General features: G+C 45.7%; 1 long non-coding RNA gene and 1 pseudogene across 1 annotated transcript; both read left to right on the plus strand.

Moving 5' to 3' along the window:
• Positions 1 to 3,524: 3,524 nt before the first annotated feature.
• Positions 3,525 to 9,236, plus strand: LOC132023864 (ribosomal biogenesis factor-like; annotated as a pseudogene).
• Positions 9,237 to 28,413: 19,177 nt separating this feature from the next.
• On the plus strand, positions 28,414 to 45,729 carry LOC132023383 (uncharacterized). The gene is made up of 3 exons (XR_009405950.1): positions 28,414 to 28,886; positions 35,542 to 35,712; positions 38,391 to 45,729. It is a non-coding gene; the product is annotated as an uncharacterized LOC132023383 (long non-coding RNA).
• Positions 45,730 to 71,904: the final 26,175 nt, after the last annotated feature.

Genomic DNA, 71,904 nt, shown 5'->3' on the forward strand with positions numbered 1-71,904 from the left:
TAAATCTCTAAGGAATTTTGGAAGCTAGGTTTCCAGGACCTTGATGGGCTAGCTACTGTTGGGAAAAAGGTTATTCATTACCAGTAATAAAACATTTTCATGAGACCCTTTAGATATCTATCAGTGAGCCATATGCTTGGGAATGATGGTCAACACTATCTTGGAGATAAAGTTTCCAAAGGAATTGTTTTTGTTTTTAAAGATTTTATTTATTTATTTGACATACAGATCACAAGTAGACTGAGAGGCAGGCAGAGAGAGAGGGGAAAGCAGGTTCCCTGCTGAGCAGAGCCTGATGTGGGTCTCAATCCCATGCAGTTCTGATCCCAGGTCGCTGGGATCATGACCTGAGGCCAAGGCAGAGGCTTTAACCCACTGAACCACCCAGGCACCCCTCCAAAGGAATTGTTAAAGTAGACTTACAGGATCCTGCTTGGGGGTAGGGGTCGGTCAGATTAGGATTGCCCTTTGATTTAAGCAAAGCCTTAAGGTGGGGGTAGTTGAGTCCCTAGAGGAATGTTACTCTGCCTGTTTTAAGGGTTTGTCAGTGGGTAAGGAAATTTAATAATTTTTCTTCTGTCTCTGTTTTCCACAATAGCAGTGAGATATCCCAGAGAACGGGATTAGGAGTCCCATCTGGGCAGAGGGATCACAGTCCCTGAGATGTACCTTCTCCTGGCTCCCAGCTTTTGGGGATTCACATGCCACAAACGCAATGAGTCTCTGTATATGAAATACACAGCAGAACAGCACATGGTCCAAATAGAAAATAAACTGTGCAGGCCCAGGGATGGGACCCAAGTCAGCACAGCCAGCAACCACAATGTTCCACAACTGTTAGAGAGGAGACAGCAGACCCAAACTGGAATCACTTGGCTAAACCTCATGTTAGCAAACCAAGACTTAATATCTAACCTATCTGCTAACTTTGATGCTCTCCCCTACCAGGAATGTAACTATTAACCAATCAACAGTAAACTTCACTGTCAGCCCTAATAAGATCTACCCAATGAACCCATTCTATTCTCTTTAGAAAGTGACTTTGCAGGAAGCAATGAGTTTCTGGCATAATTTCCTTTTCCCACCTCCTTTCCGCCTTTTTTTTTTTTTTCCACCTTTAAAAATCTTTCCTTTTCTAGGGGTGCCTGGGTGACACAGTCAGTTAAGTGTCAGCCTTCAGCTCAGGTCATGATCCCGGGGTCCTGGGATCAAGCCCCTTGCTGGGCTCCCTGCTCAGCAGGGAATCTGCTTCTCCCTCTCCTACTTCCCTACCCACCACCCGCCCCTCCCCTGGCTTGTGTTCTGTCTCTCTCCCTCCCTCTCAGAAAAATAAATAAAGAAAAAAGATAAAATGCAGTGTAGGGGACAAGATAGATAACCTTTATTAACAAAGACAGCATCTCTGACACACATTGCTAAAATGTGTCACTGGGGGTGCCTGGGTGGCTCAGTGGGTTAAGCTGCTGCCTTTGGCTCAGGTCATGATCTCAGGGTCTTGAGATCGAGTCCCATATCAGGCTCTCTGCTCAGCAGGGAGCCTGCTTCCTCCTCTCTCTCTGCCTGTCTCTCTGCCTGCTTGTGATCTCTGTCTGTCAAATAAATAAATAAAATCTTTAAAAATAAAATAAAATAAAATAAAATGTGTCACTGACCCAAACCAGTGCCAGGTCATCGGTCTTAAAATTTACCCAATGTCTAAAGAACCTGCAACCCTGACCCTCTTACTCTTGATTCCCACCCCCCTTAAGAACCCACACTTACAAGCCATCAGGGAGTTTGGGACTTTTAGTGTGGGTTCCCAATGGTAGGTGATGCCATACCAATGAACAGCCCATCTTTCTTCAATGCAAATGCTCAATGTCAGTTTTTGGCCTCTTGCATTTTGGGCCGATGAACAAATTCACAGTGGTTTGGTTGCATAAGCTGGGCACACGTTCTGCTTGGGCTGCATCAGGCCACAGCTGGCAGTATCAGATTTCAGCCTGGAGTCAACCCTGGGCAGTTAAGATTGGATCTGTAAATCAGGATTCCAAAAAAGCTGGTGGCTTTCCTTCAAGATGTTGTTTGGCCAGACCGCAGGGTAGATTCTGAATCCAAATGGCAACTAAGGTTTCCCTGAGCCCTTTTTACTTTGTCCAACATTGAGTCTGAATTAACTGCCCACCTTGCCAAAATATATGTGCACCAAGATGGAAAGGTGGCCAGCCTCAAGGGATCCTATACACCTGATTTTACAAGAGCTTTGAGCAAACCAAACACCTTTTTAATGACTGAGCCACCCAGGCGCCCCAAACCAAACACCTTTTTAAAGCTCCAAACATGGGGTGCCTGGGTGGCACAGTCGGTTAAGCGTTTGCCTTTGGCTTAGGTCATGATCCCAGGGTCCTGGGATTGAGCCCTGCATTGGGCTCCCAGCTCAGTGGGGAGCCTGCTTCTCCCTCTCTCACTCCCCCTGCTTGTGTGCTCTCTCTCTACCTCTGTCATATAACTAAAATCTTTAAAAATAAGTAAGTAAAGAAAGAAAGCAAGCTCCAAACATGTATCTCCAGGTGGAGACTGACATTGTCGTCTACATTATTCTTTTTCCAGTGGCTCCAAGAGGCAAAAATCATCAGCTATGGAGACTTACTATTTTTTTTTTTTCAGTGCTCAAAAGAATTTAAATTTAAATGTTAACCCATCCACCAGCAAAAAGCAAGAAAGTTGTGCCCTGTAATCCTTTTTCCTCCCAGTTTTCCCTGACTGGGGTGACCCTTCTGGCATTTATGAAAATAAAGTGTATAACATTTTGTATCAATTCTACCAGAGATCTAGATGGTTAGAAAGAAAACCACAGGCCTAAAATGGAGTCACTTATGTTAGGAGCCTCGTATCAGCAAACCTAGAGCTTAATCTGCAAGCGAAGCACAGTCCCAGTACCCAGGACCCTAACCTTTAACCAATCAACATGGAGTTTCCCGGTGGTCCCACTAAAAAATTGGTAATCCCTTCCATTCCCCTAAGGAGAGTGACCTTGCCTAAAACAATGGATTCTCTGGTAATAAATTTCTTTCTTTCTGTTCCCTCTCTACCTTGAAAAACTTTTCCTCTTGTGCAGCTCCATGGAGCTCCTTTCTGTTTGTTTGTTTGATGGGAAGCTGCCAGACCCATAAATCATTTAACACAGCCTGGCAGATCTTCTAGTCTTCAGATGCATTTTTGTTGTATAACAAAGTGCAAATAGCCGCAAAATACAAAGCCATATTTTAACCATCCTCCCCCCTACCCCATCCAGCTTGTTCTGTTTTGTTTCCTCATTGCAAATATGCTTAAACCCTTGGCAGCAAATCCAGCATTTACTGGTTTAACATTCTAGGCTCTAGGGAAGCTCTCCAGGCTGAAATCCAAGGACACGGCAGCTGGGGTGAAGAAGGCTGGAACTGGAACATTTTTTGCTTTTTTTCCCCCTCCTCTGGGTAATGGAAAATTTTGGGTCAGCCCCGTGAGTCAATGAACCTATTCCCCCCTTGTTATTTGAAGGAAAAGGCAGCATAAACTTTTAACTTCTTTGGCCCTTCCAAAGCTTACCTTTGAGAATATTGGGGAGGGGGGGTGCTTTCTATTCCTGATGCCAGCAGGTGGGTCTGAGGGCCCAGATCAGTCAAGAGAAGCCTTGGCTTCAAGCAGGATGGAAATCGAACAGAAGAAGCCAGCAGGAGGTGAGAGCAGAGTTGACTGAAGGTAGAGAGAGCAGGTAACAGAGTGGGTGTCAAGAAAACTCCGAGAGGAGGGAGTTTCTCCTATGTACAGAGTCTGGGGTTTGGGGGTTTTTTGTCGTATCTTTTTAAACATTTTATTTCTTTATTCAAGAGACAGCTCAAGCAGGAGGAGTGGCAGAGGGAGAGGGAGAGGCAGGTTCCCTGCTCAGCGGGAGCCCTATGAGGAACTCCATCCCAGGACCTCAGAATTGGGCTCCCGGGTGGCTCAGTTGGTTAAGCAACTGCCTTCAGACCAGGACCCCAGAATCATGACCTGAGCCGAAGGCATACACCCAGCCAACTGAGCCACTTACTTAGGTGCCTGAGCCTAGTTTTTATTGGGGATGGTGATCTAGTGTGTGTTTCCTCTCAGGCATCCAGGAACCACTTAGAACAAAGACAAGGGACCAGGTGTCATTCCTTGGAGCAGAAAGGTCCTGGCATTGGTGTCTAGCTCGGGTAGTCTGGGATACGCAAAGGATAGCCTCCTCCAGCCATTCTCATCGGGTCCCTCTTTAGGTATTGTTTATCCTAGAGAGAACTCTTAACTCCTTGTCCCATAACTCCATGTCCCATAACTCCATGTCTGCTATTTGCAAGGCATGTGTAAAGTGGGGTTCTGGGATACAGGCTCCAGCAAGAATAGAAGCAGGAAAAAGCAGGTTTGGGCGGAATCCTCCAGTTTCCCTGTCTCACTCCCACCTGGAGAAGGGAACAAACACTAGGGGCATCACCCAGGCTGGATTTTGTTTCCTCTTTAGTCTATCAGGAGTGGCTAACAACAGCCTGGGGGGGTGGGGGGCAGGGTTACCATACCAGGTTCCTTCCTTCTTCCTTTTCTCAAACAAATGCTTTCACCTTCTTTCAGTGAGTCAGGCTGCTCTTGAGAATCCCAAACCCACCTCCCTTTTTTGGAGAACTGGGCATGAAAACTTTTTCCTTCATGATGAGCCCAGAGACTTGGTTCCTGGACCTGTTTCGAAGGTATAAGCAGACCTATAATTGTGTTCATCGCCTTATTATTAACTTAGCTCCACATTCTGTTTTGTTCTCTACTTAACTCTGCACCTCTTTTTTTTTAAAAGATCTTATTTATTTATTTGACAGACAGAGATCACAAGTAGGCAAAGAGGCAGGAAGAGAGAAAGGAGGGGAAGCAGGCTCCTTGCTGAGCAGAGAGCCTGACTCGGGGCTCGATCCCAGCACCCTGAGATCATGACCTGAGCCGAAGGCAGAGGCTTTAATCCACTGAGCCACCCAGGCGCCCCACCTCTGCTCCTTTTAACTTCATGCATGATCAATCATTCCTGTTGCCTTCTGGCCCTGGCTCCTTATTTACCCAGTCACCATGGGAACCTAAATGGGGACAGCAAGGTGGTGTTTATCTGGAAATTATCTCCTGAGCCTGATCACCTGATCATACCAGGTCCCTAATGGGGACTCATCGTCTTAAAGAAAGGCTACCTCCTTCAAGATTTCAAGAAAATCCTCACCCCCCTCTTATGGACATAAGCAGTCCACAACAGGGCACAACAGAACACAACAGGGCAAGGTGGCTTTGGGAATAATGCCCAGACTTCTCCCTGGGCTGCCTTTCTGATAGTAAAGCTTTACTTTGCTTCAAAACCCATGTCTCAGACATTGGTGCCCAAGTTTGGTCCGGTAAACAATGATGGTCATTTCTGTGTCTGTGTGTGTCTGACTATACCTGATTAAAACAAATCCTGCATGCCCTGTAAAATGTGCATATGTATGTGCGACAATGTGTGAGAGTGTTCAAGTATATATATATTGGTGGCGGTATCTGTGTGGCTTGAGTGTGTAAGAGCTTGTATGTGTGCATGTGTTGTGCACGTGGGTGGATGGCTACGGCTCTTTTTCCTCTAACTTGTCTGACTGCACGTGCCTGAAATTCTCCCCATAGAGAGGATCACTCTTTAGGGCTGAGTTAAATTCCTCAAATATTTACTGACACATCCGGCAAGCTCAAAAGCCTTCTGGGCTGCAAGGAGTCACAAAGAAGGCACCGATGTCCTCAGTCACTGAGTTGGGTTAGTAATTTATGCATTGTCCTTTCCAGGAGCCTCTTCAAAAATGCTTATTTCTGGGGTGCCTGGATGGCTCAATCGTTAAGCATCTGCCTTCAGCTCAGGTCATGATCTCAGTCCTGGGATCAAGCCCCATATCTCTCATTCCCCCTGCTTGTATTCCCTCTCTCGCTGTCAAATAAATAAATAAAAATCTTTAAAAATAAATAAATAAATGGGGTGCCTAGCTGGCTCAGTGGGTTAAAGCCTCTGCCTTCAGTTCAGATCATGATCTCAGGGTCCTCGGATCGAGCCCCGCATCCGGCTCTCTACTCAGCAGGGAGCCTGCTTCCCCCTCTCTCTCTGCCTGCCTCTCGGCCTACTTGTGATCTCTCTCTGTCAAATAAATAAATAAAATCTTTTTGCATAAATAAATAAATAGAATAAAAAATTCTAATTTCTGCCCAGAAAAAAGGGGGTGCCTGGGTGGCTCAGGTTGGAGTGTAAAGCTATTGATCTTGGGGTTGTGAGTTCAAGACCCAGGATAGGTGTAGATTAATTTAAAATATTTTTTTAGGACTGCCTGGGTGGCTCAGTTGATTAAGTGTCTGCATTTGGCTCGGGTCATGGTCCCAGGGTCCTAGGACTGAGTTCCACGTTGGGCTCCCTGCTCCGTGGGAAGCCCACTTCTCTTTCTCCCATTGCCTGCTGCTCTGCCTACTTGTGCTCTCTCTCTGTCAAATAAATGAATAAAATTTTTTAAAAAATAAAGCTTTGGGGTTTTTTGTAATAAAGATTCTATTTATATGAGAGAGAGAAACAGAGCACAAGCAGAGGAGAGGGGCAGAAGGAGAGGGAGAAGCAGACTTCCTGCTGAGCAGGGAATCCCACATGGGGAGTGATCCAAGCCAAAGGCAGACGCTTAGCCAACTGAGAACATGACCCAAGCCAGGGGCAAATGCTTAACCAACTGAGCCATCCAGGCGTCCCCAGATTAATGCCTTTATTTTAATTCTGGTTGGTTAACACAGTGTTATATTAGTTTCAGGTGTACAGTAGAGTGATTCAACACTTCCGTATAACACCCAGTTCTCAGCACCACAAGGGTACCCCTTAATCCCCAACACCTATTTCACCCACTCACCTCCCCTCTGGTAACCATCAGTTTGTTCTTTCTAGTTAAGAGTTTGTTTCTTGGGGGGTGGGAGGTTAGGGTACCAGGTGGTGGCACGGATTGCATGGAGCACTGGGTGTGGTGAAAAAATAATGAATACTGTTTTTCTGAAAATAAATTAATTAATTTAAATTAAAAATAAATAAATAAAAAGCCCCCCCCCAAAAAAAGAGTTTGTTTCTTGGTTTGCCTCTCTTTCTTTTTCCTTTTGCTGTTTGTTTTGTTTCTTAAGTTCCACATATGAGGGGCGTCTGGGTGGCTCAGTAGGCTGGGCATCTGCCTTCGGCTCAGGGTGTGGTCCCAGGGTCCTGGAATGGAGCCCTGTATTGGGCTCCCTGCTCCGTGGGGAGTCCCCTTTCTCCTCTCCTGCTCTCCCTGCTTGTGTTCTCTCTGTCTCTCTCTCTCTGTCAAATAAAGAAAGAAAGAAAGAAATCTAAAAAACAAAAAACCAAAAAATAATGCTTTTAAGTTCTGCATATGAGTGAAACAGTGTGGTATTTGTCTTTCTCTGACTGGATTATTTCCTGCAGCGTTATACTCACTAGCTCCATCCATGACTTTGCAAATGGCAAGGTTCCGTTCTTTCTTATATCATTCCAGAATAATATTCCAGAAGAGACATCCTTTTAAACACCTAGCTGAGTTCATAAAAAGAGATAAAATAAAAATTTAAAAATGAGGCAACCCTCCAGGGATGAAAATTAAGAGAGGATTGAAAGGTCAGTGTGGTTGGGATGGGAAACTTAAGCAGTGAGGACTCTAAGGATCCTTGTCTTTCTTGTGACCTAGAACCTTCAGGCCTGCACTCTGTGGAGATGTGGGACAGAGAGCCCACAAAGAGCCCGGGCCTCAGGAGCCTGCCCACTGATGGAAGCAGGCAACAGGGAAACTGTGTGTCTGGGCCTGGACTTTTGATAGAAACAGACAAGTCTCTCCTGAGAACTTGTAGCCCAAGCCTTGCCCTCATGGGTTTGGGGTTTCCTTATATACTCCTTGAACAAGCCAGAAAACCCCAAACTGACAAGTGAACTTTTAATGGTCTCAGACAGACTTCACTTTAAAGGCAGTTTTCTGAAGCCAATATAAATCCTTTTAGAAGGCATTGCCCATTCCCCAGCCAGGCTTCACAGGACCCTCACCCATAAAATCTAGATGCTTCTTTACCTCATTTCCAAGTCAGGGTCCCCAGGAGAAATAAGCCAGTCTGAGTAAGAGTCATGGTGAGATAAAAGGACCCTTCAGAGATTGGAATTATAAAATATAGAGGACAATAAGCATGCTGAAATATTTTAACAAAATAGGAGATGGGGGGGCGCCTGGGTGGCTCAGTGGGTTAAGCTGCTGCCTTCGGCTCAGGTCATGATCTCAGGGTCCTGGGATCGAGTCCCGCATCGTGCTCTCTGCTCAGCGGGGAGCCTGCTTCCCTCTCTCTCTCTCTCTGCCTGCCTCTCCGACTACTTGTGATTTCTCTCTGTCAAATAAATAAATAAAATATTAAAAAAAAAATAGGAGATGGGGTTTGGAACAGGAGCAAGGAGGGGATTCTGGCTGACTCAGGGGGTTAAACCACCAGCTACTCTTGGTTTCAGATCAGGTTCATGGTCTCAGGGTCCTGAGATAGAACACAGCCTTGGGTTCAACACTCAATGGGGGAGTCTGCTTGAAGATTCTCTCTCCCTCTGCCCTCCCCCTGACCTCTCTCTTTCTCTCTCAAATAAATAAATAAATCTTTTTAAAAAGGTCTCAAGATCTGTGCATGTGGATGGCGTCATCTGGAGTGTGAGTTGCTGCACAAGAGTATTGAAGACAATGGCTAAGGATAAACTAAGAGGTCAGAAGAACATATTTCATACAGCCAGCCAAAACAACTTGATGTCTAAAAGCAAAGCAAAACCAGTCATCACTAATCTTCAGAAAATAAACATCATGAATGATGAAAAAAGTCAACAGAGTGAATAAAGCTTTTGTAGATATACAGGAGGAACTCACATACTTTCTCAAAAGTTCTTTCCCTGGACGCCTGGGTGGCTCAGTTGGTTGGGCATCTGCTTTCAGCTTGGGTCATGGTCCTAAGGTGCTGGCATCGAGCCCCAAGTCAGGTTCCCTGCTCAGCTGGGAGTCTGCTTCTCCCTCTCCACCTGCTCATGCTCTCTCTCTTTCTCAAATAAATGAAAAAAATCTTAAAAAAAAAAAAAAAAAAAAAAAAGGAAAGAAAAGAAACAGCTGATTCCTTAGCAGTGTCATGAAAATGAATGAGTTAATGTTGATGAAGTGATGAGATTAATGGCCCAGTTGTAATACACTAGAGATACATCAAAGACCCTGCAAAAGACCAACAAATTAACAGTCTTATACAGTTTTGTTTAAGAAATCTCATTAATGGGGGCACCTGGGTGGCTCAGTGGGTTAAGCCTCTGCCTTCAGCTCAGGTCATGATCTCAGAGTGCTGGGATCCAGCCCCACATCAGGCTCTCTGCTCAGCAGGAGCCTGCTTACCCCCTGTCTCTGCCTGCCTCTCTGCCTACTTGTGATCTCTGTCTGTCAAATAAATAAATTAAATTAAATTAAAAATAAATCTTGTTAATGTACAGGCATTGGCACATTTTAAAAACAAATGACATTAAAAAAAAAAACCATAAACAGATCTTGCTTATAATCTAGGAAAGTGGAATGTCAGAAGCCAACAAAATGTGATAAACTTAAAGGGCTAAAGCAGAAGGCATTTCACAAAATCTGCTCACTGAAATGGTCAATACAACTTACTTTATATCCTTCACTTTGTAAGTGGCAGTGGATGGGTGTTTGGATTAGAGGACACACAGAAAGACAGTTTCATGACAGTAAAAAAAAGACAAACAAGGGAGGAGCTATTGCCCAACTTTTTTTGTTTTCGATGGCCTTAGGTCTACTTTAACTTTCCTCTCATAAGGGGAGGGGGGGACCAGAAGGTTCAGAATTGGAAGAAATGCTGAAATCCCAGAATGTAATTACTTGGGGATGGAGGGGATTTGTGGGTATTAAATCACCTTTTCCCCTCGGGGGCGGGGGGTGGGGAAGATGAAGAAAAGACTTCTAAAAAAATAATTTAAAAATTTTTTGAAAGATAGAGTGGGGCAGGGTAGGGGAGGAAGAGGGAGAGAGAGAATCTTAAGCAGGCTCCATGCCCAGAGCAAACCCCCACACAGGGCTCCATCTCACAACCCTGAGATCATGAGCTAAGCTGAAATCAAGAGTTGGACATTTAACTTGAATGAGCCACCCAAAAAACCCCATGAATAAATAAACTTTAAAACAAGAGCAAGGAATGAAAGGCTATTGAAATGACATGGGAGACTTGAAAAAGAACAAAATAGGACTTCTAGGGGAGCCTAGCTGGCTCTATTGGTGGACTGTGCAACTCTTGATCTCAGGGTTATGGGTTTGAGCCCCATGTAGAGATTACTTAAAAATAACTTTCACAGTTACCTGGGTGGCTCAGTCGGTTAAGTGTCTGTCTTCTACTCAGGCCATGATCCCAGGGTCCTGGGATCCTTACCAATGTTGGGCTCCCTGCTCAATGGGGAGCCTGCTTCTCCCTCTCCTACTCCCCCTGCTTGTGCTCTCTTTCTCTCTCAAATAAATAAACAAAATCTTTAAAAAATAAAAATTAGGGGCGCCTGGGTGGCTCAATTGGTTAAGCGACTGCTTTCAGCTCAGATCATGATCCTGGAGTCCCAGGATCGAGTCCCACATCGGGCTCCCAGCTCCACGGGAAGTCTGCTTCTCTTTCTGACCTTCTCCTCGCTCATACTCTCTCTCACTGTCTTTCTCTCAAATAAATAAATAAAATATTTTTAAAATAAAAAATAAATCTTTGTTTTAAATGAGGACTTCCAGGGCGCCTGGGTGGCTCAGTTGGTTAAATGAGGACTTCCAGAAATTAAAAAAAAACAACAAAACAAAACATGGTAAGTGAACACAAAAATAGCTGACAAGAGAATTAAGGAAGTAAAAGATCTGAGAAGTCACTCAGGAAGTAGCACACAGAGAGAAAAATATTAAAATTACAAAAGAGAAGTTAAAAGAGAGGATCATAGAATGAGGTCTAACATATGCCCAACTGAAGTTCCAGAACGAGAGAGGAGGAGGAAAGAAAAGAGGTAATACTAAAGATATGGAGGCTGAGAATTTGGCAAATTAATGAAAGACATGAATTCTCAAATTTAGGAAACACAATGTATTAAGTTCCTGGGGCCAGTGTAATGAAGTACAACAGACTATATGGCTTAATCCACAGAAATTTACTTTTTTTCTTTTAAGATTTCTAATTTATTCATTTGAGAGAGAAAGTGTGAGCCAGAGAGAAGAGAGCAGAAGGGAGGGGGAGAGAGAGAAGCAGACTCCACACTGAGCAGGGGGCCTGACTCGAGGCTCCATCCCAGCGATGAGGGAACAGAAGGCTGGCCGAGGACAAAGCAAGAGCTGAAACCCTGCAACTCCTGGGTGGGACATATGTGACACTCTTTAGGAATCTCTCAACTATTCTTTTTTTTTTTTTTTTTAAGATTTTATTTATTTGACAGAGATCACAAGTAGGCAGAGAGGCAGGCAGAGAGAGAGGAAGGGAAGCAGGCTCCCTGCTGAGCAGAGAGCCCGATATGGGGCTCTATCCCAGGACCCTGAGATCATGACCTGAGCCAAAGACAGAGGCTTTAACCCACTGAGCCACCCAGGCGCCCCTCCAAGGTTTGCTTGGATGATGAATTAAATTCATTGGACATCTAGGTCTTTCAAATAGAATTAAATGCTTAGTCACTGATCACTGGACATAGGTTTACACTTTTGACTAACTGCAAAGAAACTAAGAATATTTAAATCTGTTGGTAAACATGTTTTGTGTTTAACTGATTCACAAATTTGCCATCTAAAGAATTCTGTTGTAACAGTTCCCAATTGATTAACATGTTATGCCTGGGGCACCTGGGTGGCTCAGTGGGTGAAGCCGCTGCCATCGGCTCGGGTCATGATCTCAGGGTCCTGGGATCGAGTCCCGCATCGGGCTTTCTGCTCAGCAGGGAGCCTGCTTCCTCCTCTCTCTCTGCCTGCCTCTCTGTCTACTTGTGATCTCTCTCTGTCAAATAAATAAATAAAATCTTAAAAAAAAAAAAACAAACCAACATGTTATGCCTGAGTTTTCACATCTGAGAGACCACCAAGGAGCCAACCCCAATGTTAAACACATGAAGGTTTATTCAGCAAGCTTAAGCTTGGGCCCAAGTATACCCGACACAGCAGAGTAGGGACTTGGACCCCGAACCAGACTACAGTCTGAGTTTTTAAAGGCAGAGTAGGGGTGGACTCAGCAGTGGGTGAGGACAAAGGAGGTGTTCAGAAAGGGGTATCAGGGGAAAGAAGACTGTCAGGATATTGGAGGCCTGGTTATTATCAAGCCAAGGCCATTTTTCCCTCTAATGAGGCACTAACATGAAGACAGTTGGGAGTTTCCTGGTGGAATGTCACATTCCTCCTATCAAGTGTCCTTGTTAGTGAGATTTAGCACTGGGACATTTGTAAACCAAGGGAGACTCCTGTCTTGCAGGATTGTGATTTCAGCAAGTTAACTATTTGTTTTTCTTTTAGGGCAGCCAGGGGTGCCTGAGGAATGTCACACATATTACTGAGGGGAGCGGGTGGAGAGGGGGTGCAAGGTGCCAGCTCTTGCTTTGTCAAGATGGCTGTACTTATGTGAGGGCTGGACTCAAGGTGGGTACAGCCTTATTTTTCTTGGTCTCCACAAATACTTAACTGACTAGAGACTAAGGTATTCTAAGAATACAAAATTCTAACTGTAACTAAGACTAATGGAAATAAGGGAAACAATTCTATGTGGAAAAGTAGATACGTAAGAAAGATAAGGAATGGGAACACATTTTGTTAAAGATAAAAAGTAATTTTGTCCTACTAAATGAGATGGTTGTTTGGAAAGAAATGGCTTGGGACACAATCTGAATGCAAAAGAAAGTTAGATGGTTTGTGAAGGGAAATCTTCAGAAAAAGGAATCTTTGGTGTGGTCAGGACAGACTAAGATTAAAACAAATGGGTTTTAAAGTGACTTGGGGGATGCCTGGGTGGCTCAGTTGGTTAAGCAGCTGCCTTCGGCTCAGGTCATGATCCCAGCGTCCTGGGATCGAGTCCCACATCGGGCTCCTTGCTCCGCAGGGAGCCTGCTTCTCCCTCTGACTCTGCCTTCCACTCTGTCTGCCTGTGCTCGCTCTCGCTCACTCGCTCTCTGACAAATAAATAAATAAAATCTTTAAAGTGACTTGATATGAGATTGAAATTCTCTCTGTTCAAAAAGACAGTATTCTTAAATTAATAATCTGTCAGCAATAAAATGAACAGTTTCCTCTTTGCCTGTCCAGAAAAACTATTTTCCACATTTTGCCCATATCAGGTCTTTAACATCCCTAATTATATTTAGGCATGTGCTTTAGAACTTTGTAAGATTTGGGGCTCCTGGGTGGCTCAGTGGGTTAAGCCCTCTGCCTTCAGCTCAGATCATGGTCTCAGGGTCCTGGGATGAAGCCCCACATCAGGCTCTCTGCTCAGCATGAAGCCTGCTTACCCTTCCCTCTGCCTACTTGTGATCTCTCTCTGTCAAATAAATAAATAAAATCTTTTTAAAAAACCTTTATAAGATTTTGGCAAATGTTGACAAGATTTAAATCATAAATGAAATCTCTTTAACTCATTATGCTTTTTCTTGGTATGCTAAGTTACTCAGGAAGTTCAGCTAAAAAAAAAAAAAAATAAACCTTGGGTTACATTTGGGTAAAGGCTATAACTATTCTAGGGATTCTGTGTATTTCCTAAAGTTTTAATGGTGTTTTTGTTTTTAATATTTTATTTATCTATTTGACAGACAGAGATCACAAGTAGGCAGAGAGGCAGGCAGAGAGAGGGGAAGGGAAGCAGGCTCCCTGCTGAGCAGAGAGCCTGATGCAGGGCTCGATCCCAGGACCCTGGGATCATGACCCGAGCTGAAGGGAGAGGCTTTAACACACTGAGCTACCCAGGCACCCCAAGTTTTAATGTTTTGATAGATCACCATTTGATATTGTAATTATTGAAGTGTTAATGTGTCAATGGGTCCCAGGATAACTTGAGTTTCCTTGTCTACAGTATCATAGTGAACTGGAATCAGATCATTAACAATGTTCATTTCTGAGTCTTTTTGTCATTTATAATTATTCTAATTCTCTTGTAAAATTAGTTTTATCTTAAAGGAGATTCATAAAAAGGGCTTTGAGGACAACACAGGTATTCAGTATCTTTAAGATCAGAACTGAAATGGGTAAGAATTTCCAGAACTAACAAAAGCTGTATCCAAACTAAACCAGAATTAGTAACATGGGACTAACAGAACTGTAAGATTATAGTGTTATGTCTCTTATTTTAGACGTTGCTCATTTTCTAATGTTTACTCTTCCAGACTAAGAAAAATTGTACTTAGGTTGTCAGTGACTTACAGAAATGTAAAAATACTCATTTGACTTGTAAACAAATCAAAGCATTCAACTTTTCTCTCTATCTGAACCCTCTGAAACTCGAAAGGTCTCAGTAAGTATTCTTCCATGGCAATCAGTCATTTGCAACAGTGTAATAAGAATCTGTTCTCCTCCTAACTTTTAGGACACCATTGGAAACACTGGTTATTTTACCAAGGCTTTGACTGGAATGTCATATTTGAGAAAGACATGTAGACTCAGATATGACAGACAGCTTTAAGGAACTAAGGTTGACTTCAGAAAACCTGGAGCCATAAAGCCCCTTGGAACCGTTGGCCTGCTACCTCCCTTACAGAGTTCCCAGCAGCCTCACCAGTTGAGTAAAGAATGTCACTTCCTGGCAGGTGCAGGAACCTCAGGATACTTTGGAGACCTCAGGAAGAAGAATTTGCCCAAATCCTCAGGTATTGCAGGCATGTCTGATGGCAAGTAACTTGGCTTGGCTTCTGGCCTGTAGAGGCTACTAAAAGTTCAACCTAGAGATTGCTTATAAGAAGCTCCAGCAAAGCAGATTATAAAAGATCTGTATGATCACTCACTGTTCTTGCAGAGCTTATGGAAACAATTAGGCCAAATCTGTTTAAGCTGGGCTTTTTTTTTCCAGATAAATTAGTCCTAACGTCCCAAGTTTTTCATCTGAGAGACCACCAAGGAGCCAAGCACCGATGCAATCACATGAGGGTTTATTTGACAAGCTTAAGCTTGGGTCCAAGTATACCCAACACAGCAGAGTAGGGACTTGGACCCCAAGGCAGATTACAGTCAGAGTTTTTAAAAGCAGAGTAGGGGTGCGCTCAGCAGTGGGTGAGGACAAAGAGGGTGTTCAGAAGGCCTATCAGGGTAAAGAACACTGTCAAGATACAGAAGGCCTGGTTACTATCACGCCAAGGCTGTGGTTTTTTTGTTTGTTTGTTTGTTTTTTTACCAGCATGAAGACAATTGGGAGTTTCCTGGTGGAATGTCACATTCTTGCTATCAAGCATCCTTGTATTCTGGGCTCTGTTATTAGGAACTAGCTGACCACATTTCACTGGTTTCCCAGACTTGCTTCTAAGTAAGTTTTTCGGGGTGGGGGGGCCAGGGTCAGTTTAAGTTTTACTGCACAAACAACAAAATGGCTTTTAACCAAGATGGAGTTGCTTTGGCTAAATAGGTCCTTACACTAATTTGGCTATCTTTGGAAATGAGGGTTATTTTAGAGAGAAACATGTTTTAATAACACAACTTTGTGGATATTCTAGATTTGATTGTCTTTAAATGTTTGTTGTTTACCTAAGCTAGACAACTAGAAGTAAACTTAAGAGAAATTACCACAGTAACTCATATATAGACAATCTTCTGCTGATTGTTCTGTGGGGATAATAACAGAACCCCATGGCACATGATTATTAAACAGCTGAAAAATGGGATTGATTCCTCAACAATTGTATAACTCTACTATCACGTTGACCAATTCTGTGGGGCTAGGATAACTGTCTAAAAGCCAGCATACCCCACTCCATAGGATTATCTATGGACTTTCTATATGATTGGATCGGATGATGCATGTGGGACTCCCCTTCCCTCTTGACAAGTTTTCTCCCACTTGCCAGTAATCCTCCATAATCAGGATATTGTTAAGTCTGGACCACTCAAAGGGCTTCTTAATGGTTTCATCCCTTAGTCATATTTATCCTAGAAGCCACCTCTTTTGAGTTATAGTTGCAAACAAATGAGTTAGCGAAGCATAGAACAGCCCTCCTCATAAAAGGAGCTTCAGAGCTCACTATGGGACAGTCCCTGACTATAATCACGTCACATCAGATCCAGATTTATCTCAGAAACCAAAGGCCACTAATGGATTGCAACTGCCCCTGAGAACAACGTATTACTTAAAATACAACCCCTGGAAGGTTTTACTAGTTACCAAGCACATTTAGATACAGCTTTAAGAAAAACACATACTGGCAACAGGCCTTTGGGGGAGAGGACGATATACGGCCTTGAGGCTGAGCAGCTGGGGATGCCTGGCTCGCTCAGGCAGAACGCCACCTGCTTCCCTTTTCTGCTATCTCCCCTTTCTCCTCCCAAAAGCACCTGTTGCTTGTTAGAGGAGTCCTCTGGATGTGCTTGTTTAACTATAAACTTTGCCCTCCTTCTTGTTTGTCTACAAGACATATGACTAATGTTTGACCTTCGTTGGCTCTTCTTTTGGTTATTGTTTCTACCCAATAAAAGTGAGACTGAGGACTTGCCCGGGGCAGCAGTCTTTTTGACTGTTGTCCCCTGCTCCCTTTCTCTTGCAGCTGACGTGTTTGTGCCTCGTTCTTCTCCCGTGCACCGACTGGAAGTGGCAATGGATGATGAAAGCCAACTTACTAAGTACTGGGCTGCACTTACGGATATGCCAGAAATAATACTTAAAACTTGTCAAACTTTAAACCTAGTTACCCATATGCCTGAACCTGACCATTGTACCTCTTTATAGAGCAAAAACTGTTCAGAGGTTATTGATGTTGCTTAATCTAGTTGGCCAGATTTAAGATGCCCCTGTTAAAAATCCAAATGACAGAGGCTCAGTGGGTTAAAGCCTCTGCCTTCAGCTCAGGTCGTGATCCCAGGGTCCTGGGATTGAGCCCTGCATCGGGCTGTCTGCTCAGTGGGGATCCTGCTTCCTCCTCTCTCTCTGCCTGCTTCTCTGCCTGCTTATAGTCTCTGTCTATCAAATAAATAAATAAAATCTTTTTTAAAAATTTTAAAAAAAAAGTCTCTGCCTTCGGCTCAGGTCATGATGGGATCGAGCCCCACATTCGGCTCCTTGCTCAGCAGGGAGCCTGCTTCTCCCTCCCCCTCTGCCTGCCTCTCTGCCTACTTGTGATCTCTATCTCTCTTTCAAATAAATAAAATCTTTAAAAAAATGACAGTTGGTTTACTGATGACCATAGTTCTCATGAAAAGAATAAGAAAAGCTGGGTATGCCATAGTGCTCACTAGCACTTTGCAATTGCTAAGCCTTAAAAATTAATACTAATACTGGCTCCAAATATGCTTTCCTAATCCTACATGTCCATGGAGCAATTTGGAAAAAAGCGGTTTATTATCAAGCCACAACTCCACAAATACAGCCCTAAATTTATTACTCTTAAGGCAGTACATCTACTTAAGGAGATAGCTGTAATTCACTTCAAAGGATGTCAAAGGATATGACCTTTGGAACCAATGAAAGTAATACAGGGTTTACACCAGGCCACTGATTTGGGCAAAAAGGCCATCGAAGTGACAAACTTCATAAAGGAAAATTGTCCCTAGATTTGGACTCCCTTGGTCCCTATGAAGTAGCAATGGACTGCCTTTTATTACACATTAAAAGATGGCCCTTCAGGGCGCCTGGGTGGCTCAGTGGATTGAGCCACTGCCTTCGGCTCAGGTCATGATCTCAGGGTCCTGGGATTGAGTCCCGCATCGGGCTCTCTGCTCATCGGGGAGCCTGCTTCCCTCTCTCTCTCTGCCTGCCTCTCTGTCTACTGTGATCTCTCTCTGTCAAATAAATAAATAAAATCTTAAAAAAAAAAAAAGATGGCCCTTCAAACTGAATAGCCCTTGATATCTTGACTGCAGCTACAGAAACCCAAAATTGGAGGACTGCCTCCTAATGGGACCCAATGATTATATGTCTCCTGTGTTCATGGTTTCCCCCAGGCTAGATAGGACACTGTATTCTGGGTTTTGCCTGGAATCTCGAATGCATTATTAAAACCATTACCAACCTGGCCAACCTTCCAGACCTTAAAAAGTGGTGAACTCCTTCTGTCTCATTGGTATGACCAACTAACATTCACTTTTGTTCCCCCTTTGGAACGGAAGGATATTTGGCACATGAAAGCTCTTACTAATAAGTACATGGTCAGCCCCAACTGATCTCGAAGTAGCATTTCTCTATTAAAATGCTATGGTAGGGACGCCTGGGTGGCTCAGTTGGTTGGACGACTGCCTTCGGCTCAGGTCATGATCCTGGAGTCCCGGGATCGAGTCCCGCATCGGACTCCCAGCTCCATGGGGAGCCTGCTTCTCTCTCTGACCTTCTCCTCGTTCATGCTCTCTCTCACTGTCTCTCTCTCAAATAAATAAATAAATAAAGTCTTTATAAAAAAAAAACAAAATAAAATAAAATGCTATGTTAAAAAAAATGCTATGGTAATACAAAAGTGTAAAACAGCTTTACAAAATAGAATGGCATTGGCATCGAATTTTTTTTTAAGATTTTATTCATTTATTTGACAGACAGAGATCACAAGCAGGCAGAGAGGCAGGCAGGGAAGGGGGGGAAGCAGGCTCTCCGCTGAGCAGAGAGCCTGACTCGGGGCTCGATCCCAGGACCCTAGGATCACGACCCAAGCCGAAGACAGAGGCTTTAACCCACTGAGCCAACCCAGGTGCCCCAGCATCAAATGTTTTAACTGCTACACAAGGTGGAAGTTGTGCAATCACAAAAACAAAGTACTATGTTTATGTTCCAGATTATCACAAAATATTTCTTGGGTTCTGATATACTCAAGTTAGCACTTTAAACAGTCCCTCTCTCCTTTAATGATTGATTAAACTCCCAGACTGGAAAAGGGTTTTTTGTCAACTAGCAAAAAACTTACTTGAGATTCATTTTCTTTTTGCTACGCTAACTATGTTTTGCTGTTTCTCCCATGTCTCCCCACCTGGCATCAACTCCTTCACTGCCATAACTTCCACTGATGATCCTTTCCACTTGGGAAGATCACCTGAGCAGTGTCCCTGGATTCAGCTTCCTCTGTCTTTCCTAACTCCCCTAGGCATTCCCCACCTGACCAGTGTTGACCCAAGAAGGTAGGGACAACTCTACACCCCCGTTCAGCAGGAAGATGTTACAGAAGCTGAGACCTTCACCTTCAATTACCTTAAAGATTTAAGGGTCAGAATTGTTCAGGAGGGAATGATGAGAGAACAGAAGTCTGGCTGACGACAAAGCAAGAGCTGACAACTTGCAACACCCCCCCCCCCCCACACACACTCCTAGGTGGGACATATGTGACACTCTTTAGGAATCTCACAACTTTTTTTTAAAGATATTATTTATTTATTTGACAAGTGATCACAAGTAGGCAGAGAGGCAGGCAGAGAGAGAGAGGAGGAAGCAGGCTTCCAGCTGAGCAGAGAGCCCCATGTGGGGCTCCATCCCAGGACTCTGGAATCATGACCTGAGCTGAAGGCAGAGGTTTTAACTCACTGAGCCACCCAGGCACCCCTCCCAACTTTTCTTAATAGCTTGCTTTGAAAAGGGCAGAACGACCTTGGCAATGGCAAGGCCTCTGGTATCCAGTATCTTGTAGGTCCTCTTCAGCTTATGAAAGTTCTGTTGAAACCTCCCTTTTCCTTACTTCCCCCACCCCCATGGTACATAACCTGCCATCTCTCAACCCTGGGGCAGCAGCCCTTTCTGCCCAAAGGTCCTCTCCCCTGCATTAATAAACCACCATTTTGCACCAAAGATGTCTCAAGAATTTTTTCTTGGTCATGGGCTCCGGACCTCACCCCACCAAACCTCACGTATGTTCTAAAATTTTGTCACTCCAGTCTCTGCCTCAGTCATCGCCTGTTGTTCTGTGTGTCTTCCCCTCATCCTCTCCCCCTTCTGTTCTCATCAAGACCCCCATTACACTGGGTTAAAGGCCACCCTCCTCCAGTATGACAGCATTTTATCTAATTATGCAGGGAAGACATTAGGGTTCTAAGCTAATGGCCAAGAAAGAATTCTTGAGACCTTTTTGGTGCAAAACAGTGGTTTTATTAAAGCACAGGGACAGGACCCATGGGCAGAAAGAGCTACACTATGGTCATGAGGAGTGGCCCATTATAGACTTTCAAGTTAGAAGGGTATTAGGCAGAGCATAAGTCTGTAAGGAATTTTGGAAGCAAGGTTTCCAGGACCTCGAGGGGCTAGCTGTTGGAAAAAGGTCATGTATTACCGTCTAACAAAACCTAAGTCATGAGACCCTGAAGATGTATATCGGTGAGCCATATGCTTGGAGGGTGATTGCCAACATGTAGCTATAAAGGAAATTTCTAAAGGAATTTTCTAAAGGATTTCTAAAATTAAAGTTCTAAAAGAACTTTTATATGTTAAAGTAGACTTTCAGGGGTTCCTGGGTGGCTCAGTGGGTTAAAGCTTCGGCCTTCTGCTCAGGTCATGATCTCGGGGTCCTGGGATAAAGCTGCATGGGGTGCTCTGCTCAGCAGGGGGCCTGCTTCCCTCTCTGCCTACTTAAAGTAGTTTTTCAGGACCCTGGGGGAGGAGAGTCAGTTGGGCAAGGATTGCCTTTTGCCCTTAGCAAAGTATTAACATTGAAACAGTTGAGTCCCTGGAGGAATGTTTCAAGGACTTGCCAGTGCGGGAGGTAGGGAGGTAGTAAGTTTTATGCCACATAAGTTTTTCCCACATAAATTACATCTGTGATAATTATACTTCAAAATAAAATCACACTCAGAGGTACTGGGAGTTAAAAAGTACTTTCAGAGGTAATTTAACATACCTTTTGGGGGGACACAATTCAACCCATAACACACAACAAATCTCAAGCAGGGTCAAAATGAATAAATCACACCTAGACATACTGTATGAAACTGTAGGATACTAAAGACAGGATTTTGAGACAGACAGAGGGAGGAAGGGAGAAAACACTGGCACTACGAAAACTAACTTCAAAAGCACCACAGGAATCCAGAAGACAGTGGAACCTATCTTTAAAATGCTGCAAGAGGGACACCTAGCGGGCTCAGGTAGTAGAGCAAGCAATTCTTGACCGTGGGGTGGTAAGTTTGAGCCTCATGTTGGGTGTAGAGGTTACTTGAAAGTAAAATCCTTATGGAGTGCCTGGGTGGCCCAATTTGTTAAGCATCTGCCTTTGGCTCAGGTCATCATCCCAGTGTCCTGGAATCAAGTTCTGCATGGGGCTCCCTGCTCAGTGGAGAGTCTGCTTCCTCCTTTCCCTCTGAAGCTACCCCTGCTTGTGCCCTGTTTTTTTCTCTGTCAAAATCTTCTTTAAAAAAAAAAAAAAGGCGGGGTGCCTGGGTGGCTCAGTGGGTTAAGCCTCTGCCTTCAGCTCAGGTCATGATCTCAGGGGTTGAGCCCCGAGTCTCGGGCTCTCTGCTCAGCGGGGAGCTCTCTGCTTCCCCCTCTCTCTCTGCCTCTCTGCCTGCTTGTGGTCTCTGTCTGTCAAATAAATAAAATCTTAAAAAAAAAAAAAAAAAGATACTGCCTTCACTATGTAAAATACAAATGCAAAAAGCAGGTATTTATAAAATATATTGTTGCTGCAAAATGAAGAAACCTTTTAGAATCTCTGAAAGATTTATTTGAGCCCAAATGAGGACAGTCGCCCAAGATACCTGATCTTCACAAGGAAGAGAGTGCTCCAGGGAAGAAACATTCGGTGTAGGGTTTTATTCGTTTTTGTTTTTGTTTTTACATAAAAAGTTACAAATCATTGGACAAAAGACATTTCAGAAAGTTAAAGACCTTATCTTAAGCTTTGATTCTGTATAAGGCTGAATGACTTCAGTCTCATGGGATTTCAAGGAGGTCTTATTACTTACATTTGAAATGAGTTGTTGGGCTTTTTTTTGTTTTGTTTTTAAGATTTTTTTTTTTTTTTTAAGAAGGATACATGTGGGGGTAGTGATGGGCAGAGGGAGATGGAGAAAGAGGGGGAGAGAAGCAGACTTCCTGCTAAGTGCAGAGCCTGATGCAGGACTGGATCCCAGGACCCACCCCCACCTGCCCCAGATAATGATCTGAGCTGAAATCCAGGGTCAGACACCCAACTGACTGAGCCACCCAGGTGCCCCCAAGAGGGTTCTTCTTTTTTGTCTTTTTTTATGTTGTTGTTATTTGTCAACAAAGTAGATGTACAGTGCGTGCTCTGGACAGAAATAGAGCCCCCATGTTTTGAAGTTTGGTCAAGTCATTCTGACCTTGGTAAAAGTTAACGTGTAGCTTACCTGAGACCCCAGGGGTAGGGCCCATAAACATTAGAAGGGCTGAGTCTGAGCAAAGATACACATTACTTTCATGGAGGAAGTTATAATAGTGTTTTGAAAGGCATTAACTTGACCTCAGTAAGTGGAAAAATATACTATGTTTATGGTAAAATGCTGATATCATGAAGATGTCATTTCTCTCCCAAGTAGATCTGTAACTGAAATGTAATCCCAATCAAAACTCCAACAGGATTTTTAAAGTAGGCCCCATGCCCAACGTAGGGCTTAAACTCAGGTGCCTGAGATCAAGAGTCACATGCTCCACTGACTGAGCCAGCTAGGCGCCCTGAGCAGGAAATTTCTTCAAATTTGATCAACCAGTTGTAAAACTTACAGAAAGGAACAGAGTCCAGAGTAGCAAAGACACTTCTGAAGACAAAGATCAAGATGGTAAGACTCATAGACAAAGGTATCAAGCTTTTCTATAAAGCAGCATCATTGAAAATTATAGCACCAGGCAGATGTACCAACAGAACAGTAGAGTCTAAACTTGACACATGACTGCGTAGTGGGGAAAGAATGGACTATTACATCAATGATGCCAGAACAGTCTACCCACCTGCAATTCAGATTGGCTCCTTATCTCATGTCCTACACACAAAAAAATTTTTTTTAAGATTTTATTTATTTGGGGGCGTCTGGGTGGCTCAGCAGGTTAAAGCCTCTGCCTTCGGCTCGGGTCATGATCCCAGGGTCCTGGGATCAAGCCCTGCATCGGGCTCTCTTAAAAAAAAAAAAAGATTTTATTTATTTATTTGACAGATCACAAGTAGGCAAAGAGGCAAGCAGAGAGAGGGGGCAAGCAGGCTCCCCACTGAGCAGAGAGCCCATAGGACCCTGAGATCATGACCCCGACCGAAGGCAAGAGGCTTAACCCACTGAGCCACCCAGGTGCCCCTCCTACACACAAACTAACCCAAGTGGATTAAATAACTGTATGTGAAGAACTTTAGTGGAGGGCGCCCGGTTGATTGGTTCACTCAGTTAGCATCTGCCTTGGCTCAGGTCACTATCCCAGCGTCCTGGGATTAAGTCCCCAGAGAGCCTGCTTCTCCCTCTCCTCCCCACGTGTGCTCTCTCTCTCAAATAAATAAATCTTAAAAAAAAAAAAAAAACTGGGGTGCCTGGGTGACTCAGTCATTAAGCGTCTGCCTTCTGCTCAGGTCATGATCCCAGGGTCCTGGAATCAAGCCCCGCATCATCAGACTCCCTCCTCAGTGGGGAGCCTGCTTCTCCCTCTCTCTCTGCTGTTCTGCCTGCTTGTGCTCTCTCGCTTTCTCTGTCAAATAAATAAATAAAATCTTTTTTAAAAAAGAAAAAGAAAAAACTTTCAGTAGAAACTACAGAATACTTTTATGACCTTGGGGGTAGGGGCAGAGTTCTTAAGTAAGACACAGAATGCCCAAATCATAAAGGAAAAGGTTGTTAATCACCTATATTACAATTTAGAATCTGTGCTTCAACAGGAAACCATCAAAATTCTAGAGAACACAGGCAGCATCCTCTTTGACCTTGGCATTTTTTTGTTTGTTTGTTTTTTAAAGTAGGCTCTGTGACCAGAGTGGAGCCCAGCTCGAGGCTTGAACTCCCAACCCTGAGATCGAGACCTGAGCTGAAATCAAGAGTTCGATGTCTGACCAACTGATCCATCCAGGTGCCCCAGCAACTTCTTACTAGACACGTCCCTGGAGGCAAGGGAAACAAAAGCAAAAATGAACTATTTGGGAGTTCATTGAAATAAAAAGCTTCTGCACAGCAAAGGAAACAATCAACAAAACTGAAAGATAGCCTACAGAATAGGAGAAGATATTTGCAGATGGCACATGTGATAAAGGGTTAGTATCCAAAATATATAAAGAACTTATCAAACTCAATACCCCAAACCCAAATAATCCAGTTACGAACTGGGCAGAACACATGAATAGACATTTTCCCAAAGAAGACCTCCAGATGGCCAACAGATACACGAAAAGATGCTTAACATCACTGATCATCAAGGAAATGCAAATCAAACCACAATGAGATACCACCTCACACCTGTCAGAACAGCTAACATTAGCAAACAGGAAACAACAGATGTGACAAGAATGCAGAAAAAGGGGAAACCCTCTGCACTGTTGGTGGGAAAGCAAACTAGTGCAGCCACTCAAGAACAGTAGGCAGGTTGCTCAAAAAGTTAAAAATAGGGGCACCTGGGTGGCTCAGGTCATGATCCCAGGGTCCTGGGATCGAGCCCCCCCCCTTGGGCTCCCTGCTCCAGGGAAAGCCTACTTCCCCCTCTCCCACTCCTCCTGTTTGTGTTCCTGCTCTCGCTGTCTGTCTCTGTCAAAGAAATAAAATCTTAAAAAAAAAAAAAAAGTTAAAAATAGAGCTACCTTACAAGCCAGCAACTTCAGTAGTAGGTGTTTACCCAAAGGACACAAAAACACAAATTCAAAGGGATACACGCATCCTGCTGTATATAGCAGCATTATCAACAATAGCCAAACTACAGAAAGAGCCCAAGTGTCCATCCACTGATGAGGATAAAGAAGATGTGGTGTAGACATAGATATAAATATAGATACTTCCGAATCAGATGTAGAGATGACTTAACAATAAAACCCTTAATTGAAAGATTTTATTTTTGGGACGCCTGGGTGGCTCAGTTGGTTAAGCAGCTGCCTTCAGCTCAGGTCATGATCCCAGCGTCCTGGGTTCGAGTCCCACATCGGGCTCCTTGCTTGGCACGGAGCCTGCTTCTCCTCCCTCTGTCTCTGCCTGCCATTCTGTCTGCCTGTGCTCGCTCTCGCTCCCTCTCTCTCTCTGACAAATAAATAAAATCTTTATAAAAAAAAAAATGTTTGAAAGATTTTATTTTTTACATCATCTGTATACCCAACGCAGGGCTCGAACTCACAACTCGGCAATCAAGAGTCATACCCTCCATGGACTGAGAGTTCCCCCTCCCCTCCAAAATAAAAATCTTTTTTTTTTTTAAGATCTTATTTATTTGACAGAGAGGTCACAAGTAGGCAGAGAGGCAAGCAGAGAGAGCTCTCATGACCTGAGCCGAAGGCAGAGGCTTAACCCACTGAGCCACCGAGAAGACCTAAAATAAATCTTTTTTTAAATTTCTGGGGTGCCTGGGTGGCTCAGTGGGTTAAAGCCTCTGCCTTCAGCTCGGGTCATGATCCCAGGGTCCTGGGATTGAGCCCTGCGTCGAGCTGTCTGTTCGACAGAAAGCCTGCTTCCCCCTCTCTATCTGCCTGCCTCTCTGCCCACTTGTGATCTCTGTCCACCAAATAAATAAATAAATAATCTTTTTTAAGTGTGATTTTTAAATTTTTAAAAGATTTTTATTTATTTATTTGACAGAAAAATGAGAGGTGGGGGAGGCAGGTTCCCCGCTGAGCAGAGAGCCCAATTCGGGGCTCAATATCAGGACCCTGAGATCATGACCTGAGCCAAAGGCAGAGGTTTAACCTGCTGAGCCACCCAGGTGCCCCAATAAATTAAAAATCTTTCTTTTTTTTTAAGATTTTATTTTTTTATTTGACAGAGAGAAATCACAAGTAGATGGAGAGGCAGGCAGAGAGAGAGAGAGGGAAGCAGGCTCCCTGCTGAGCAGAGCCCGATGCGGAACTCGATCCCAGGACCCTGAGATCATGACCTGTGCTGAAGGCATTAGCTTAACCCACTGAGCCACCCAGGCGCCCCAATAAATTAAAAATCTTAAAAAAAAAAGTATAAAAATTTCTGCCCCATCAAAACCAGGAATACAAGCCCCTGGCAGGCCCCACAATGAGATATGTGGCTCCCAGCTGCCTCTGATCAGAGTTAAGTAGCCCTTAGTTACTGTTTATTTTTTATTTATTTTTCCTTGGTTACCGTTTAAAGAAACCTTTAAAGTGGCCTCAGGAAATAACATGAAGTTGCCACTGAGAAAGTGTGTGGGATGCTATTCTACCTGAGGTCACTAACATAATGGGCTGCGTGTGCAAAAAATAGTCATTGTTTGCCACTTAGGAGCAGTCACAAGATGCATACCTTCCACTATTGTACTGGGAAAGTGACTGATGCAATCTGGCAACACGGTTTTGCAGTCCCAGGCGCTTATCACACCAAAACCAGACAGGGCAAGGCCAGGAGGGGCAAAACAATTCAGGAAAGAAATATTACAGCTGATCTAATCCCTCACTGAACTACCACAAGATGCTTTCCTGTGAATTTTCACCCTTTAAAAACCCCAGCTCTGGCGCCTGGGCGGCTCAGGTCATGATTCCAGGGTCCTGGAATTGTTGTGCCCAAATTCCGACACCCCCCCCAAAGACGACCACCAGAGTCCAGAGTCAAAGCCAAACAGTAAGGGTCGTTTATTACGAGTTTGAACCCGGACCTCCACGCACTCGTTGATGGTGACACTAAGAGGTCCCGAGCTCAGGATCACAACACCTTTTATACACTATTTTGGGGGAGGCAGGGACTTAGCATACATCATAGTATCTTGTAACAAATCACCACATACCGCGGGAAAATCAAACAGCAAGCAACTCTATAATCTGACTGGCACGCTACAGAGCGGGAAAAGGCTGGGAACAGATTTTGGTTAGGTCAAAGGGCTGTCATTCTTCACACTGCTTAGTTGGTGCCACCAGGGTATGTGTCATCTCAGGATTGGCCGAGGTCTTCCTGTCAAGCTGCGGGGCGCCAGATGGTTGTTATCTCTTGCACCCAGAGCCGGATGGGGGGTCCGGGAGCAGTCATTCTGTCAGGTTCAATTCTGGGCAGGGGATGTGTGGTTACAGAGTGCCTATAGAAAGTCTGCTGGTATTTTTCCATCTCCTCATGGGTTAGCAAGCGAAGGTACAGAAGCAGAAATAGCGGTAATGGTTATAATTTAGGCATCTCAGAATCCGGTCCCATATTGGGCTCCCTGCTCAATGGGGAGCCTGCTTGTGCTCTCTTTCTCTGTCAAATAAGTAAAATCTTTTAAAAAATGAAATAAAATAATGTTCAAGGTCTTGAGATAGCCTAGGCCAGGAGGACCCAGAAGACACAAAGTTACTAACTATAAGTTAGAGATAACCATAACCAGCCCTTTCTGCTCCTGTAAACAGGCTTTCCACCACAGGCTCCCTGCACTACTGTTCTTGACCAAAGCAGCCCCAGTACCCCCAGTTCCCCAAGTTCAAACCCACCCACCAGCAGTCAGAACTGGCCTTGGAACCTGACTTCCCGAAGTCCCTACAAAAGCCCTGTAACCACATTCCCCAGGGGGGGCCAGAACTTGGGTCACGAGCTCAGCTGGGTCGGCTGGGGTAAAATAAATCCGAGTTCTCTTCTCTGAGTGTCACTTGGTCTCTTGCAGGTCTTGTTGGTCTTCCGCCAACAGTACCAACTGAGACAGCCAGGCTTCCCTGAGACAAGCAGAAAACTTAAAGCTTGTTTTTCAAAGACCTGTTTCTCTCTGGTCAGCCCCTGCTTCTTTTCAGATAAGGTTCAGCCTATAAACAAGCAAGACAGTCCCATCTGGTCTAAGACCCCATTCAGTTTACACCCGTCCCCGGAAGATCCGCACAACCATCTCCCTGTCCTATAGGTGACCGTGACCACCTGATGGCCTCATTTTCTTTTTTTTAAGATTTTATTTATTTGTTTGACAGAGGTAACAAGTAGGAAGAAAGAGATGAGAGACCGTGAAGCAGGCTCCCCGCTGAGCAGGGAGCCCAATGCAGGGGCTCGATTCCAGGACCCTGGGATCATAATGGGAGCCAAAGGCAGAGACTTTAACCTACTGAGCCACTCAGGCGTCCCCCCCTTTGCCTCATTTTAATGTCAAGTCTCCACCCAACATAAACGTGTAAGGTCTGTTGCCTCTACCTTTGTTCAAAGCGCTTGCTCCCTCCTTCCTCTTGAATAGTCAGTTTCCCCCGCCCTCTTCATCAATATGTAACTTCCAACCCCTGTGATTAAAGAAGCGTGTTCTCAAACCAGAGGGGAAGTCCGATTTTTGAGCCAGCTTCCTGTTTTCGTGCTTGGCAGCTTTACAACAACCCTTTTTTCTGCAAAAGCCTGGTGGTGTGGAGTGCGACTTTCCGTTGCACGCCAGCAAATAAACTTTTCAGCCCGGTAACAAATTCCGCAACCGCGAAGGGACTCTGAATCCAACTGCGTTACCTTAGCCCCCAGTCGGGGGTCTGGATTCCGAACTCCCTCCGATCGGCAGAGTGAGCCTTCGCTGCTTTCCGGTTTTAACTTCGGGGAGAGAAACTTGTTTGGGGTTCTGAAGACATCCTTTCGGAGAGTGAGAACGTACAGATGACTGACTGCCGGTAATTTTCTTCGTGTTTGACCTCAACCGAGAGGCTTTGGGTAAGGAGTTTTCCCTTTCTTAGAAAGGAAAACCGGGGGGTTACACTCACAGAGGGTCTCTTGGCTAATTGGATTTCTTGGAAAACCCGTGTGAGAGCGGCTCTGTGTGACTTGCTGAGAGTTAATTTAAATAATTCGGAGATAAAATGGGAAATAAGAATTCAGTCCCAAAGTATACTCCCTTGGGTTGCATCCTTAGGAATTGGGCATTGTTCGCGGGTGACTTCATCACTAAGAAAAAGATGATATTTTTCTGTAATACTGTCTGGCCACTGTATTCCTTGGGTTCGGGAGAAAAATGGCCTCAGAATGGTTCCTTAAATTACAATACTATCTTGCAATTGGAGTTATTTTGCAAAAGGGAGAAAAAATGGTCTGAGATATGCTATGTACGATCTTTTATGTTATTATACTGGAATGAGGAAATTCAGATAAAATACATGATTTGGGTGCCAAAGAGTCCCCAAAAGGAGGAAACTTCCCTTGATTCTCGTAATAAGGAAGATAATTCATTACCCACGCAGTTAAAGACTACCACTGGGCCACCTCCCCTTGGAACTGCTGGGGACCTTGTCCCCCGACGTTCGGCACCTCGGGCCCCAGCTCCAACCCCTTCTCCAGATTCCGGAGGACCTGTAGTGGTCTATAGGTCTCCAACCTGCCAGGATACCTCGTTGGACCAGAGGGCCACCCAAATTCAGGCAGGAAGATCGCCCCTGAATGAGGTGCTGATCGGTGGGGGTTATGGGAACCAGCAGCTAAGCGGTTTCATCTTCGTGCGTTCCCAGTTTTCCACCTCTGACCTGCTGAGTTGGAAAATCAAGATGCCTCCTTACTTAGATGACCCTATTGGAATGAAGAATTTTTTTGCCTCTATTTTTGCTATCCATAATCCAACATGGGCAGATATTCAGACCCTCCTAAAGTTCTTCCTCACACCAGAGGAACGTAGCTTGATCCTAGAACAGGCTCGTGCTGAAGCCGATAAGATGCACGAGGAAGCTCCTTATAATCCGGTGAGAGCCCTTGGAGACCTGGCTATCCCCACCACCGACCCTCGATGGAACCCCCACGATGAGTGGGATAGAAACAGGCTGGAGCATTACCGGAGCTGCATCCTGAGTGGTCTTAAGAATGGAGTCCCTAAACAAAGAAGCCTCAATAAAGTTCTGCAGGTTAGACAGAAGCCTGACGAGGACCCCTTTGAGTACAGGGAAAGAATATTTAAGGCTTATCGGCAGTATGTGGATATAGATCCGGAAGCTCCAGAGAATGTACACATGGTCAATGAAACCTTCATAAGGCAAGCTGCCCCTGACATTTACAGGAAATTGCAAAGCGTGAGAGGGGCTTCAGGAATGCCCACAAATCAGTTGGTTGAGATTGCTTTCGATGTTTTCCGAAACCGAGACAAGGTCCGGCAGAAAGAGAAAGAGCGCAGGATGCGGCAGGAGGCAGCCTTGCTGGCGGATGTGTTGAGGCAGGTGTTGTCAGACCCTCACCAGGGTGCACACCAGCCTGGTGCTGGTCCCAGAGTAAGAAACCCGAGGCCCGCAAATTCGGGATCCAGAGGCCACCCAATCGTAGGACCGAACCAGTGTGCCTACTGCAAACGAGAGGGACACTGGAAGAGGGAGTGCCCCTCTCTGAATAGGTATTAGCCAAACTTCAGATGCCCCCGTCCTCTGGTCGTCCTTCCCCATCCGCCCAAGAACTCTCCAGGAAAGCTGGGCCCCGGGGACTCCTGACAGCCCTACAGCCTTCATTGAAATTTCCCCATGGAACCCCGGGTCACCGTTTTTGGTGAAAAAGACACTTAACAGATTGGTGTAAACTAGTGCTACCTATGGAGGACAATACCAGGGGCATTTGCGTGGTCCCTGTGGCTTAGTGGGTTAATTTACCTACCTTGGGCTCCAGTCATGACCTCAGGATTCTGGGATCAAGCCCCGCATGTATTTTTTTCCTTACCCTGTATATTCCTCACAAACTTACGGCGTCCCCCCCCCCCCCAAAATGTGTAAAAACTCCCTGCCTGTGTCATTTTTTGGTCAATTTCCCAATTTCCTTATTGGGCTTTATAACAAAGGTTTGGGTTTTTTCCTCCTTTCCTGTCTCTTGTAAATTGAATTCTTTGTCCAGCGGGAAGAACTTGAGGGTAGAGGAAGAATTTTCCCTCCCAGTAGCTGGCATAGTGGGTAGGATATTTTGCTGGGCCAAAGCTGGTCCCAGACTCTGCCACCACTGAGATCCTGGGACATCTGATAATAGAGCTAGCAGAAGGTAGGATTTTTTTTTTTTTTTTTTTTTTAAACACATGGTGTGAGCTTTCTGGAATCTCTGCAGAGTCTAATGGAACAAGAGTCTTTTGTACTCTATAAATTTCAATTAGCAAGAGAAAATACTAGGGATTAGCTCCTTGGGCTTTGCAACTCATGGGAAAAATTTGGCAGCACCCTCTGTTTGCTGATTATTTTCTCCCAGAGATGGTCTTCATTGGTGTGTGTTGTCTTTGTTCTTTGTTCATAAAAAGGAATGAGCATAGGGCAGGCATATAGGGCAGATCCCAGAAGTCTCATTTTTTCAGTTTCTGGTTCTCACCAGACCAGCATGTTTGGACAAACTGCTGTGATGAGTCCCTGTATAAAAGCCAGATGCAGTTTTTCCTTTTGTCATGTTCTGTGCCCTAAGAGCTTGCCTTGGTGACCAGTGAGAACATTATCTCTCTGGTTTCCAACATCCAGACAGTGCAGTTACTGGGGTGTGCCTTGGGTACCCAGGTAGAGTACCCCAGATAGGCTGGGGATCTTGGACACCATTAACAAAAAGCACACTCAGTCCAGCTGTGACACCTCGGGAAAGTTTCATAAGAAGTCCCAGCTTAATAAGGGGCATTTTGTTCTCTAAAGGGTCAGTGCTGGAAAAGTCCCATTCCAGTTAGTGCCTGCCTGGTGTCACAGATCAGTGGGTCTGTAACTGGAGGCATCTCAATTTTGTAGGAGACCAGAGACATCCTTACCACCTATGCAAAGGAGGTCTTTGCTTTCTTAGATTATTTTGGGGAAATAATCTTGGGTCATGGGGACTGTGTGTCATCTGTGTCTTCCCTGGAAGCTGCTTAGGTTCCTAGTTAAGCCATTAAAAAGCTTACCGGTTTGAATCACTACTGAAATTAATAAGATCCTATCCACCAATAGCCAGATGATAGATCCTTTAAATTGGCTGTATTTAAGTAAATAGGTACTCTTTTTTGTTTTGTTTCTAAAGATTTTATTTACTTATTTGACAGACCAAGATCACAAGTAGGCAGAGAGAGAGGAGAAAGCAGGCTCCTCTCGAAGAGCAGAGAGCCCACATCGGGGCTCGATCCCAGGACCTGGGATCATGACCCGAGCTAAAGGCAGAGGCTTTAAACCCACTGATCCACCCAGGCACCCCGTAAATAGATATGCTTAAACATTCTTTACGGAGAGTTCTGAATTGGTAACAGCTAACCTTCGGTGATGCGATGCGATGGGGTCTGAGAGCCAACAGTCAAAAGAATTCTGGACACATCTTCAGTGTAAAAAAAGGGTGGTTTTATTAAAGCATGGGGACAGGACCCCTGGGCAGGAAAAGCTGCACTGGGGTCATTGAGTGCTGATCTAAGTTGGGAGGGGTTGTCTCTAAGGAATTCGGGAGCAAGGTTTGCAGGACCTTGAGAGAGGGAGGCTAGCTGCTGTTAAAATCATTGACTCCTGTCTAGTAATACCTTAGCCATGATGATGAAGTCTTAGAATGTAAGTGAGGTTCAGTGGGGTGAGGGTCGGGAGCCAAAGACCAAGAAAGAATTCTTGAGACATCTTTGGTGCCAAAAGGTGGTCTAGTAAAGCATGGGGACAGGACCTGTGAGCAGAAAGAGCTGCTGCCCCTGGACAGTGAGGAGTGATCATTATATGCTTGCAAGTTGGGAGGGAGTTGGGGGATGGAGGATTTAGAGAGAGTGTTTTCCAAAGGAACCTTTTTTTTCTCTAAAGGTTTACTTGACAGATCACAAGTAGGCAGAGAGGCAGGAAGAGAAAGGGGGAGAAGCAGGCTCACTGCTGAGCAGAGAGAGCCCGATGCATGCATATCGGGCCTCTGTCTCAGGACCCCTGAGATCATGACCTGAGCCCAAGGCAGAGGCTTTAACCCACTGAGCCACCCAGGTGCCCCTCCAAAAGAATTGTTAAAGTGGACTTTACAGGATCCTGGGGGTAAGGGTCACTCAGACTAGGATTGCCCTTTGACTTAGCAAAGCCTTAAAGTGGGGGTAGTTGAGTCTCTAGAGTAATATCACTCTGCCTGTTTTAAGGGTTTGTCAGTGGATAAGGAAATTTGATAATTTTTTTTCTGCCTGTGTTTCCCAGTCAGCGAGACCCTTCAGATAAGAATGTACCAGTGCCCCTTTTGCTTGGAGGGTGATTGCCAACAGGTATCTTGGGGAAGTTTCTGAAGGGATTTTCATACATTTATGAAGACTTACAGGTTGCCTTTGGCCAATATTGAGGCAGTTGAGTTCCTGGTGGAAGACTATTCCACCTGTCTTAAGTACTTGTGAAGAGGAGGGAAGTTGTAGGGAAGTTTAATTCTTTCCACATTTCTTCTGCCTTTGTTCTCCATGCCACTAGAGACTCCATTGACAAGGTAAAAGAACAAAAATTAGATTGGCAAATCAGTCCCCACATCCAGTGAAAATTCCCCTTAAAATCTAGCCCCATTTGGGGCGCCTGGGTGGCTCAGTGGTTAAGCCGCTGCCTTCGGCTCAGGTCATGATCTCGGATTCCTGGGATCGAGCCCCGCGTCCGGCTCTCTGCTCAGCGGGGAGCCTGCTTCCTCCTCTCTCTGCCTGCCTCTCTGCCTACTTACAATCTCTGTCTGTCAAATAAATAAATAAAAGCTTTAAAAAAAAAAAAATCTAGCCCCATTTGCCTGTTTAACTTCCTTTCCCTACAAGATTTGCAGACAGCACTCCCCTAATCTCTGGATTTGAAGTATGCAGACCGCTCTTTCTTGAGATTCCCTTGGGGTGCATGGAACAGCTCTCTCTGCTATAGTTAGGCTTTGCCAGCTTCAGGCATTTCTGGGCAGTAACCCTTAACAGAAGTATCCTACACACACACACACACACACACACACACACACAGAGCGAAGGATTTGTAGCCCTTGAACAGCACCGCATCCTTTTAAGTGATAGAGCCTTTCACGTTCAGAAGATCTATGAAATTTAGAAAGGAATTTTTATTTACCTATTTTTAAAGACTTTTTTTTTTTTTCCAGTCATCTCTACACCTAGTGTGGGGCTTTTTACACTCCACAACCCTGAGACCAGGAGTTGCACTCTCCACCAACTGAGCTGGCCAGGCATCCCCACAGTCGAATCTTTTTTTTTTTTTTAATGGCTAAAGAAACTTTATTAGGAAATTATTTTTTTTTTAAGATTTTATTTTTTATTTGTCAGAGAGAGAGCGAGCGCTAGCACAGGCAGAGTGGCAGGCAGAGTCAGAGGGAGAGGCAGGCTCCCTGTGGGGAAAGGAGCCCAATGTGGGACTCGATCCCAGGACGCTGGGATCATGACCTGAGCCAAAGGCAGCTGCTTAACCAACTGAGCCACCCAGGCGGCCCTTATTAGGAAATTTTTAAAATAAAAATTAATGGCTCTTCACAGTGGCACTCACAGAGACCTTGACTGGCTGGCTCTTCTGGCCCAGGATTGATTACACGGTGGCCATTAGGCAGGTCCCATGGTCCCTGGAAGAATGACACCCATCCTTACACAAAGTAAACCAAAAAAATTTCTCTTACGCCCTCCTACAAATGATCTCCCAAAAGCCAGTATCCAGAGACTAATAGAAGCCAATGTGCTGCTGCCCCTTGGAACAATTTGTTACTTAAAACTGTAATCCCTGGAGGATTTTACTAGTTACCAAGCACATTTAGATATGGCCTTAAGAAATACATATACTGACAACAGGTCTTTGGGGAGAAGGACAATGTAAGACCCTGGAGCTGGGCAGCTGGGGATGCCCGGCTCACTCAGGGCAGAAGGCTGCCCGAAGGGGCAGCCTGGAACGCCCGGCCCACCCAGGGAAGAACGCCGCCTGCTTCAGGGAAGCCGCCTGCTTCAGGGAAGCCGAGCACCTGGGAACACCCGGTCAGCTCAGGGTGGAAGGAAAACCGGCTGCTTCCCTTTTTCGTGATCGCTCCTTTCTCTTCCAGAAAGTGCCCGTTGTTAGTTAGATGAGTCCTTTGAATGTGCTTTAAAGTTTAAAGTTGAGTAGCGCTTGAGAAAGGGCCTGAGCTATGTGGATCCTAAGACTCGCTGATGCGGTTGCCTGCATGTGCTTACCTGGAATGGGCAAAACAGGCCTGGTCATTAATCATTGTGGGATTGTGCTGTCCTTGCACGGGCTATAAACTACACCATTGTAAGATTGTAAACTAGGTCTTGAGCCACTTTGAAGTTAGTGCATCTGGTTAAGGAGTTACCTGAAGACAGAGACCACTGACTCAGAGGGTCTGCTATTAGTGCTTGGGAAAATAGGTCATAGGGAAGCTTGAGGGGTTTTATGTGTATGTTGTAAGTTCTTTAGTAATCAGCTAAAAATATATACCTTCTTACGATTGTTTCTGTTAGTTATATAATGCCTCACAGCCTTGAATAAAACTGGCACTGCTTGGCCGTCATCCACTTGGCCCCTCCCGTCCTCCTCTCTCTGCGTCTCGTCTGGTCGAGTTGTCGCTCCGGCCGCGACAAGTGGCACCCGAACAGGGACCTGAGCACATGCAAGTGAAAGTGCGTGTCTAGGTAAGTTGTTGCCGATATTCAGGTAAGAGGAGCCCGGTCTTCTCAGGGCCACAACAGGAGTAAAATAATACGGGGCAGTGGCAGTCTATGGAAAAGGTCGTCTTTATGACTGCGTTGCAGGCCCTTATGAAGCAAAAAGGGTCCAAGGTATCTAAAAAGGCCTTGCGGCAGTTTTTTTGTACAGTTTCAGAATTATGCCCTTGGTTTCCAAAAGAAGGAACAGTAAGTCTAGATGCATGGCAAAAGGTGGGACAAGAAATTAAGAATCAAATCAAAATACATGGTCCCACCGCCTGCCCTCCAAGCACCATGCAGGTTTGGGAAGATATTCGGGAGGTATTAGACCCTCAACACTCCTTCAAATTGATTTCGATAGCCTCCCAAGAACCTCCAGATAGGCCTGAAGTTCATGATTTGCCCAAAGTAACGGAGGACATCGAGGATCTGATGGCTGATTTACCTTTGCCATCGGCAGAGCTTATAGAACAGACTTCAAACTCTCGTCCTCCTCCAAGCCATTCTATTTGCAACAACAAAAAATGTGAGCCACATGCTGCTCCTCCTAGAGTCCCTCCAACACCACCCTTGATCAAGGTTGGAGGTTATGAAATTGAGGAAGATGATGTGTATTTGGATGATGACAAAGAGGTAATCTTTTCCTCTTCGGCCCCGGCTCGCCTAAGGTCCTTTTCGCAGCAAGACATACATGGTAAAATTCCCACCTCTCGAAAACTGCGTCCTGTGCTGGGAACAACATCAAGTGGCACTCAAACATTCACTGTTAATCATACAGAGACACAGACCTACGGTTCTGTCCCTGCAAAGCCCAATTCCCAGATCGGTTATTCAATCATGCAACATGAAAATGGGCAACGGAGATACGCAGATCTTAATTTTAAAATTTTAAAAGAAATTAAGACAGCCACTGCTCAATATGGCCCCACCGCCCCATATACTCTTTATTTACTGGACAGTGTTGGTCAGGTTGCTCTCTGTCCAGATGATTGGAGAGTCATAGCTAAGGCCTGTCTGTCCGGTGGAGATTATCTACTCTGGAAAACTGAGTTTTATGAGAGAGCAAATGAGATGGCGGTTTACAACCACAGAACAAATATTCCGGTCTCATATGAAATGTTGATAGGAATGGAAGCCTATGCTGAGGTCAGTACTCAAATAGACTATCCTGAAATCGCTTACAATCAAATTGGACAATGTGCCTTAACGGCTTGGAAAAGACTTCCCTCCTCCAGAACTAGAACTGTGGAGCTTTCCAAAATCCGTCAGGGACCGGATGAACCTTACCAGGATTTCGTAGCCAGACTCTTAAAGGAAGTGGGTCGCATCGTGGATGATGGGGAGGCCAGAACCATTATTGTTAAACATCTTGCTTTTGAAAATGCGAATTCTTTCTGTCAGGTGGCTATACGCCCAAGGAAAAATAAAGGAACTTTGGAGGATTATATTCGCCTTTGTGCAGAGATAGGCTCTTCCTATATTCAGGGCATCACTTTAGCCGCAGCCCTTAGGGGCATCTCCCCTCAGGAAATGCAAAAGCGAATGATGCAGAAGGGTAATAATAAAAAACAGACCTGCTTTCAGTGCGGCCACGTAGGTCATTTCAAGGCTCAGTGCCCTCAGTTAATGGACAGACAGGTAAAAAATGGAAAGATCAGTAAAAAACCTCCCTTATTATGCCCAAAATGCCAGAGAGGTTATCATTGGGCAAATGAATGCCGCTCTCAAAAGGACAAATTTGGGAACATTATCCAGGGAAACTGGAGGCGGGGCTCACTGCAGCCCCAACAAACAATAGCAGCCATGATCCCTCAGATGTCCGCTCTCGGGCCAGTACCGCGGACCTCCCAGGCATCGACAAGCTATTCCGCGGTACCCCCGCCAGTGCAGGACTAGAATTGGTCCCAGATACTCCGGTATACTTGGAAGCAGGAGAGCCCCCTAAGGCCTTAACCACAGGCATATGGGGACCTCTGCTAAAAGGGACCTGGACTTTATTCTTAGGGTGTTCTAGTTGGACAATGTAAGGGTTAATACACCCAGGGGTAATTGATGAAGATTATACAGGAGAAATAAAAATTATGATACCATTGAAAGGGGGGATTTTGCATTTATTGCCTAAGATACCTATTGACCAGCTGTTTATAATCCCCAGAGCTACCACCACCAACCCCGTTGTAAAGGGCAATAGAGGGAATGGTGGTTTCGGCTCCACTGATATTTCCTGGACTCAACTGATACCTGCAGACAAGTCATACATGACTTGACTTATACAAGGCTGTGCCTTTGTGGGACTCGTTGACACGGGCGCTGATGCCTCAGTTATTGCAAAACAGCTTTGGCCACGGCGCTGGCCTCTTAAAGACTCAGCCGTCCCAATCAGAGGAGTAGGACAAGCCCATTCCCCACAACTCAGCACCTCGTTTCTAAATTGGTCTATGGCAGAAGGGCATCAAGGAACTTTTCAACCATTTGTCCTGGATATAGATCTTAACTTGTGGGGCCGAGATGTGCTGACCGACATGGGGGTCCCAACCTGGGCTTCCCACACCCTCCGCCGTACCTTTACAATACAAGCTTATTACTGTAGACTTACAAGATTGCTTTTTCACCATCCCATTAGCCCCGCAGGATTGTGAAAGATTTGCTTTCTCTGTTCCTAGCATTAATCACAAGGAACCGGCTAAGAGGTACCATGGCTAATAGCACCACCTTGTGCCAAGACTGTGTGGCAAAGGCCCTTGCTCCGTTCCATGCTCGATTCGAACCTACAATATATTGCATTCATTATATGGGTGACCACCTTCTTGCAGCAGAAACTGAGAGCCTATTACAAGAGGCCTTTCAAGATTTGATTCTTAAATTGCAACAGTGGAACTTAGTTATCACTCCAGAAAAGGTGCAAAAAAATGGAGCCTTTTGAATATTTGGGCTTCATCATTGAAAATAAAGAGATTTGGCCTCAAAAGATTACAATTAGAACTCAGTTCCTTGGGACATTAACTAATTACCAAAAACTTACGGGAGATATTAATTGGATAAGACCCTTCTTATATATTACTGCTGATGATTTAAAAACCTGTATTTGACACCCTTAAAGGAGACAGTGCACCCTCTTCTACTTGTACCCTATCTGAAAAAGCTCAAAAAGCTTTACGACTTTTTGATGACAAACTATCCCAAGCCCATGTAAATCAGTATGACCCTGAGCAGCCTGTTTACTTGATCTTGCTAAGGCCTTCACAATTGCCAGCTGCTGTTACATGGCAGGCTCAGGGGCCTTTAGAGTGGATACATCTGGCCTTACACCAGTTGCAGGTCATTAATGACTATACTGAACTGCTAGCTCAAGTAATTTTAAGAGGCCGACAACGAATTATTCACATGATTGACCAAGAACCTGATTATATCCTGTTGCCCGTGTTAACTGCTGATAAAGAACAGGCCCTACTTTACACAAATCTGAATTGGCAAATAGCTCTGTCTTGTTTTCCAGGACAACTCAAATATCATTGGCCAGCAGACAAACTTTCTACAATTTTTCTCCACTACCTCTGTTTTCAGTTTAGCAATTGTGGTTAACAAACCCTTAGCTAATGCTATTACTATATTTGTAGATGCAGACCAAACTGGGCATGTAGGAATTTATAAAGAGTCCCCATATGCAGAGGCTTCTTATCAAGGATACTACCCCCCCTAAATCCGTACAAAGGGCTGAACTGAAAGCTGTCCAGTTAGCCTTGCAGATATATTCTGAACCATGTAACCTATACACAGACAGCCATTATGTGGCGTGAGCAGTCCCATCTTTGCCACAGGCTTATGTGCTTACCAATGATGAAAAGTTGTGTCATTTGTTTTCTAGCATTCAGCAACTTCTGAGATTGAGACAAGCTCCAATCTTAAACTGCCAGGTCCTTTATCCAGAGGCAGTGATCTTATAGATATGATCACTCATGCATATGTAATTGATGTCACTAATAAACAACTGGCTATACGAAGTCCCACTAAATTTTACCAAAATGCATCAGCCCTACGCCGACAGTTCAGTATAACCAGAGAAGAGGCTTGTCAAATAGTCAAAAGCTGTCCTGCCTGTCCAGTTCATTTTTCATTACCTACATATTTGGTAAATCCTAGAGGGTTTATGCCTGATCACTTACGGCAAATGGATGTGACACTATTCCCTACTTTTGGCCCTTTAAAATATATACATGTCTCTATTGACACCTTTTCAGGATTTGTACATGCTACTGCACACACAGGAGAAGCTTGTAGATGTACAAAATCACCTCTTTTCCGCCTTATCCCAAATGGGAACTCCAAAAGCCATCAAAACAGACAATGGGGGGCGCCTGGGTGGCTCAGTGGGTTAAGCCGCTGCCTTCGGCTCGGGTCATGATCTCAGGGTCCTGGGATCGAGCCCCGCATCGGGCTCTCTGCTCAGCAGGGAGCCTGCTTCCCCCTCTCTCTCTGCCTGCCTCTCCATCTACTTGTGATTTCTCTCTGTAAAATAAATAAATAAAATCTTTAAAAAAAAAAAAAAAAAAAACAGACAATGGCTCTGCATACAATTCAAAAGCCTTTCAAAAATTTTGCCAAACCTTTCAGATTAAACATTTAATGGACATCCCCTATAATTCTCAAGGACAAGCCATTGTCAAAAGGACTAATGGAATCCTTAAATCGTATCTCAAAAAATTAAAAGAGGGGGAGACACTACAGGGAACAGTGAAATATTCTCCTCATATGCATTTAACTTTAACTCTTTATGTTTTAAATTTTTTGAATGTCGACGATATAGGTCGCACAGCAGCTGAACTCTTTCGGCATCCAGACTTTTTTCTCCCCTTCCTTATGCTAGGTGGAAAGACCCCCATGATGGGCACTTGGAAGGGTCCTGATCCTGTCCTCCACAAAGGAGGCAGTTTTGTTTGTGTTTTTCTCAGGATGAGGATACTCCGTGCTGGCTTCCAGAAAGGTGGTGCGGAATCCTCGTGTCTCCAACAGAGGATGGACGGCCAGAACAGACAGAGAAGAAAAAGATGTCTCCCCCCTTACAGTCAGAGATCTCCTGAATCGGGCCCTAGACATAGTGAATCAGACCCAACCCAATGAAGCATTGATCACTATATTATTAACATTATTAGATATGGTTGGCCTCCCCCATAGCAAGGCCATAGCCTATTGGGCATAATTGCCTGATCCAACCCATTATAAGGCCTGTTACTTGGGATGATCCAAGCCCCCGAGTACACATTAATGCTACAGAATATTTTGGGGGAAGCAGCTCATGGCATGGAAAGTGCAGAATGTTACATTAATTGGACTAGTTTAGCAGCTCAGGTACCTGTATGTTTCCAGTTACCTTCCCCTGGCCATGACCTTATCAATGGAAGCATGGTGGTCCAATCAAGACCCCCATATAGTTAGTTAGGATATGCAAGAAGTGGAGTTGCTTGATCTAATTCTGAGATACGGCTTGAAAGATGGACTCTCTATGAGATCACTAGTGACAAGACTCCTAGGGCTCCCCAAAGAGGCATGTGTCCTCCTGGGTACCCTATTTGTCCCCCCAAATTAAACTAGACTATTCCAGGTCCCATTTGGACAGAAGGCCTCCAGGAGAAGCCGTTGATCATCTTTCCTCACGGCATCCCTGATTTCTCCGTCACCAACTGGTCAAGAGTGGCTAGAGAAGGGGCGCCTGGGTGGCTCAGTGGGTTAAAGCCTCTGCCTTTGGCTCAAGTCATGATCCCAGGGTCCTGGGATGGAGCCCCACGTCAGGCTCTCCGCTCGGCCGGGAGCCTGCTTCCCCCTCCCTCTCTCTCTGCCTGCTTTCGGCCTACCTGTGATCTCTGTCTGTAAAATAAAATCTTAAAAAAAAATCTTTTTTAAAAGTGGCTAGAGAAAAACCTCTGCAATATATTGCTTACCACCCCCCGCCCCCGCCTGCCGATGCATGATGTGACCATTCCTGGTGGAATATTCTCTATAGCGGGAGGGATGTTTCATGTAGAACTTTGGAAGCTGGTCACTGCCCTGGGACCAATCGGAGTACAAATAGCTAGGGGTGGTTATACTGCCACGAAAGACTTCAATCTGACCTTGCGGGCCTGTGTTCCTAGACCTTTTTTACTGGTAGTGGGTTCGGGATCAATAGTTCTTAACTCTCCAAGGGGGGCATCTATTGTATAATATCCATTGTGACCATTACGTGTTAACAAATTGTCCACCTGTGTCCCTGTCTTCGTCAGGCACAGGTCCCATAATAGTGTTTGTAACTATGCAACCTCCATATAGGTTATTACCTGTGGAAGTAGAAGGACCTTGGTATGCTAATTAGCTTATCAGTTTGCCCTTCCTCCTCCCTCTCTCTGCCTGCCTCTGCCTGCTTCTGATCTCTGTCCAATAAATAAAATCTTTTTAAAAAAGGGGGGGGTAGGGCGCCTGGGTGGCTCAGTTGGTTGGACGACTGCCTTCAGCTCAGGTCATGATCCTGGAGTCCCGGGATCGAGTCCCACATCGGGCTCCCAGCTCCATGGGGAGTCTGCTTCTCCCTCTGACCTTCTCCTCGCTCATGCTCTCTCACTGTCTCTCTCTCAAATAAATAAATAAAGTCTTTAAAAAAAAAAAAAAAAGGGGGGGGGGGTAGAATGTAGGCAGCCATGGACTGGGCTAGAGTCAAGAGACCAAACCAGGCCCCGACTCGCGCCTCCCGGAAGCCCAGGGGCTGATAGCCCTGTGGGTGGAAAAGTTGAGTAGCGCTTGAGAAAGGGCCTGAGCTATGTGGATCCTAAGACTCACTGATGCGGTTGCCTGCATGTGCTTACCTGGAATGGGCAAAACAGGCCTGGTCATTAATCATTGTGGGATTGTGCTATCCTTGCACGGGCTATAAACTACACCATTGTAAGATTGTAAACTAGGTCTTGAGCCACTTTGAAGTTAGTGCACCTGGTTAAGGAGTTACCTGAAGACAGAGACCACTGACTCAGAGGGTCTGCTATTAGTGCTTGGGAAAATAGGTCATAGGGAAGCTTGAGGGGTTTTATGTGTATGTTGCAAGTTCTTTAGTAATCAGCTAAAAATAGATACCTTCTTACGATTGTTTCTGTTAGTTACATAATGTTCACAGCCTTGAATAAAACTGGCACTGCTTGGCCATCATCCACTTGGCCCCTCCTGTCATCTCTCTGCGTCTCGTCTTCGTTTCACCATCCTCTTGCCCTCTCGACCCTGGTCATACTGTCACTTCGGCCATGACATCTGTTAAAGATTACATTAAGGACAATCTAAAGATTCTGTGTTTTCTCATCAGATTCTTGATTATCAAAAAAACTGAGTCTTAACACAAGAGCGGAAGTTTGGGGGACACCTGGGTGGCACAGTGGGTTAAGCAGCTGCCTTGGGCTCGGGTCATGATCCCAGCATCCTGGGATTCGAGTCCCACATCGGGCTCCTTGCTCGGCAGGGAGCCTGCTTCTCCCTCTGCCTCTGCCTGCCATTCTGTCTGCCTGTGCTCGCTCGCTCTCCCTCTCTCTCTCTGATAAATAAATTAAAAATCTTAAAAAGAAAAAAAAAACGAAGTTTTGCTCACAACTGTGTAACATCTGTATTTACTTTGAAATCTTCTAGGACCACCTTGGTTCAATAAATATAGTTACCTAATGACCTGTAATCAGTGACACATTTCTGCCTTTTGATAAATTGATTTTGATCAATGAAATGTTCAAATGATAGATACTTTTTGACATACTTCCCAGAAGCAAATTACAAAAGTCTTTTGACCACAGTCTAAATGAAATGTTCAGAAGGCCCTGGGAACATTTCCAGAATTCTGTGGAGGGGAGCCTACCTATCTCCATGGGTAGAGCCTGAAACTGTTGATCTAGTAATTATAAATTCGAGCCCCACATTGGGTGTAGAGATAATTTTAAAACAAAATCTTAAAAAAAATTCGGTAAAAATGAAACTAATTTGGCTTACTTGCTATGTTAAATTACATGGGAAGTACTCAAATAAGTGACACTTAAACTCTCTTAGATTGTTCATATAGATACGTATTTAAGTGTTCTCAAAATTGTGTAAGACTCCTGGGGATCTGATACGTCTGAACATGTTACTATCTTGAAATGTTGTATGTCTCAGAAATAAGCAGATTTTCTTACCAATTGCATTGTAATGGACTCTAACCAGATCTTTGACTATGGCCATTAAGTGTTTTCATTTACAGACAATTACAGTTTCACTCAGATGCTTTCATAAAAGCTTTTTGCAAATGTGCTTCTCTGAGACTCATGGGAAGAACTCTGGGGTACAGGATTCTTTATAACCTTGATGTCATTAAACTGAAGTAAGAGTTTCCAGAACTACTCCAAAACGAAGAATTAATAACCTAAGACTGAATAAAACTGAGGAAGATAATTGCAATTTTATCACATTTTTGCTGAAAACATTGCTGATTTTTTTTTAATGTTTTGTTTTTCCTGACTTAAAAACTTTTTCTCTTAAGCGGCGGCTTAGAGCGGTTTGATAAAATATTCCTTTGTAAACAAATACAAAACATGTATCTTTTTCTCCCTACCTGAACCCTCCAGAATTCAGAAATTCTCAGAGTATTTGTTCTTTTATGGCAATTAAAGTTAGTTACTTGCATAAGTGCAGTAAGAATCTGTTCTTCTTAAAAAACATCATTGGAAAGAAAAACATTGGGTTTTGTTTTTTACCCAAGCTTTGCTGGAATGTAACGTTTGAGAGAGACCTGAATAGTCTGCGGTATGACCAAGCAGCTTTAAGGAACTGAGGTTGACTTCAGGGAGCCAGTAAAAAGCCCCTTGGAAATACCAGCCTGGTACCTTCTTAAAGAGTTCCAGCAGCCTCACCAGGGGGTAAAGAAGGTCACTTCTTGGCAGGTGCAGGAACCTCAATATGTTGGGAACCTCGAGAAGAGAGGAGTTAACCCAAATCTGTAGGTACTGCAGGCGAAGTCTGATGGCAAGCATCTGGCGTGGCTCCTGGCCTTGAGAGGCTATTGAAAGTTCAACCTAGAGATTCCTTACTGAAAATTCCAGTAAAGCAGATATAAAAGATTCTGCATCGTCAACTGCTATTCTTGCTGCATTTATGTCAGTAACCGAGCCAAGATTTGCTCTCTCTTAACTACACTTTTTTTGCAAGCCAATTAGTCTTCAATTGTTTTATCTTCAGCAAAAGCTGAGAGGGTGATAGGGAGAAAGTATGTTTCAGTAAAACCCCTATGTAAACACTGAATTCTGATACTGCTCATTATATGCTGAACTAGATGCTGATTTCTTCTAGTTTCCTCCAGTGGCTGGCTACACATGCCTCCAAACTTTTTTTTTTCTTCCAACTTCTGAGTTGTTGGACTCATACAAGAAGTAAAACTGCATTTTTTCCCCCGAGGCCCTGCAAACTAAACATCACCAGCCTGATGCAAACTTCAGAGAAGCAACCAAAGCAACTCACACACAGACTGTCGTCATGCCTGGTGGCTTTGTGAGCTGTTCCAAAGATCGCCAGAGACACTGCAGCGACAAATCAGGACAGCCTGTCAGATGGGCACTGCTTGCGCTTGTTCTGAAAAATGCTTTGAGCCTGACCTCTGGTAATCTTGACTGTCCGGCCTAGGAATCAAAAACGGGATTACAACTTGATGTAGTTACTAGCCACCATTTTTCTTCAATTTCATTGATGGACCTCTTTGTGATCCCCTGATTGTTCAAGCAACAGGCCTGACTTTTGACAACCTACCTGCTTCACCACCTCCTAAAGGGAAAGTGAATGACACGGACCTGTTACCAGAACTGAGACCCATTGGGTAAGATAATCTGCCAGCTCAGCTTTTAGTATGTGAAACCCCCAGGGAAATTTCAGAGGGGAAACTGTAGGGGCCAAGGGCAGGCTGCTCCAAATTGTGCCATTTTGTTAATATTTATCATTTTAAATAAAAGTTATTTAAAAGACAATCTGTGCAAGAAAGACTCAGACTCTCCTCTGTTCCCCTGAAAGCCGGAAATAACATCTTCCATGTGAAGGTTGGCCCTCCCTATTCTAAGAAAAGACTTTTTTTTTTTTAAGATGTATTTATTTGACAGATCACACGCAGCGGGGGGGGGGGGGGGGGCTAGGCTCCCCACTGAGCAGAGAGCCCAATGCAGGGCTCCATCCCAGGACCCTGAGATCATGACCCGAGCCGCAGGCAGAGGCTTAACCCACTGAGCCACCCAGGCGCCCTAGAAGAGACATTCTTTGGGCATCTGGGTGGCTCAGTGGTTAGGCCTCTGCCTTCTCAGGTCATGATCCCAGGGTACTGGGATCCAGCCCCACATTGGGCTCCTACCTCAGCAGGGAGCCTGCTTCTCCCTCCCTCTGGCCCTCCCCCTGCTTGTGTTCCCTCTCTCACTTTTTCTGTCCAATAAATAAAATCTTACTTTTAAAAAAACCTTATCACCAGAGATAGGGACAAACCTTGTAAGTGATCAGCTGTCAGCCTAAATTCTGCATAGAACTCCTTACTAGTTAAAGCTCTCTTAATACCTGTTTCCTTTATCCTGTAAATTCCTCACAAATGTATTGTCTCTTTGTCCAAAATGTATAAACCTTGCCTGCCTCAGTCATTTCCTTGGGTTTCATTAATGGGCTTCCAGGAACTTAAAACTTTTTCTCCTGTTAACCTCTCTTATGTAAATTGAATTCTTAGTCCAGCCAGAAGACACTGATGGTAGAGGGAAGTTTTCCTCCCTGACACCTGCATTCATCTAGTCTGTAGAGGGCACGTACAGAGCCACTTCCCTTGTCCAAAGTTGAGAACCTAATGTCAGGGGCCTCATTTGCCTCATTTCAATGTTCAATCTCAGGTTTGCTCAATGCGCATACTCCATCCTTCCTCATGAATAGTCCTAAATGTCCCCGCCCTTTTCATCAATATGTATGTGAGCCCAACTTTCATAAAACGATATATATATTTTTTTAATTTATTTATTTGACAGAGATCACAAGTAGGCAGAGAGGCAGACAGAGGCGGGGAAGCAGGCTCAGTGCTGAGCAGAGAGCCCGATATGTGGGGCTCCAGCCCAGGACCCTGAGATCATGACCTGAGCCGAAAGCAGAGGCTTTAACCCACTGAGGCACCCAGGCGCCCCTATAAAACCATATTCTAAGCTCTGGTGAGGGAAACAGATTTTTGAGGGGGAGTGGTGTCTCCTCGCTAGGCCGCTTTGCAGTGCTTTCTGCAGAAGACCGGAGTGATGGGATGTTCTGCTTTCCATTGCGGGGAGGCAAATACTTTCCCACAACACTCCTGTGTGGGAAGCCGCTCAGAAAGCTGTTTATCCAAGTACTGAAAGGAAACCCAAACCATTGTTATGTAAAAAAAATTCCACCAAGTAGGGGCCTGGGTGGATCAGTCCTTAAGCGTCTGCCTTCCGCTCAGGTCCTCATCCCAGGGTCCTGGGATTGAGCCCCCCATCCGGCTCCCTGCTCTGCCGGAAACCTGCTTCTCCCTCTCCCACTCCCCCTGCTTGTTGACCCTCTCTCGTCTGTCAAATAAGTAAAATTTAAAAGTGTCACTTTCGGGAGATGCGGAACCTGGTGATGGGAGCTGAAATGATGAGGGGAATTACGTGGACTGATCGATACACATTTTTTTTTAAGATTTTTTTATTTTTATTTTTTGACAGATCACAAGTAAGCAGAGAGGCAGACATAGAGGGCAAAGGAGGCTCCCTGTGAGCAGAGAGCCCGATGTGGGGTCCATGAGCTATGAGCAGGATGTGGGCTATATGCAAGCGATCCTGTGGGACAAGTGAACAACGATTATCTCTCAGCTTCAAATGAAAACAAGTTAATGATTCTCCACACTTACCAGATCCATCTGTTCTAAAGGAGGACATGAAAGCACTCCAGGTATCCCATGTCTGTTCTGGGCACCAGCCCACGTAGACTTTTGCCCTCCATGTCCTGGAGTTTTCTCACAGGATCCGTCAGGATCCCAGTCACATAGGGGAGGATTTGATTGTGTTCCAGCAGAAAGAGAAAGAAAAAATTCCACCAAGTAAATTAGGAGCTACAATTGGCTTTTATTCAATAATTCAATGAATGGGCAGCGTCCCAGCTAGGAAGTAGACAGGTGCTCCAACGGGGTATACAAAATGTTTTTTATACAAGGACAATAGGGACAAAAAAGTTAACCAGCAAATGAAAGTCTTTTCCAGATGAGGGAAGCTGCTTTCAAGGAGGGAAAGCAGAGTGTCGTATGCAGATTACTTCATCTTTCTTTGGGGGCTAGAGAGGACCTGGATGTGGCCAAGTCATTGATAATGATGGAAAAATTATTCTAGATAGTATACTAACTAACCAATTAAAGGTACATTTCTGGGGGAAGTTAACGTTGCTGTTAGAGTAGATATTAAGCACCCAGTTCTGGGAAGTCGCTTTAAATGGGGCCTGTATGTGTGTGTGTGTGTGTGTGTTTTAATACTAGTTTTGAGGGGCGCCTGGGTGGCTCAGTGGGTTAAAGCCTCTGCCTTCGGCTCAAGTCATGATCCCAGAGTCCTGGGATCAAGCCCCACATGGAGACCCACATCCATCCCCTCATCGGGCGCTCTCCGCACCAGGGAGCCTGCTTCCTCCTCTCACTCTGCCTGCCTCTCTGCCTATTGGCCATCTCTGTCTGTCAAAAAAATAAAATCTTTTTTAAAAAGACTAGTTTTGAGTCATCTCTCCACCCAACGTGGGGCTCGAACTCAGGAGCCCGGAGTTCCCCCACCCTCAGATTTCTGGTTTTTTTGTTGATGATGATGTTGTTTTAAACACCATGTAGGAGGGGCGCCTGGTTGGCTCAGTGGGTTGGGCTGCTGCCTTCTGATCTCAGCGGCTCTCTGCTCAGCAGGGAGCCTGTTTGCCTCTCTCTCTCTCTGCCTGCCTCTCCGACTACTTGTGATCTCTCTCTCTGTCAAATAAATAAATAAAATCTTTTAAAAAAAAAAAATAAACACCATGTAGGAAAGTCAGGATTTTATCTTTTCCCTCTTCGAGTTTTTCTAGCCAAAAAGTAAATGACATATGTTCAATGGGAGATAAGCATACAAATATGCTTAATACAAGTTTCATGTGTCGTGGGAGCTTTCAGACCCAAACAAATGGCAAAATCTACATGCTTTTTTATAATAGGCTGAACACAATGAAACAATTGTGAAAGTTAATTATGTGCGGAGGCTTATAAGGAGGGTAACTGTTTCAACAAAGTGTGTTGATGCAGAGTTCATAACTATTTTAACAAGGCCTATGGAATTCTCTTGGTCTGAACCTCATGGTAAAATGTTACTTTCCTTCTACTCTAGGGAGGATATGTATTCTAAGACATGGAACGTCATCTGCTTCTTAAATTTTAAGTTTTATTTGGCAGAGAGAGCACACAAGTAGGCAGAGCGGCAGGTGGAGGAAGAAGCAGGCATCTCCCCTGAGCAGGGAACTCAATTCAGGCTGGATCCCAGCCTGGGGATCATGACCTAAGCTGAAGGCAGAAGCTTAACCATCTGAGCCACTCAGGGGCTCTTATTTTATTTTATTTATTTTGAGATAGAGTAGGCATGATTAGCGGGGAAGGGCAGAGGGAGAGGGAGATGGCAGACTCCCCTCTGAGCAGGGAACCCACTGCAGGGCTCAATCCCAGGACCTGGGGATCATGACCAGAGGCCAAAGGCAAACACTTACCCCAAGCACCCCTGTCTCCTGCTTTTGACACAGTTACACCAGCATTGAAGGCAAGGAAGGTGATCAATGGGTAACACATTAAAAGCCTGAGGGCACAACATCCCAACGTTGTGGTTCCCAGCACTCGGGGACTGGACAGACCACGAGCCACAGGTGTAGAGCACCCAGTCTCTTCCTCGACCTCTGACCCAGGGTAACCTGTAACTTCCTATATAATATATGGGAAGCCTTTTTAATAATAATAACCCTTTATAATATTTACATTGCAGTTCACACAACTGAGCCACCCAGGCGCCGTTTCCCCCCTTTAAAAACCAAAAATATTAAAAAAAAAAAAAAAAAAAACCAAAAATATTGATGGGGTTTCAGAACATAGGAGAGGTTCGGTGGGGTGAGGGCAGAGCCAGCCAAGAAGGAAATCTTGAGACGTCTTTGGTGCAAACAGGCAATTTATTAAAGCGCGGGGCCAGGACCCGTGGGCAGAAAGAGCTTCTGTGCACTGGATCTGAGGGGCGACTAACTCTGTACTTGGGAGTTGGGGGAGGGAAGGGAAGGGGAGTTGTCAAAATGATTTTCATATGTTAAAGACGACTCTGGATACCTGAGGCCACGCCATTGTCAAGTTAAAATTGTTTTTCCCTCTAGCAAGGCATTAACATAAGATAGTTGGGAACTTCCTGGAGGAATGTGATACTCTGCCCACTTCCAGTATCTGTCAATGTGCTGCAGGTCCTAAGGACAGTTTATTGTATCTACATTTCCTTCTGGAAGCTAAGTGAGTGATAGAAATGCTTTGTTCTTGTAGATTGCTGAGACATTTTGTAAACTGAGGGAGACTCGCACCTGCCAGGATTGTGATCTCTATCAGCTGACCATTTGTTTTTCCTTCCCTTAGCTTTAGGGAAGCCTGGAGTGCCTGAGGAAAGTCGCATCTCTCGCATGGGGCTGGGGTTGTGGGGTGTCAGCTTCGGTGCAATGCTCAGCTAGCCTTCTGTTCCCTCAGTACAGCTATCATGAATCTTTTCTTTCCAGTGAAATTGACTAGTGGACAGGATTCACGACATCCCTTTTCTGTTTCGGGGAGGAACTGATGAGGGAGCAGGGACTCACCTATATTCCAAAACTACAGTGTCCCAACGGGGTATGGGGGTGTTACTTGCTCTGTTCTGGCTCCTGGCTCCTGTAAATAGTCATGAAGAACTATGGAATGACACTGTACCGCTGCATCCGTCCAAAGAGAAGGGAGATTCACAGCAAGAGGTGGGTTGAATCAAAATATTTTTTAAAGAGGCGCCTGGGTGGCTCAGTGGGTTAAAGTCTCTGCCTTTGGCTCAGGTCGTGATACCAGGGTCCTGGGATCAAGCCCCATGTCGGGCCTTCTGCTCCGCGGGGAGCCTACTTCCCTTCCTTTCTCTCTACCTGCCTCTCTGCCTACGTGTGATCTCTGTCAAAAAGATAATATCTTTAAATATATGTATATTTAAAGATTTTATTTATTTGGGAGAGAGCACAAGCAGGCAAGCAGCAGGCAGAGGAAGAGGGAGAAGCAGGCTCCCCGTTGAGCAGAGAGCCCCAGGAGATGGGCTTAATCCCAGGATCCTGGGCTCAGGACCTGAGCAGAAGGCAGAGGCTTCACCCAGGTGCTCCTGATGAGGGAGCAGAAGGCTGGCTGAGGACAAAGCAAAAGCTGGCACCTTACCCCCCGCCCCCAGCCTCCGGGACAAGTGTGACATCCCTCAGGCACTCCTGGCTGCCCTACAAGAAAAACAAATAGTTAACTTGTTGAGATCACAATCCTGCAAGACTGGAGTCTCCCTCGGTTTACAAATGTCCTAGAGATTTACAGCAAAGCTATCTTATCAATAGCCCAACTTCCAGAGACAAGTAACTCAGTTCCTAAACCCCTGATAATGAAGTTCTAGGATCTAGGTGAGGTTGGGTTGGGGGAGGTCTGAAGTGGATGGGTAGGAATGAATTCTCAAGACATCTTTGATGCAAAAAGGTGGTTTTGGGGGCGCCTGGGTGGCTCAGTGGGTTAAGCCGCTGCCTTCGGCTCAGGTTATGATCTCAGGGTCCTGGGATCGAGTCCCGCATCGGGCTCTCCACTCAGTGGGGAGCCTGCTTCCTCCTCTCTCGCTCTGCCTGCCTCTCTGCCTACTTGTGATCTCTCTCTGTCAAATAAATAAATAAAATCTTTAAAAAAAAAAAAAAGGTGGTTTTGTTAAAGCACAGGGACAGGACCCTTGGGCAGGAACAGATGCTGCCTCAGGGATGTGAGGAGTGGTCTATTATATCCTTGTAAGTTGGGAGGGGGTTAGGGATGGCCTAAGTCTCTAAAGAATTTTGGAAGCAAGATTACTAGGATCTGGGGCGCCTGGGTGGCTCAGTGGGTTAAGGCCTCTGCCTTCGGCTCAGGTCATGGTTCCAGGGTCCTGGGATCGAGCCCCACATTGGGCTCTCTGCTCAGCAGGGAACCTGCTTCCTTCTTTCTCTCTCTCTCTCTCTCTCTGCCTACCTGTGACCTCTGTCAAACAAATAAATAAGTAAATCTTTTAAAAAAATAAATAATTAAAAAAAAAAAAGATTTCTAGGATCTTGGGGCACCTGGGCGGCTCAGTGGATTAAAGCCTCTGCCTTCAGCTCAGATCATGGAGCCCGCTTCCTCCTCTCTCTCTGCCTCCTTCTCTCTCTCTGCCTCCTTCTCTGTGATCTCTGTCAAATGGATAAAATCTTTAAAAAAAAATTTTTTTTTCTAGGACCTTGAGGGGCTAGCTATTGTTTGGGGAAAAGGTTATTTATTACCAGTAACAAAACGTTCTCAAGAGACCCTTTAGATGTCTATCAGTGGGCCATATGCTTGGGAATGATTGTCAACACTATCTTGGAGGTTTAGAGATAAAGGTTGCAAAGGAATTGTTAAAGTAGACTTATAGGATCCTGGTTGGGGGTAGGGGTCAATCAGGCTAAGATTGCCCTTTGCCCCAAGCAAGGCCTTAAGGTGGGGGTAGTTGAGTCCCTAGAGGAGAGTCACTTCTGCCTGTTTTAAGGGCTTGTCAGTAGGTAAGGAAATTTTAATAATTTTTCTTCTGCCTCTGTTTCCCACATCACTAACATCAACATCGCCCTCCCCTCCATAAAACTGAAGGAGGCTGAGGCAGAAGGAAATGTAAATTAAGTTAAATTTCTTCTAAACCTAAAGCTCATTGACAAGGATCTATGATAGGAGGAATGTGACATTCCACCAGGAAATTCCAACTATCTTCATGTTAGTGCCTCATTAAAGGGAAAAAGAGTCTTGGCCTGACAATAACCAGGTCTCCAGTATGCTGACAGTCTTCTCTACCGTGACAGCCCTTCTGAACACCCTCTTTGTCCTCACCTACCCAACTCCTGTGTATATAATCAGCCTCTCCTCAGGATATCAGGGCAGCATCTCTTCCTGCCCAAGGGTCCTGTCCCCGTGCTTTAATAAACAACCATTTTGCACCAAAGATGTCTCAAGAATTCTTTCTTGGTCATCAGCTCCAGACCTCACCCCAGATTCTAGATTCTAGAACTTCATCACCCCAAATCAAAATATTTTGGGTTGGGATCAGATGATAGGGTGGTGTGGAGAGATGGAGTAATGAAGCCAGTAAGAACTTATCTGGGAATTCTAGAGTATCCACAAAGTTTTTCTTTTTTGTTATTTTGCCTGTCGGGAGTGTTGGTGGTGTTTTGTGTTTGTGAAAACGGAAGGAATCATGCTGGGAATGAAAAACGATTTTCAGCCACTTGCTCCTTTAACTGTTACTGTTGCAGAAAATATTCAGACCTGTGAGAGACTGAAAGACCCGCGGATCCCCTTACCCAAGAATTCAACACTGCCACAGGATGCAAACAGCAAGAGGTTCTTTATTGTTACGCAGGCGCCTGCGGGTGGTCAGCAGCTCCTGCTAGCTGAGCACACCTGGCTGGGGTTGTGCCGGGTTTTTATAGACAGGTACAAACAAGTCCCGGATGGGACGGGGCCGATTGGCTGACAATTTGAACATTTGAAAAAAGGCATACTTGGTGTTGGAAGCAGATTGGCCTTGGAAGACCCCCTCGCGGCGAAGAGAAAGGCGGGAAGGGGAAACAAAGAGGGGAAGTTTGACCTTATTACTCAGCAGAAAGACATCCTGTCTATGTGACTATGCAGCCCCCCCCCCACGTGACCTACATGACCATGCAGCCCCCTTGCCTATGTGACCATGCCTTGGCTATTAGGAGAAGGTATCTTGTTCAAACAGGAGACAAGTGTCATGCCCCAAAAGCCAAGCAGCCACAGAAAGGCAAAAGAGCAGCCACACTGAATTCAACCCTGGGGGACGGGTCCCTTCACTGCAAGGGGAGGAGGGGCACTCCCACACAACAAAAGAGCAGTTAATTAGTTAACGATTGGGGGGGGGGTCTTTCATGACCCAGTGACACTAAGAGAAGTAAGAAACTCAGATTTATTTTACCCCGGCAGACCCAGCTGAGCTCGTGCTCCAAGTTCTGGACCCTGGGCAATGGGGTTACAGGGCTTTTGTAGGGACCGCGGGCAGTTAGTTTCCAAGGGCAGTGCTGCCTGCTGGTAGGTGGGTTTGAACTGGGGGAACTGGGGCTGCTTAGAGCAGGAACAGTAGTGCAAGGAGCCTGTGGTAAGTGAGAAGCTTAGGGAATAAAATTATGACCATTATACACCTAACCGCTATTTCTGCTTCTGTACCTTCGCTTGCTAACCCATGAGGAGATGGAGAAATAACCAGCAGACTTTCTATAGACACTCTGTAACCGCACATCCCCCACCCAGAATTGAACCTGACAGAATGACCGCTCCCGGACCCCCCACCTGGCTCTGGGCCAAGAGATAACAGCCATCTGGCACCAGGGAAACCCCCACCCAGAGTTAGACGTGCAGAATGACTGCTCCTGGACCCCCCACCCAGCTCTGGGTGCAAGAGATAATAACCATCTGGCGCCCCGCGGATTGACAGGGAGACCCCGGCCAATCCTGAGTGACACATACCCTAGCAGCGCCAACCAAGCAGTTTGAAGAATGACAGCCCTTTGACCTAACCAAAATCTGTTCCCAGCCTTTTCCCGCTCTGTAGCGCGCCAGTCATATTATAGAGTTGCCTTATGATTTTCCCGCGGTATGTGGCGATTTGTTACAAGATACTATGATGTATGCTAAGTCCCTGCCTCCTCAAAAATAGTGTATAAAAGGTGTTGTAATCCTGAGCTCAGGACCTCTTAGCGTCACAGATAACGGGTGCGCGGAGGTCCAGTTTCGAACTCGTAATAAACGACCCTTGCTGTTTGGCTTTGACTCTGGACTCTGGTGGTCGTCTTTGGGGGGTCTCGGAATTTGGGCATTTCACGGGCAATCAGTTTCCAAGGGCAGTGCTGCTTGATGGTAGGTGGGTTTGATCTGGGGCAACTGGGGCTGCTTAGAGCAGGAACAGTAGTGCAGGGAGCCTGTGGTAGGAAGCCTGTTTAAAGGAGCAGAAAGGGCTTGTTATGGTTATCTCTTGCTCCCAGTAGGGCTTCTGGTTATCTCTAGCTTATTGTTAGTATCTTTCCATCTTCTGGTGTTGGAGGCAGGCCCCTGGCCAGGGCGACCTCCGCCATTAAAAGATGGCGCCTGGCTAGTTGCCACGTTAGGATTGCCTCCTGAGACTAAGTGGAACACCCAAAGAGGAAGTAAACAGCATTGGTTGCTAGCGAAGTTGTTCGTTTAGGTGCACAGCCTGATTTGCTCCCTCCTGTACCCTGCTCGCTGATTGGTCATGTAAGCGTATATAAGTGTGTAGACTTGTGGAAATAGAGAGAAGAGAGAGAAGATGCATCCGAACCAGGGCGTCTTGTCGTCCTTGCGGGGTGAGGGCGATATTCTGGGACCTCCTGGCCTGGGTCGGCTCTAGAGGTCATTTGCCTCTTTGTTACCACGGCAACCAATTTCCTCAGTCAGGAAGGCTTTTACTACAGAGACACCTTATATTGGACTGTTGTGATTTCAAAGGAAAATATTTACAGCTCTGTCAGTATAGCTACTCCAGCTGAGATTGTGACAGCACGGCCCAGTAAACTCGATTTCAGTGAAGAGAAAATAAAGTAGGGACACCGGCGTGGCTCGGTTAGGCATCTGTCCTTGGCTCAGGTCATGATCCCCCGGTCCTGGGATCGAGTCCAGTGTCGGGCTCCCTGCTCAGCAGGGAGGGGGTGGGTATCTGTTTCTCCCTCTCCCACTCCCCTGCTTGTGCGTGCTCTCTCTGTCAAATAAATAAATTTAAAAAGAAAAGAAATTAATAACCATTTCACAGGAACGAACTGTGAGATTGGAGTCAAGTGCCTCATGGGAATGCCCCATGGGAAGCCCATGTATGTGGAGCCCCCCCCCAAAAAACCCTATGGAGGACACATGGCCTGCTGTGCACAGACCTTGGTATTCTTTTATTATTATCATTATTTAGATTTATTTGTCAGAGAACACAAGCAGAGGGAGAGGTAGGCAGAAGGAAAGCAGAAGCTCCCCACTGAGCCTGATGTGGGACTTGATCTGAGAACCCTCGGATCCTGCCCTGAGCAGAAAGCAGACGCTTAGCTGACTGAGCCACCCAGGCGTCCCAGACCTTGGTCTTCTTTAAAAGACTGTGTGCCAGGACGCCTGGGTGGCTCAGTTGGTTAAGCAGCTGCCTTTGGCTCAGGTCATGATCCCAGTGTCCTGGGATTGAGTCCCATATTGGGCTCCTTGCTCCGCAGGGAGCCTGCTTCTTCCTCTGACTCTGCCTTCCACTCTGTCTGCCTGTGCTTGCTCTCACTCGGGCTCTCTCTCTCTCTCTGACAAATAAATAAATAAAATCTTTAAAAAAAAAAAAAAAAAAAAGGACTGTGTGCCAAAATTGTGACACAAGGCCATGAATCATGCTGTTTTGGGGGGATTGGCAGATGCATTAACGAACTGTCACTTACTATCTAAATCAGAAATCGAGTAATTAACACCACTCCTCCCGCACATAAGGAGGTAACCATGACTTTCCTGTTTAACCACACTGACGGCCTCGTTGATGGGGTAGTGTGCCACTTCCCAGTCGGTGAACGGGAGAAGAATTAGGCACAAACAAGTCAGCTGCAAGAGATTGGGAACAGAGGACAACACAGTCTCATTTTTATTAGATAGAAACAGTAGCCAACAGAAGAACCAATGAAGGTCAAACATTAATCACATGTCTTGTGGACAAGCAAGAAGGAGAATAAAGTTTCTAGTTAACCAAGCACATTCGAAGGACTCATCTAACTAACAATGGGTGCTTCTGGGAAGAGAAAGGAGCAATAACGGAAAAGGGAAGCAGGCGGTATTTCAGCCCACCCTGAGCGAGCCAGGCATCCCCAGCTGCCCAGCTTCACGGTCTTATATCGTCCTTCTCCCCAAGTTGCCAGTGTATGTTTTTCTTAAGACCATATCTAAATGTGCTTGGTAACTAGTAAAATCCTCCAGGGGTTATAGTTTAAGTAACACATTGTTCTGAGGGGCAGTAGCAGTAGTGAAAAAAAATTACCCAGTTAGGCAAATTGGGAGATTAGGGATTAGCTCCCTGTGATAAACCACAAGTAAAGAAAACCCAGGTTTCCAGGAAAGATATGTTTCTGGCCCTTCTTAAAGGGATGGCTCGTGAGAAAGTTGACGGCTTTTCCACGCCTGATTTATGGAAGATAATAATCAAGACAAAGGGCTTCATGGCCAAAAGACCACCACAAAACAGGCCTTTCAGTAAGCAAAACTGGCTATTGAGACTGCTTTAGATTTATGGCCCATTGGCGTGGCTCTCTCAGACCCACAGGTCTCAGTAGAAAGGGAATGTGCTCATTGGAGTCCAGGGCAAAAACAAGGTGGTAAGCGGCTATCTTTAGGATTCTGCACTAGGAAGCTTCCTTCAAGTAGTATGTCTTATACTCCATCTGGAGAACAATTACTGGCATGCTGCTGGGCATTAGTTGAAAGGGAACCTGTAACCGGAAGTCAGGATGTGTTGATGAGGCCTCATTCCTGTTAAGACCATGGATTTAAGGAAACCCCACTACCCATAAAATTGGACACGCCCAGGAAGTGAGTATAATTAAATGGAAATGGTATATATGAGATAAGGCTAAGCCTAGTATAAAGGAATATCACATGGGCATGAAGAAATGAATGACATGGCTACTCACTCCAATTAGTCAATGTATTCTAATGATGTTGTTCCATTAGCTAGTTCCCCTATCTTGTGGGGGAAGCCCTGTGATCAATTCACAGAAGAAATATATCATGCTTGGTTTACTGACAGAATGGCAAAAGATATTAATAATGCTCATCTTGGAAGGCTGTAGTTTACAGTTCCCATCTTAAAAAGATGTTACAGTGTGCATGGGTGGCTCAGTCGGGTTAAGTATCTGCCTTTGGCTCAGGTCATAATCCTGGGGTCCTGGGATCCAGTCCTTCATAGGTGTTATGGGCTTTAGGTCGTTCAGGATTCACCACTCTGACACGGGTTAAAATTTTACACAAAGTCGGGCACCTGGGTGGCTCAGTGGGTTAAGCCGCTGCCTTCGGCTCAGGTCATGATCTCAGGGTTCTGGGATCGAGTCCCACATCGGGCTCTCTGCTCTGCAGGGAGTCGGCTTCCTCCTCTCTCTCTCTTCCTGCTTCTCTGCCTACTTGTGATCTCTCTCTGTCAAATAAATAAATAAAATCTTTAAAAAAAAAAAATTTTACACAAAGTCGGAGACTTTATTCTGACATCAGGGCTGCACTCCGGATTCAGCAACTCAAAAGTGCAGCCTCAAGCAGCAGGAGCTTGAAGCTTATAAAGGCAAAAATTGCCAATGTACGTATCTCGGAGCAAGCAAGTTGGTTTCACAGAAGCAGATGGAGGTTAGTTATTTGTGGGGTTACAAGATGTGGAAACGGACCATTTTGTATAGACAAGTAGATAAAATTTTACAATCATTCTGAAACTGCTGCAAAAGCTATTCTAACAAAGATAACCACAAGAATGTCTAAACATAAAACTGCTGATCTTGGGGCGCCTGGGTGGCTCAGTGGGTTAGGCCGCTGCCTTCGGCTCGGGTCATGATCCCAGAGTCCTGGGATCGAGCCCCACATCGGGCTCTCTGCTCGGCAGAGAGCCTGCTTCCTCCTCTCTCTCTGCCTGCCTCTCTGCCTACTTGTGATCTTTGTCTGTCAAATAAATAAATAAAACAAAATCTTTAAAAAAAAAAAAAAAACTGCTGATCTTTGTCACAGGACTGACCGCAGTCACAAGGTTTCTCTGCAGTGGCCATCTTTTTGATTCTCCTAAGCCCATTCCTCACATTATTTTATTTATTGTATTTTATCCCATTCCTGTCTATTTCAACCTGCTCAGTGGGGAGTCTGCTTCTCCCTCACCCTCTGCCCCTTCCCACCCCACTCATGCTCTCTCTTGCACATTGCACACTTTCTTTCTCTCAAACAAATAAATAAAATCTTCTTTTTTTTTTTTTTAATTTGACAGATAGAGATCACAAGTAGGCAGAGAGGCAGTCAGAGAGAGAGGAGGAAGCAGGCTCCATGCCAAGCAGAGAGCCCGATGCGGGATCAGGACCCGAGCCAAAGGCAGAGGCTTTTACCCACCAAGCCACCCAGGTGCCCCAATAAATAAAATCTTTTAAAAAAGAGAGAGAGGGAGAGAGACCTAACAGTGTTGCCTGGGTGACTCAGTCGGTTAAGCCTCTGACTTCGGCTCAGGTCATGATCTCAGGGTCCTGGGATCAGTCATAGGGCTCTCTACTGAGTGGGGAGTCTGCTTCTCCCTCTCCTACTGCACCCCCCGCCCCCGTTGTGCTCTCTCAAATGAATCAGTAAAATCTTAAAAAAAAAAAAAGTTACAACCACATGGAGATGGGATGAGTAGCCAATATGCAGAGTTTTATATTGTTTACCAAGTCTTAAATCAAGAACAAGGGGGACAGTGTCACCCTGACATTGGGTGTCACCCTGGTCAGTGGCTAATGGGTTAATGATGTGGATGTCGTGATGAGAAAAACACAGATAAAGCACTGCCGGGAGAGATTTGGGGAACACCCCTATGGGAAGACATTTGGCAATGGGCCCAAAATACTAAAATGACTGTCTTCCGTGGAGATGATCCCAGTGAGCTTACCTCCGCAGAGCGGACCTTCAACAAAGTCGCAGACTCATTAGCCCAAATTGCGGTAAACACAGTTGATCCATTGGCGGACACCAGATTGGCGCAACCGGCTCAGGAGAAAAAGCAGCGTTTGGGAGAGCAGGCTACTCACAGGTGGGTCAGGACCGTGGGATACCCATCCCCCAGGATGCTGTACAAGAAACCATGTTAAAATGTCCAGTTTGTCGGATCTGGCAAAGATGGAAAATTCCACAACAGTACAAAGGACCATACAACAGGGAAGACTTCCCAAGCCAAATTTGGCAAATAAAATACGTGGGGCCATTACCCCACTTCCGGAGTTGTTAATGTATCTGTGTGGTAGTGGACACTTACTCAGGATATTTAATATCTTGTGTATTTGCCCAAGCCACTCAACAGAACGCTGTCAAGACCTTAGAGACTAGGGCGCCTGGATGGCTCAGTGGGTTGAAGCCTCTGCTTTCGGCTTGGGTCATGATCCCAGGGTCCTGGGATTGAGCCCCCGCATTGGGCTCTCTGCTCAGCAGGGAACCTGCTTCCTCCTATCTCTCTGCATGCTTCTCTGCCTACCTGTGATCTCTGTCTGTCAAATAAATAAAATCCTTAAAAAAAAATCTTAAACGATAGATCTGTTGGTCAAAATGCAACTCCATTAGGGCAAATGAAGACCCCTAATTTGCAAATAAGCAATGTGACAAAATTATTACAGCCAGCCTTAATATGTTGGAATATTAATTCAGACACTAAATTATCTTACAGATCCCCCATCCCCACCGAGTCTGCTGGACTAGATTTACATTCCACGACAGAAGCACAAGCTGTAATTCAATGAACTGTGCCTACCAGCATAGGGATTCATTGCCCCCCTAAAACAGTTGGATTAATTATGGGGCATTCAAGATTGGTGCTAAGAGGAATATAAATATTAAGAGAAATAATCCTGATTATCAAGGAGAGATAAAGGTCATTTTACTCAATTCTGGAGGGCGACCAGTCTACGGCCATACCACCCTGAACGCACCCGATCTTGTCTGAATACAAAAATATAATCTAAACGGACAGTTATTATTGTTGCGCTAATGAAGACCACTGTGGAATCTGGCTCTGACCCTGCCCTCACTATGGTGAGGGGAGCTAAGGGGTTTGGCTCCAGCACTGCTTAGAAACTAGTGGCAAAGGCTTGGGTGACAAAGCCACCAACAGCAATCCCACTCCTTCTGAAGTAACTGCTCAAGGAGGAGATGCTACAGTAATAGCAATGTATTCTGGCCATGAAAAATTGTATCATGTTCCTTTAATGTATGTTTCCCTCCATGATCATAGATACAGATTTATGATGAGGGAGCAGGAGGCTGGCTGAGGACAAAGCAAGAGCTGGCGCCTTGCACCCCCCCACTTCATCCGCTCCCCTCCATATGTGTAGCATTCCTCAGGCACCCCTGACTGCCATAAAATGATAAATAGTTAACTTGCTGAGATCGCAATCCTGCAAGACGGGAGTCTCCCTTGGTTTGCAAATTTCCTTGAGATTACAACAAAGAAGTTACTTTATCAATAGCCCAATTTCCAAAGACACAGAACTCAGTTCCTCAAGCCTAATGTTACCCTCCCCTCCATAAAAACCGAAGGAGGTGGAAGTAGAAGGAAAAGTAAATAAAGTTAAATTTCTTCTAAACCTAAATCTCATTAACAAGGATGCTTGATAGCAGGAATGTAACATTCCACCAGACTTCCAATTGTCTTTACTTGATAGCAACTAAGCCTTCAATATCCTGATAGTATTCTTTGCCCCAATAGCCCTTCTGGACACCCCTTTGTCCTCACCTACCCAACTCCTGTGTATATAACCAACCACTCCTCACAACCCGGGGCAGCTGCATCTCTGCCTGCCCACGGGCCCTGTCCCCGTGCTTTAATAAATCACCTTTTGCACCAACGACGTCTTAAGAATTCTTTCTTTAGGGGTGCCTGGGTGGCTCAGTGGGTTAAAGCCTCTGCCTTCGGCTCGGGTCATGATCTCAGGGTCCTGGGATCGAGCCCCGCATCGGGCTCTCTGCTCTGCAGGGAGCCTGCCTCTCTCTCTCTCTCTCTATCTGCCTCTCTGCCTACTTGTGATCTCTGTCTGTCAAATAAATAAATAAAATCTTTAAAAAAATAAAATAAAAAAATAAAAAAAAAAAGAATTCTTTCTTTAGTCGTCGGCTCCGAACCTCCTCACCCCACCGAATCTGACTTAGGTTCTGGGACTTCATCATTTAGATACTGTGCTTTCCCATCACCTGGACACAATCTACCTGTATCCTGCAGACTCAGCCTGAGGCTGTCTCCACTGAAGCAGGACAGCCATTGATCCTGTCCTGTTGGGCCAGATGTCCTTTACCTGTAGGACTGATATGCTGGTACCATAATGGACATGAGATTTATTCTCCAAAATATGTCAGATGTTTTCTGTAAGCGCACTGACCACCCTCATCAAGATAACTGATGAGGTTCTAGAACCTAGGTGAGGTTCGGTGGGCTGAGGTCCGGAGCCGATGACCAAGAAAGAATTCTTGAGACATCTTTGATGCAAAATGGTGGTTTATTAAAGCATGGGGACAGGACCCGGGGGCAGGAAGAGCTGCTGCCCTGGGTTGTGAGGGATGGCAGGCCATGTACCCTTCGGTTGAGGAAGGTGAGGGGAAGGGAGGTTTCAATGGAACTTTCTTTTTTTTTTTTTTTTTAAAGATTTTATTTATTTATTTGACAGACAGAGATCACAAGTAGGCAGAGAGGCAGGCAGAGAGAGAGAGGAGGAAGCAGGCTCCCTGCTGAGCAGAGAGCCCGATATGGGACTCGATCCCAGGACCCTGAGATCATGACCCGAGCCGAAAGCAGCGGCTTAACCCACTGAGCCACCCAGGCGCCCCTCAATGGAACTTTCATATGCTAAAGAGGGCCTAGCCTACAAGGTGCCCTGATACCGGAGGCCTTGGGGCTTGATCAATGTTGTCTTTTGGCCATCCATTAACATCAAGATAGTTGGGAGATTTTTGGTGGGATTTCACAATCCTGCTATCAATTGTCTTTGTTAGTGAGATTTAGGTTTAGAAGAGATTTGACTGTATTTACATTCCATTATACCTCAGCCTCCTTCAGTTTTGTTTATGGTGGGGAGGGAGACATTAGGGCCTGAAGAACTGAGTTATTTGCCTCTGGCTATTGATTTGTAAACCTAGTGAGACTCCTGTCTTGCAGGATTGTGATCTCAGCAAGTTAACTATTTGTTTCTCACTTTTGGCAGTCAGGAGTGCCTGAGGATGTCGTACACATTTCTGAGGGGAGGGGTGGAGAGGGGGTGCAAGGTGCCAGCTTTTGCTTTGTCTTCAGCCAGCCTCCTGCTCCCTCATCCATAACCATAATCTTTCTTTACTTTTTTTTTTTTTATGATTTTATTTGGGGCACCTGGGTGGCTCAGTGGGTTAAAGCCTCTGCCTTTGGCTCCAGTCATGGTCTCAGGATCCTGGGATGGAGCCCCGCATGGGGCTCTCTGCTCAATGCCTGCTCCCCCGTCTCTCTCCCTGCCTCTTGCCTCTCTGGCTACTTGTGATTTCTCTCTCTCTCTCTCTCTCTGTAGGTGTCAAATAAATAAATAAAATCTCTTTAAAAAAAGATTTTATTTATTGATTTGACAGAGAAAGAGACAAAAGAGACACAGCCAAAGAGGGAACACAAGCAGTGGGAGAGGGAGAAGCAGGCTTCCCGCTGGGCAAGGAGCCTGATGTGGGGCTCAATCCCAAGAAGGACCCTGGAATCATGACCTGAGCTGAAGGCAGACACTTAATGACTGAGACACGCAGGAACCCCAACTGATGAGGGAGCAGGAGGCTGGCTGAGGATGGTGCAGGGGCTGGCACCTTACACCCCCCTCTCCACCCGCTCCCCTCCGTAATATGGGTAGCATTCCTCAGGCACCCCTGGCTGCCATAAAACGATAAATAGTTAACTTGCAGAGATCACAGTCCTGCAAGGCAGGAGTCTCCCTTGGTTTGCAAATGTCCTTGAGATTTACAACAAAGAAGTTACCTTATCAATAGCCCAATTTCCAAAGACACAGAACTCAGTTCCTCAAGCCCTAACAGTCACCCTCCCCTCCATAAAAAAAACGAAGGAGGCAGAGGTAGAAGGAAAAGTAAATAAAGTTAAATTTCTTCTAAACCTAAATCTCACTAACAAGGACGCTTGATAGCAGGAATGGAACATTCCACCAGGAGACTCCCAGTTGTCTTTATTTATTTTTTTTTTTAAGATTTATTTATTTATTTATTTGACAGAGAGATCACAAGTAGACAGAGAGGCAGGCAGAGAGAGAGAGAGAGAGAAGCAGGCTCCCTGGTGAGCAGAGAGCCCTATGCGGGACTCGATCCCAGGACCCTGAGATCATGACCTGAGCCGAAGGCAGCGGCTTAACCCACTGAGCCACCCAGGCGCCCCCAGATGTCTTTATGTTAATGCCTCATTAGAGGGAAAGTGGCCGGGGCGCCTGGGTGGCTCAGTTGGTTGGACAACTGCCTTCGGCTCAGGTCATGATCCTGGAGTCATGGGATCGAGTCCCGCATCGGGCTCCCAGCATCATGGGGAGTCTGCTTCTCCCTCTGACCTTCTCAGCGCTCATGTTCTCTCTCACTGTCTCTCTCTCAAATAAATAAATAAAATTCTTTAAAAAAAAAAAAAAAAAAAAAAGAGGGAAAGTGGCCTTGGCTTGATAGTAACCAGGACTTCAATATCCTGATAGTCTTCTTAACCTCAATAGCCCTTCTAAACACCCCTTTGTCCTCACCTACCCAACTCCTATGTATATAACCAGCCACTCCTCACAGGCCCGGGGCAGCAGCTCTTCCTGCCCACGGGTCCTGTCCCCGTGCTTTAATAAATTACCATTTTGCACCAAAGATGTCTCAAGAATTCTTTCTTGGTCATTGGCTTCAGACCTCAGCCCACCAAACCTCACCTAGATTCTAGAACTTCATCACAACCATAGTTTTTCTGTAGGATTAAGAGCCACAACTTTGTCTGATGATGGTGAATCTACATATGTAAAAGCAGACCCCACTGATAACAGTTTTAAACAAGCATCTATATTTGTAACAGTGTATAACAACTGCACTGTCCCTTTAAGGGAGAAACAGTTTCTGATTACACTTGGCAACAAGTGTGTTAAACCTTAGCTCATTTTGTATTCTCAAAGGAAATAGTCCCCAAGATATATTTTGACAAAATATTGACATAGGAACCTCTTTAAGCAAATTCTTACACCTCAATGGTGCTATATTTTCCATTATCAATTGTTAATGCAAATGTACCACCTCCCCTCCATATACCTCTCATTGTATATATATGAATTGTTCTACATTCCTTCTACTTGCAATCATACCTCTTATATGTATGGTCCACACTTTGTTATTGCCTTTTGGATGGTCCTGGTTATGTGGAAATCTCTCGCATAATCATATTCCTAGGGATACCTGGGTAGCTCAGTTGGTTAAGCTTCTGCTTTGGCTGGGATCATGATCCGGTCCTGGGACAGAGTTCCGCAGCCCATTCCTTGCTCAGCAGGGAGCCTACTTCTCCCTCTGCCTGCCCCTCTCTCTGACAAATAAATAAATAAAATATTTTTTAAAAAATCATATTCCTGGGGCACCTGGGTGGCTCAGTGGGTTAAGCCTCTGCCTTCAGCTCAGCTCAAGATCCCAGTATCCTGGGATCAAACCCCGCATCAGGCTCTCTCTGCTCAGCAGGGAGCCTGCTTCCCCTTCTCTGTCTGCCTCTCTGCCTACTTGTGATCTCTGTCTGTCAAATAAATAAAATCCTTAAAAAATTAAAATAAAAAAAAATCCTATTTCTAAACAGTAGCAAGGTACTATAAGGGAAACTGTTTCTCCTTAGGTCTCCTCCTGAAAGTCCTCCTGAGAAATACACCTGACCCACCAATCATGATGATCATGTGTTATCTCCTTCTGCTACTATTGCCTCAGTAACCAGTGTTTTAGCTACACCTGGATTAATAGTAGGTGAACAAAATGAATAAGTTATTTTGTATAACTTCTTTTTTAAAAAAGATTTATTTATTTATTTGAGAGGAGAGAGAGAACAAGGGGGGAAGGGGAAGAGGGAGAAGCAGACTCCTCGCTGAGCAGGGAGCCCAGCACAGGGCTTCATCTCAGGGACCCCAAGATGACCTGAGCCGAAGGAAGACGCCCAAAAAACTGAGCCAGCCAGGCACCCCTCTCTTTTTATAACTTCTCAAATAGTTAATGGTACTGCTGATGCTCTTCCAGTAAGTGCTTTGTGAGAATTCTTACAAAACAGAGCCACTATACATTATCTCGTGTTACAATGTAATGACCTACCACAGATATGCTATTTTTTAAAATAATTTATTTATTTGTCAGAGAGAGAGAGAGCAAGCACAGGCAGAAAGAGTGGCAGGCAGAGGCAGAGACAGAGGGAGAAGCAGGCTTCCTGCTGAGCAAGGAGCCCAATGCGGGACTCCATCCCAGGCCGCTGGGATCATGACCTGAGCTGAAGGCAGCCGCTTAACCAACTGAGCCACCCAGGTGTCCCTACAGATTTGCTATTTTTTAAAGATTTTATTTGGTTGTCAGAGAGCACACGAGTATAAGCAGGGGCAGTGGCAGGCAGAGGGAGAAGCAGGCTCCCCTCTGAGCAAGGAGTCCCATGTGGGACTTGATCACAGCACCCTGGGATCATGACCAGAGCCAAAGGCAGAGGTGTAACCAGCTGAGCCACCCAGGCATCCCATGAATGTGCTATTTTAAGATTTTAACAAAATCGATAAATTTATAAATAATATGAGACATGAAATTGATCAACTCAATACTTTCCCTAGGTTTGTTTTGTTTTGTTTTGTTATAAGACTTTATTTGACAGAGAGATAGCAAGAGAGGGAACACAAGCACAGGGGAGCTGGAGAGGGAGAAGCAGGGTCCCCTGTGTGAGGCTGGATCCCAGGATGCTGAGACCATGACCTGAGCTGAAGGCAAACACCCGAAGACTCAGCCACCCAGGCGCCCAAATACTTTCCTGTTGGAGGCCCGGCATGGTTGGAGTTGTGGGTCAAACCAGGCCCTGACTTGTGTCTCCTTTAAAGTCCAGACGCCTTGATCAGGGGTTAAGGACGGGAAAGTTGAGTAACACCGAGAAAGGGTATGTGCTATGTGTCATGCACTCACCTACGTGACTTCCCACACGTTCTCCCTACAGAAGGGAATAATGTGGTCAGGGTCATAAATTTTTAGTTGGTCCTTGTTGTTCCTGTACTTCCCATAATCCACTCCCTGGTTGATTGTAACTTTTTATATCAAAAATAGCTGGGGGAAGGGGGGTTGGGAGAGGGGGGTGGGATTGTGGACATTGGGGAGGGTGTGTGCTTTGGTGAGTGCTGTGAAGTGTGTAAACCTGGTGATTCACAGACCTGTACCCCTGGGGATAAAAATATATGTTTTTAAAAAATTAAAAATTAAAAAAAGAAGTAGCTAATGGCATTAGCTGTGATTACCTGGCATCACGAGATTTGTTTGTAGTTAATGTAAAACTTGTTATAGGAACTTGAGGTTATCTGACTAGATACTAATGTATTACTCCTTCTATTGTGGTCTGCCTTAATAAATGCTTGTAAGATGTGGGATAAACTCAGCACTGTTGGATATCCTCCTTAGTGCTCCTCCTGCCCGCATCTCTCTGCTTCTCGAGTTCTTCATTCTCTTACCTTTATGTTCCTGGTCGATTTGTTGCGCTGGCAGCGACTCCTTCCATAGTTTATTTAATTGGTTATCGCACTGGGGAGGGTGTGTAAAGGGTGTTTATAATTACACTCTGTGCTACTTAAAATGTCTTTCCAGATTTGTGGATTTGTAAAAAGTGCCTTGTGGAAAGTGCCTTGTGGGTACATACGGCGTCATATTATGCGTGACAACTCAAGGATAGGATTTTGCTACTCCGGGTCAGGGAACGGGAGAAGAATGAGGCACAAACCAGTCAGCTGCAAGAGAAAATACAACCCAAGGGGCGCCTGGGTGTCTCAGTGGGTTAAGCCTCTGCCTTCGGCTCAGGTCATGATCCCGGGGTCCTGGGATCGAGTCCCGCATCGGGCTCTCTACTCAGCAGGGAGCCTGCTTCCCTTCCCCTCTCTCTGCCTTGCCTCTCTGCCTACTTGTGATCTCTGTCAAATAAATAAAAATCTTTAAAAAAATAAAATAAAATAAAATATAACCCAAACAATAACCCACAGAAGAGCCGAAGAAGGCCAAACATTAGTCCTATGCCTTGTAGATAAACAAGAAGGAAGGCAAAAATATATCTGGTCAAGCAGTATTAAGTTTATAGTTGAACAAGCACATTCAAAGGACTTACCCTAACTAGCCACAGGTGCTTTTGTGGGGAGAAAGAGGAGATAATGGAAAAATGAAGCCGGAGGCGTTCTGCCCTGAGCGAGCCGGGCATCCCCCACCACTCAGCTTCAAGGCCATATATCACCCTCTCCCCCAAAGGCCTGTTGCCGATATGTTTTTTTCTTAAGGCTATATCTAAATGTGCTTGGTAACTAGTAAAATTTCCCATGGGTTATATTTTAAGACTCCTCCAGGGTCTCCTCAACCACAGCCGGGGAGGCGGATGAGTGAGGGGGCTCCGGAGGGGCAGCCGCCTCAGGTCCTCCTCCATCTCAGCCGGGGCGCCCATTCTCCCCTGGGAGGTACTGGCCCAGATGGGGAGTATTGGCCCTTTTCAAGCAGTGATCTGTATAACTGGAAGGCTCAAAACCCCCCTTTTTCTGAAGACCCAAGGGGCCTGACTGACCTGTTTGAGTCTGTCATGCATACACATAGCCCCACCTGGGACAATTGCCCGCAGCTCCTTAAGACCTTGTTCACCACCGAAGAGCTGGAGCGGATCCTCACCGAGGCCAAAAAGAATGTCCCCGGCGACTACGGACAGCCCACAACCTTGCTGAACCTGATGACGAGTGCCTCCCCTTGAATAGACCGGATTGGGGGCGCCTGGGTGGCTCAGTGGTTAAGCCTCTGACTTCGGCTCGGGTCATGATCTCAGTGTCCTGGGATCGATTCCCTCGTTGGGCTCTCTGCTCAGCAGGGAGCCTGCTTCCCCCCTTCTCTCTCTGCCTGTCTCTCTGCCTACTTGTGATCTCTGTTTGTCAAATAAATAAATAATATCTTAAAAAAAAATGAATAGACCAGATTGGGACTTTGGGAACTCGGAGGGTAGGGAGCATCTCCGAGTTTTACCACCAGACTCTTATGGCAGGTCTCCAAGCGGCGACACGCTGCCCCACCAATTTGGCTAAGGTAAAAGTTGTAATGCAAGGGGAAAATGAAAGCCCGGCCGTATTTTTAGAGCGCCTCTATGATGCTTATAGGCAGTACACCCCTTTGGACCCCCTGGCAGAGGAGAATCAGTCAGCTGTGATTATATCCTTTATAAACCAAGCTGCCCCAGATATTAGAAAGAACTTATATAAACAGGAAGGATTAGGGGAAATGACCGTTTGGGATCTGATGAAAGTGGCAGAGAGTTTTTAACACTTGGGAGACTCCGGAGGAAAGGGAGGATCTGATCAGAAAGGAGAATCAGGAGTTACAGGAAAGACTTAGGAAAGAAGACAGAGAGCATCAGAGTAGGGAGAACAGAAGGCAGCAGAAGGAGATGGCCAAGATCCTGCTGGCAGGGGTACAGGGCACAGCCCGGGTGGGACCAGGTCTAGCCGGACTGGCCCGACCTTGGAAACTGTGGCCCAGGCTAGATAGGGGGCAATGCACAAACTGCAAAGAATATGGGCATTGGAGGAGGGAATGCCCCAAGCGCCAGGGCCAGACCAGACAGGACGCTCGGGTATTACTGACAGGAATGGACAGTGACTAGGGGCGACGGGACTTGGGTCCCCTCCCTGAGTCTTGAGTTAACTGTGTATGTGGAGGGGAAGCCAGTGGGATTCATGGTAGACACAGGAGCCCAGTACTCAGTACTCAGTTTTATTTATTTATTTATTTATTTATTTAAAGATTTTTATTTATTATTTATTTGACAGAGAGAGAAATCACAAGTAGGCGGAGAGTCAGGCAGAGAGAGAGAGAGAAGCAGGCTCCCGCTGAGCAAAGAGCCCGATGCGGGGCTCGATCCCAGGACACCGAGATCATGACCTGAGCCGAAGGCAGCGGCTTAATCCACTGAGCCACCCAGGCGCCCCCCAGTACTCAGTTTTAAACAAGCCTACGGAGCCCTTATCTCAGAAAACCAGCCTAGTGCAGGGGGCAACTGGGTCCAAGGCTTATCGATAGACCAGTAGGTGCCAGGTGGACTTGGCGCCCCCACCAAGTGACCCACTCTTTCCTGGTTATCCCTGAATGCCCGGCCCCCTTGTTGGGGTGTGATCTCCTAAACAAGGTCCGGCCTGTATCCACTTTGAGCCGGACAGCATCAAAGTGCTGGACGGCCAAGGGCGGCCCCTTCATGTCTTGAGCATCGCCTGTTTGCCCTGCAGGACACTCCTCCCCCCACAGAGTGGCCCCATGAGATGGATTACTGGTTTAGGACATACCCTCAGGTGTGGGCGGAGATAGCGAGTGTGGGCCTGGCGGCCCACCGAGCACCAGTAGTGGTCGAGGTCAAAGCCTCGGCCCAGCCTATCAGGATTTGCCAGTACCCCATCCCCATGTCCACCGGGGCAAGGAAAGGAATTGCCCAACACATTAACCACCTCCTAGAAGCCGGGATACTGAAACCCTGCCACTTCCCCTGGAACACCCCTCTTCTCCTTGTTAAGAAACCAGGGGGAGGGGTGCCTGGGTGGCTCAGAGGGTTAAGCCTCTGCCTTCGGCTCAGGTCATGGTCTCGGGGTCCTGGGATCGAGCCCTACATTGGGCTCTCTGCTGAATGGAGAGTCTGCTTCCCCCTCTCTCTCTGCCTGCCTCTCTGCCTACTTGTGATCTCTCTCTCTGTGTCAAATAAATAATAAATAAAATCTTTAAAAAAAAAAAAAAAGAAAAGAAAAGAAACCAGGGGGAAAGGATTACAGGCCGGTCCAGGACTTGAGGGAAGTGAATAAAAGGGTCGAGGACATCCACCCCACAGTCCCCAACCCTTATACCTTGCTAAGTCACTTGCCCTGTTCACATGTTTGGTATACCACCCTAGACCTAAAGAATGTGTTTTTTAGCATAGCCCTGGCACCCAGCAGCCAACACATTTTTGCCTTCAGATGGCATGATGACAGTACGGGAACCCCCGGACAGTTAACCAGGACTAGACTACCACAAGGCTTAAAAACCTCTCCTACTCTGTTTAATGAAGCCTTAAATCAGGACATGGACTCGTTTTCGCTGGAGCCGTGATTCAGCTATACTCCTGCAATACATAGGTGACTTGCTTCTGGCAGCCCCCACTGAGGCCAAATGCCGGCAGGCCACTGGAGACCTCCTCCAGGAGCTGGAACAATTGGGCTATCGTGGGCTATCGGGCCAGTGAAAAGAAAGCCCAAATATGCAGGCACAGTCACCTACCTGGGGTATAAATTGAAGGAAGGAACCAGATGGTTAACAGAGGCCATGAAAGAGCCTAGTCTTAGGTTTCCAGTCCCGACCTCCCCGGAAAGGTCCGTGAGTTTCTAGGGACAGCGGGCTACTGCCGGCTATGGATTCTGGGGTATGCTGAGATAGTGAAGCCCCTGTATGAGGCAATCAACGATAAGGCCCCCTGGGCCTGGGGGCCAAAACAGCAAAAGGCCTTTGACGAACCTCTTAAAGACACCAGTCCTAGCATTGCCAGACCCCCTGAAGTCCTTCACCCTCTTCCCCGATGAGAGTAAGGGGATAGGGAAAGGGGCCTGGGGCCATGGAAGTGTCCGGTGACCTACTTATCCAAGAGACTAGACCCAATCGCATCAGGATGGCCCCCGTGCCTGAGGATCATCAGGGCGGTAGCCCTGATGGTAAAGGACGCAGACAAACTCACTTTCGGGCAGCTTCTGAAGGTGGTAACTCCCCATGCCATCGAGGGAGTCCTGAATTATCCCCCTGGTAGGTGGATGACCAAGGCCCGCCTGACCCATTACCAAGGACTCCTGTTAGATGCACCCCGGATCATCTTTGCCGAACCAACTGCACTGAATCCAGCCACCCTGCTGCCGACCCCGGATCTGGAAGCCCCCCTGCGTGACTGCCAGGAGATCATG

Source organism: Mustela nigripes, chromosome 8, assembly GCF_022355385.1.
Source record: "Mustela nigripes isolate SB6536 chromosome 8, MUSNIG.SB6536, whole genome shotgun sequence".
Taxonomy (NCBI): Eukaryota; Metazoa; Chordata; class Mammalia; order Carnivora; family Mustelidae; genus Mustela; species Mustela nigripes.